Source organism: Peromyscus leucopus, chromosome 20, assembly GCF_004664715.2.
Source record: "Peromyscus leucopus breed LL Stock chromosome 20, UCI_PerLeu_2.1, whole genome shotgun sequence".
Lineage (NCBI taxonomy): Eukaryota > Metazoa > Chordata > Mammalia > Rodentia > Cricetidae > Peromyscus > Peromyscus leucopus.
The window spans coordinates 28,806,855-28,878,943 of NC_051080.1; the positions used below are offsets into that span (position 1 = coordinate 28,806,855).

Here is a 72,089-nt window from a genome sequence, read left to right on the forward strand (position 1 = left end):
GACCAGCTGAGTCACTGATCCAAGGTTGGTTTGGTACATGGAGATACCGATGCTATACTAAGAAGAATAGTGCACTACTTCTTCCTCATGTACACTCATCTACACACAGAAAATGCAGATGAATAATGTTTCTATACATATATATATATGCATATGCAATATTTTGTTTCCTTTTTCTTTCCACTGTACCAAAGGCCATCTGTGGATTTTATTTTTATTTACATTTTATTCCATCACTCTTCGACTCCAGTTTTGTTTCTGTAGCTTTGCAGCATCTTGCCTTCTTAGAAGAGCAAGTCACACCTAAATTCTTTCAAGGATTTTAAGAGAGCAGGATCCAGGCTTCACTGTAGTGATAGAAACTAAGTCAGCTCCAAGGGAGGCAGATTTACCACAGAGTAGCTATTTGTAATGCGAGTCCGCAGAGAGACCCAGCGCTGTGGGGTTCCAGCCCTCCTCCTGAGAACAGGCTGGCCTTTGCCGGCTGGCTGACCGCACACAAGAGAAAGCTTCAAGACCCCCAGTCCACGACACAGCCCAAATACCCCTCCTCTCTTTCCCTCCTGTAAAGACGATTTCTGTTCAACTTCGTAGGAAAAACCAAGAGGTTTTTTTTTTTTTTTTTTTTTTTTTTTTTTTTTTTTTTTTTTTTTTTTTAATGGTTTTTTGTATTTTTTTTATTGTTCATTTCATAAGATGCTGTTTCGATGTGGAAAAGTCAAAGCATAAGTAAGAAAAAGAAAGCAGTAAGGAGTTTTCCATCAGATAGAACTAGCACAGGAGACAAAGAAACAAGGTGAGTAGAGCTACTGAAGCAAGGTGTGTGCAGGGGCTGGGGAGGAGTGTCTCCCAAAATACCTGAGGGACCGTGGTGCTGAGGCACAGGCACAGGCAAGTGCCCAGCCTGGAGATTTCAAATAAGAGTTTCCTGGGGCTCTGACACTTCCGAGTTGGAAGGGTCTACAGTTTGCTCTATGCGCATAGAGAAATTAGCTGATAGCAGGAAATTTATATTTCATTTTAAAAGCTAGAGAGTAAGAAACAAGATGCAGGGAAGGAACGAGCGGCAGAATCAACCGACACAGATATTGATTGGTAGGGCTAATCTGCAACGTAATGCTTTTTACACCAAAGAGACAGCTAATGAATACGTTTTAAAAGTGAATAGTCTGGAAACGAAATCCCTGTTGATCTGGAAACATTGATTTAAGGTTGGGAAATGACTTTTCTGGGTAGAGAGGACACTCTGTGATTCTGTTTATATTATTTAGAGCTTTTAAGAAAGACATGTTTTTCAATGGGAAAAAAAGAAAGAACGTCGATAACTGAAATGTTCTGCAATCTTAGGTCACAAACATCTCTAGGGCAACAAGTAAGTTTGAGGCTAGCAGAACTCTCAGCCCTGAAAAGATCGCATCTTCTACTTAATGTTTGGCATGTGTTGCATACTTGCTTCATCTGGTTCTCTTGCTAAGTAGATTAAAGAAAGAGGTGGGAAAAACAAAATTCCTTTTCCCCCTCACCATGATGTGTAGTGGTTGAGGAACAGGAAACTACCAGGTAGACACAATCCAAGTCAGGACAACTGTAGCAGAGGATATGAGCTAGGAAAGATGGAGTCAGACAGGAACTGTATCAGGACAGTCTGCTATGTCCAAGCCATTGAGCAGAGTAAGAGGTGTTATAATCACTAATGGGACTTGGCTTTGCAATAGAGCAAGAGCTTTCTGAAAGAAGATGCCATCCTGGGGCTGGAAAGATGGCTAAGAATTTAAGAGCACTGCTGCTCTTCTAGAGGATCCAAGTTCAGTACCTAGCAGTTCAGTAGCTCAAAATTGCTGTAGCTCCAGCTCCAGCGGACCCAGTGCCCTCTTCTGGCCTCCATGGGCACTCTCATGCAAGGGCATTATCATACATGGGCACACACACACACACACACACACACACACACACACACACAAATTTGTCAGTCACAGTAAAGCAGGAAAACACAGATGCCAGCTTCATCACTATAGGGTTAGACCTCAGTAAACCCATGAAAATGTCGTTAAGGTTGCTGTAAGGAAGTCAAAGCATGGTTCTCATCACAAACTTCCTGAGTGACCATACAAAAGATTAAAAATATATTGAGACCCTTAAACCAAGTAACAATTCAGGTCAGCTCCTAGGAAGAGAGTTAGTGAAGACACACAGAAAGATGGCCATTCAAGGGGCAGGACAAGTCACACTCAGGAGGAAACTTAAGCTGCTAAGGAGCCATTAGAATGATGCTTTACAAAGAAAGTGATATATTTATTGTGGGAAGATAACAATAATAACTACAATTAAATGCTGACAGCCACAGGGCACTTAAAAAAAATGTGCCTTGTCTCTGAGTTCTATGATTGTATGATACCATTTAACAAGCTTTTCAACATGTGGCAGAAACATACTGATCACTTGCTTTAAGGGAAAGAAAGACTGTGGGTTAGAGACATAAACCTCCATGTTCCTCCATTCTTGCACTAAATACAAGATCTTCAGAGCCAGGGGCTAGGCACTCACTGTTAGATATCAAACCTGGAGAGAGACATAAAGTGAATGCCAATCTTGACCGCGAGTTGGTTATGGTCCAGCCTAGATGAAGAAGAGATGGCTAAAATACTCTGTAAGAATATTTACTAGATGGGTTTGTGGACTAGGTAGATGACCAGGGTTGGTTCCCTCTCCTGAGATAAGAGCAGCCCTTTCTTGGTCTGTATGTTGAACTCAGAGTAGGACCCACCAAATAACCCTCCTCTGAGATCCGGAACTCAGTTTTTCATTTCTCTAAGGACTCCCATTGGAGGCAAGGGATTAAAAGAGAGTCAAGCAAGGCATGCCCCTTAGGGCACAATTCAATTTGCATCTCTGAGCCCTCTGGCTTCAGGGTTGTACACAGATAAGGCTCCTTAGGAGTCTTCCAAACAGAGGATGGGTTAGCCGTCCATTTGAAGGAGGCAAACAGAGGTTTACCGAAGCTGCAAACAGAGGTTTACCGAAGCTACAGCGAAGTTCCAAGATGGAAAAACACAGAATGGAAGGATTTCAAAATACTGGGCCATGATCCCAGCAGAGATGCCTGCTGGATGACAGTGGGCCCACTGCCCAGATCCTCAGAACTGAAAACAAGGCAGCGTGGAGCCTCCAGGGAGATGGGTCCAGTACTCTGCAGAGCTGCAGTGAGTGCCCCTCTGCCATCCTCCAGCCCAGCAGTCAACACAACAGAACCTCCTTCCCTGTGCATCCAGGCACTGAGAACCCACCCACACCTCTGTGTTGGAACCTTTGAGCCCACGGAAGAGAAGAGCAGAAGTTGGGAACATCAACAGGATGCACTCATTGTTTGAAGGACGATTAATGGGGAAACAGCAATAAGCGGGAATCACAGGCTGCAGGACAATTTAGCAATTAAGAAAATTAGAGGCTGCAGTTTCAGGAGACAAACTGTCAAGTTAAAAGCAGGAGGGAAACAAATATAAACTGATCCTCCTCGTCCTCTGCTCGGTTCATCAAAACATGGTTCAATTAGGCATAGGGGGTTGTAGTGTGTGTTGAAGTTGCAAGTGTGGGATGTTTTACACTATCAGACCCATAGGTTGAGTGCCCTCCAGAATCTTCTCCTTGTGGGCATCTGAGAAGTGCTCCCGGTACTAGCCCAATGCTAAGGTCCTACAGACACACCGTCTCATGCCATGCCCAGCTTCAGATGAACAGTGCTCCCCAATCTACAGTTGAAAAACTCAGGGTTCATGATCCATCACTTACTTTGTCCTAAGGTCAGACAGTAAGTTCTGTGGTATTACAAGAGAGACTGAAGGATGTACGTTCCCAAATATTAGGTTATTTCATGATCAAAGGGCTTCTTTCAACCCCTCTCATGCCCACAGGCCTCTCCTAACCCCCAAACAATTCAGTCTCCATTCTTCAGGATGACAGGGGGCCATGCATGAGCCTGGCACATGAGTGTAGCCTACACTTCCCAATATACAGCATGCGGCAAATGGGAGCCGCAGGAGGCCGCTCTGCCAACAGCAACAGCTTCTCCTCACCTGAACCTGCTCTGGTTCCAATCTTCCTGCTCAGTATGTTAATGTCAACCTCACTGCCAACTTCTAAGTGCACAGCTTGGTACATGAGTCATTTGATCTCTTAAATTTGACCATAAGTGTCAGCCAGGACCAAGTTTATTCTCCCTTTAGCTGGATGAGTGTCAGCCTTGCCCCCCTAGGCAGAGGGACTGGGAAGAAACCTACAGTAGAAGGTCAAGTTGAGCCTTTTGGACAATGAATGACTGAGTGGTCTGTTCTTGACACTGCTTGCCTAGTGCTGATTCGAAGACAGGTCAGAGCGAGTGAGCGAGAAAGGCTGCATTGTGACCCAGTTAAAGAGAATGGGTTAGACTCTCAGTCAGGAGGGAGAAGTAGGTCAGCGTGAGGCTGACGGAGAAGTGAGCCTGGAGATGATAACGGAGAGGGATCCATGGGAGACAAGTGTGGGGAACAGGACACAACGAGCGATCTGGTGGCTCAGTGGGCAGGTGAGTCTACAGAGCAGAGAAAGCATGCAGGAAGTGAAGCTGCCTTGAAGAATGGCGGCACAGGATCTGGCTCGCCAGCAATTGCTGACAGAACTAATGACCGATCAGCAGAGTCTAACAAAGAATAATGCAGCCTGCTACAAGACGAGTGGTTAGAGCAAATTAATAATCTGCAGACAGCAGTGAGAGCACCTTATCAGAAACCTCCCAACTCTCAAAGCCTTTAGTTAACTATACGTCAGGCAGCGGTGCTCTGTGTAATTTATTTCATGTCTCGTTCAGAAGATGAAAGGGTTGCATCACCCTAGCCGCTTAAAGATTTTCTTTTCCTAATGAGAATGATGTGGCGAATTTACATTAACTTTGCTTTGATGGTTTGGGATCAGACATTTGTGCCACCACTGAAGGGCTGACTATGATCACAGGCAAATGCCTGTTATGGAAGTGAGGCCAAGTGGCAGATGCCAGAAGTAAGGATGATGCTCACCGTCTTCCTGGTTGCTTCTCGGCAGCTCGCCTCGCCTCTCCTTGCTCCAAAGAAGTGCTAGGTCAATCAAACTCTTCGCAATCACCACCTTCCCCCCAGTAGTGATGAGTAGACTGCTCTCAGCCTGTTCTACAAATGTGCAGAGGGAATTGTGAAGCAAAGTCTGGGATTCACGGCCTGCCGCTTTGGAGGACCCCCTGCTCTGGGTGGGTGAATGCCCGTGTCCATCTGAGAGTGAACCGAGCTATAGCCTTTAAAACAAGGGAGCCAAAATAAACCAACCACATAACTGAAACACTGAAACATTTGACCCGAGTTTATTTAAATTCTTGGAACTGTGTGACAGATTAATAGTCAATGATCACAGGTGGTTACTGAATTTGAGTTATTAATTTGAGTTAACTAGATATTTTTTTACATTTATCTTCTAATTCCAAATTAGACTCATTTCAAGTGCTCAATAACCACATGTTGCCCATTGTTAGCATGCAGCACTATGGATCTAGAGCACTTTTATCATCACAACATTTTCTTGGGGGCAGTATTCCCTTAGCTCCAGCTTCTAGTGTCTCTGAAATACAGGGGAAAAAAGGTGAAGGTCAGAGACACCACAAAAACATAATCAGATGACTCCAGCATGAATTTTAGAAGACAAAAGTGAAGTCCGTGGGTGAAGATTTGAAAGCTGAAAATTTGGAAAACAACTTTATTAGCTGAAAAGAATGTAAACATAACTTCAAAATAAATATAAACACTGGCTGGATTCTACTTCAAAAACACTCCCAAAAGGTATTTATTACAATCAGCTTCCTTAAGTAATAGAAACGCATGAATATGGAACACACACTGAACAATATTACAGAATTGCTGATTTGTTTTAGTGCAGGTATATTGTTAGGGTGTTATTGAAGAAAATGTAATTTTTAGAATAAGCCTGCGAAGAATCTGGGTTGTACTGCCCTGAAGTCTACGTTTCTCAACTCCCTCTCCCATCTCTCATTTACATATGTTTTAAGATAATAGTCTTGTTATCTATCTGTGTTTCCAAGCAACCCAGACTGGGCTTCAATTTACAAGCCCCTGAAGTGCTAAGACTACAAGTATATGCCATAACACAGAGATAATTTATTTTTAAATAATCTAGAAAAGCATCCATACACTCTTTATTTTTTGAAAGCAAACATTATAAAATGTTAAAAACTGTGAAACCTGGGTAAAAAAAAAAAATTGGGAATTCGTTCCAACTTTCTGCAGCTTTTTTACATGATTGAAAATTTTTTGTTTGAAAATCTTTGTGACATAGTATCCCAGTGGAATTTACAGAGCTGGCGGTTAAGTGTCAAAACTCCCATTTATATTTGAAAGCCCCTGCGCTTGCCAAGCCAGGTGAGGTGATAGTCCCATTCCTCTGACACTGTCTTATTTACACACGTGTATGAGAGATCATCTGAGAGGAACCGTTGTATCATGTCCCATGATCCATCAGCCTTTAGCTCTCTGTGACTCACTATTCATGGATGGAAGAAAGCCTTCACATTACACAAGTGTGAAATCTTCAGTATTCTCCTCCCACTCTGGAAACAATCAATTTCATTTTAATCCCACTGGACCAAATGTCTTTATTCTTCTCCTCCTTTTCCTCCTTTTTACTTTTCAGGCAGGATGTTGGAATTTACATGCAATATTTTTGTTAGCCCATCAAATTTGAGACAGCTGGCTTCTTGAATTGTGTCTATCTCAATGGCTTTTGACTCAGAAAAGCTGTAACAAGAAGGTTTCCTACTTAATGTCAAAAATTGCTTCAAAAAGTCAAAATTAATTATATTTACTGAAAAACCAGACTAGCTTCTCCTGTTGGGTAAAGAAGAGGGGAATGTAAGCCATTTGTTGGTTACAGGCTCTGAATGAGCTGCTAGGATGTGACCTAGGGAAAATAAGGAGTTTTTCACAAGGCAACATGGGACAGCGTACTTTTTTAAGCAGGCAGAGAATTCTTCAGGGCCAGAGAATTTACATAAAGACTGCATGCCTTGACTGGGATCCCTGAGGGATCATGTACTGTGTGACACCTTAAACATGGAAAAGTCAAGTACCAAGAAAAGGCTCAAGGGTGTAGAAGAATTACATCTACTTATTACCACTACAGGATGGATTTCATGGGACATCAAGAGATAAACATGGAGCCCAAGAACCTAAACACCCTTTGATCAATCATGCAAACTGCCCTCAAAATGAGCACATAAAACCTATGACAAGCATCATGCTCATATCTAATGATCGATGGTATTGGGAAAAGGGAGTGGGTTTTGCTTTGGATTTCAGCAGGCCTGTTGGCCAGTTCAAATAAGGAGCTACTAGTATTCCCCATATGCAGATCCATCAACTAGGAAAACAGAATGTAAATGATAACTAGGGCACAGCCAGCAAGATACCAGCCATGTATGCATTGTCCCACAGGTCCACTGGGTGCTACACATGGGTATGGCAGCCAATGAGCAAGGGCTGAAGCTCAAGCAAAAGCAGAGACATTCTCCTCTACATGGGCTATATCAGCTAATAAATGAGGTAATAAAGTAATGACACAAGTGAGTATACGTTCCAAAGTAAGGCTAGAGATTGTGGAGGAGATGTCTGGATGAAATATGAAAGACACCATGAGAAGGAATACTGTATTTCCCACAGAGGACCTGTGATAGGAGGCAAATATAGCTTTACTGGTGTGTTGTTGAAACATTTTAGACCACACATCACAGTAGATAACAGAAACTATGTATAACCCAGAAACATACCCACAAATACCAGGTTCTGTACAGATTTTATAGTCATACATCCAACGACATCTCAAGGGTCGGTGTAGAGACGGGCTCATGCTGAGTGTGGGCCAGCAGGAGCCCTCCTTCAAATTCAGATACATTATCAGTTTATTAGTAATAAAGTTTATTAGTAACTTTATTAGGTCAGCTTTGTTGTTTAGCTTGTAGAGTGACTGGGTAAAACATTACTCAATTTCCACTCTGAATATAATTATCAGCATTGTTTTCACCTATAATTTCACCATAGGAATCTATCAAAGCCACTTGCTCATGTGTATGTGTGGTTTAGTTCAAATGAAATACCTCAATCTACCAGTCAATATAACTGCAAACTGTTCCTGCAAACTGTACGCTGAAATGGAAAGAATGAATAAGGACACCACTCCAACCTGCCTTATAAGGGTGTCCCCCACATTCCCTCAAAATATCTGTGTTATGCTTTCACAGGTGGATGGGTATAGGCACCAGTAGCCTGCAGGAGGTTGTTAAAAATCGAATTTTTCATCTGTTTTACACTGAGACAGCTAATTGAGATAAAAAGGGAGGCCTGCCCCCTTCTAAACAGAAACAGAGGAGGAGTGGATTGAGTGGGAAGGGCAGAGGAAAGAGGAGATGGAAGGAGAGGAGGAAGGGGAAAATAAATGAATAAGAAAATAAGTAAAATAAATAAATTAATTTAATTTTAAAAAAGAAATAGGTCACAACCCCTGCCCCCCCCAAATAAAATCATCACTCAAATCCAAAAAAATGAAAAAAAAAAGTTGCAGTATTTTCTGTCTGTGCTCCAATGAGCATCTTTAAACTTTCCCTGGATGCTTGTCTCACTTAAGAATCACTGTGCTCTGCACTGTGGAAGAAGAGTAATGAAGAGTAAGGAAATGGTTTAGACAAACTAGCTGAGGTGAGCTTTTCAGGGGGATGAAAGCCTAGTTGCAGGAGGGGGACATAGCATGCATGTGGGACATGTGTCTGTGGTCATGAGGGTATCACTGCATGCATGCATCTGTGCTTAACGTCTCTTGAAAAGGGAGAAAAATGTCTATCATTTGCAGACACCCCTGAAATGTAGACTGGGGCCAAGAGAAAGGAAGCATTGTTTATCTCGAAGAAGCAAGTAAAGATGTAGGGAATAGACCTCCGCCATGTCATTCTCTAGGGCTGGGACCCACAACAGTAGATGCAGGGAGGGTTTGGCTTCAGAGGGAATCCTATCTTCCTGCTGTAGCTGTGCAACTATGGAGTGGCATGTTTGAGGATGGGGGTATTAAGTAAGAGGTGGTACCCATCTTGCCACTGTTTTGTTTCGCTTTCCTAGTGCAGAGGGATGAGATTGCTCTTGCTTGGCTGTGAGTGAAATATTGTGGAAGGTGCTCAGCCTGAGGAGAACAAGATTCAGAAGATTCTGAATTGTTACAGTTCCAGTAGGGAAAAGAGAGATGGCGAGCAGCTTATGGAGGTTTTAAGAACATCAAGAACCATGCTGAGTTTACAATACAAAGACTGGATTTTAGCTGACACCATTGCAGAGAGGCAGTGGATAGAGGGATGGCTTCCTCAGCAGCTCAGACAGCTTCAGGGCAGCCTGAGAGAGCCATCTGCCTGGTTTGCTAATTGATGTGTTGATTAGTATAACTACCTTAAGACAAAGGGGACATGGCTTATTATGAATGGGGCATATTTAAGTCTTACATTGAATAGAGCACATAGATATCATGAACTCAGTAGTACAGCCCTTAATAGGAATCAGCACATTCTGGAAACAGGAATAAAATGATCAGGTAAATTCTCCTCAAACTTAAAATACTTCCATCTTTTGCTCCACCTAGGCGTGCAGTGGTATGACCAGCTTTGCTCTTGACTGACAACTGGATCCAGAAGGGGAACCCAAAACTAAGCATTAAACCTGACCAAATGCCCAGCCTACCCCGGCCCACGGGAACACCCTTGCTGCTACAGGACACACCAAAAAAAATCTAAAAGCTTTTTGCTGAATATCCTTCTAAGATACACATTGCCAATGTGATAAAGTGTAGTATCTTCTGATGTCTTGAGGCACATTAATGCTCTGGTACTTACCCGGCTCTTCCCTTCACAAACCTCATGGCTATAGATACCTTGATGAGGTCTAAATTTCCTTGGCCATCTCATTTCTGTCTTTGAAGAGATGACCCTTCTTAAAATGCTCCAGACAGATTCTGCCTAACATCATTGAAAGCAATTTCTTTAAGCCTTTCTGGATGCCAAAGGTTAGCTGTTTGTTGCCAATGAGAACAACATACTGCTACCTCATCAAGAGGTTACCAGAGATCAGTCTGTCATCAGAGGGACTTACATACAATGACAAAATAAATGAGAAAAATATTCCCAATCAATTGGTAATCATGTCCAGATACATTTTAATGCACTGATATGAGAAAAAAAAACTTTCCCATCAAATTGTGATTTTTACTGTTTTAATTCGGCCAAGCGTTATGTGAGTGCACATAAAACTATAAACAGAATGAGTCCTTCAAACATAAGCCATCCCTAGAGACCTTGACAAGGAGTGCTATGGGACAGATTTGCTATGCACACTATATAAAGACCAGTATCCCATGTTTTATTTGATGATATCAATGTGTCTTGAGCTAAACTTTAAATAGACTCAGTGATTTTTATCTGAGATTTGCAAATTCATTGTAAAAAGACAGCTGGTCAACAGAAAATAAATATAGCCCCAATTCCTTCTTGGCAACACGGAGGACGCTTAATCTGCTCTGTGAATACAGCTGATGGTGTCGCCTGGACCATTTGTGGAGAGTGATGCAAATAGCTAGGAAAAAAGTATGGACTCTGAATCTGGAATAATATACATCGCAGTTTCATCATTTACCTTACCAACTGTGTGTCCACTTGCAAGTGCTGGACTTTCTGAGCCTCTCTTCCTATCCCATAGAATGAGAATAATGATACCTCTATCTCACATTTTGGGAGGGACAAGTGAAAAGTGTCAAATAAATCTTCAGAGACTAGTCTATAACTGTGACTCAATGATAATAGCACTTTTATTCCATTCAATTCCATGTCTGAAGCAGACATAAATACTACACACACACACACACACACACACACAGAGAGAGAGAGAGAGAGAGAGAGAGAGAGAGAGAGAGAGAGAGAGAGAGAGCGCTCATTTAACACAGTGCTCATCATATAAGCAGAGGACCAGAGTTTGGATTCCCAGAACCCAAATAACAAGTCAAGCATGGCAACATGTGTCTGTAACTCCAGGCTTTTGTGTAGAGGACATGGAGATATGTGAATCCCTGACACTTCTTGGACATTCAGACTAGCTAATTAATTATCTTCTGGTTTAGTGAGAGACTCTACCTCAAAAAATAGAGCTATGGAGGAAAATGCTCAATGTCAACCTCAGGCTTCTACATGCACACCTATATGCATAACACACACACACACACACACACACAGAGAGACAGAGACAGAGAGAGACAGACAGACAGACAGACAGATAGAGACAGAGACAGAGAGAGATGGAGAGACAGAGAGAGAGAGACAGACAGAGACAGAGACAGAGAGAGATGGAGAGACAGAGAGAGACAGACAAACAGACAGAGACAGAGACAGAGAGAGATGGAGAGACAGAGAGAGAGAGAGAGAGAGAGAGATCTAAGCATAAGGCTGGGTGTGGTGGTGTATACCTTTAAGCCCAGCATTCAGGAGACAGAGGCAAATGGATCTCTGTGAATTTGAGGCTACCCCACTCTACGCATTTTCCAGACCTTGTCTCAAAAAAAAAAAATTAAAATGTGAAAGAGTTAAATTATATTGCAGAACCATCTTGACTATATATCTCTGGTCACCATTCCTTCTAACAGAAAGTCCTTCCTACAGACTCACATTGCTCACTTCCCAACCTCACTCAAGGCTTTGGACAAGCATCCTCACTAGCAAGAACATGCCCATAGTCCTAAAATAGCAATTTTCCGTCTCCTCTTATCGTTCTATATTTTCTGCATAATGTCCATTACTTCTTGGGTTTTGTTTTTAAATTTATCTACTTTTTTACTCACTACACTAGGAAGAGATTGAGTATGAATAAAGATTTCATTCAGTTTGTTTGTTCTATATTCTCAATGTGTTGAGCAGCATCCATCTGGATTTGTTATTTTTCTCCTCATGATGAAAAGCATGCTAAGATAGGCAACATCAAGGAGGGAGGATTTATTTTGGCTCACAGTTTTCAATACATCACAGCAGCAATGCCATGAAGGAGATCATAGCAATGTGTAGTTGAGGCTTCACATCTTGGTGGGCCAGGAAATAAAGAGCTCAGACCAGAATCAAAGGTGGATCTGATCTTCAAGGTTTACTCTCAGTGACCTAACTGCCATCCACTAGAACCCATATATCTCAAAAGGTCCCCAAACAGCACCACCAATATGTGGCAGGGACTAATTATTTAGATGCATGAGCCTATGATGGACATCCCTGATTTAAATTAATAATAGCAGATGCTGTCCAACAATAAATGAAAAAAAAAATAAGCCGCACATTACCAACCCCACCCCCAACTCTCCAGTTCTTTGCCAACTTCTTGCTAGATATTTTTACAGACCATTCTACCGTGATGATTCTTAGAAACATTCACTTAGGGACAATAGTTGCCACCCCTCCTGTTACAAAGTTGTATAAAATTTAGTTTTTGCTCCTAGATGAGTTAGTAGAAAATAGATGGTTTGGGATTCATAATGTGTATTGGCTGTGCAGCCAAAAGTAAGTAATTCAATTCAGTATGTATTCACTGAAGCACTGAACTTTGTAAAAGACACCATGGATTATCATAGGCCCTGCCCTCAGACTCCTTCCAAGTGGATTTCTCTCTTAGCCATAAAACTCGCTTTTTATTTTCAACTGCAAGAAAGAATCTAATTCTCTACCTGCAAACTCTCACACACATTTCATAAATGCAGCTATAAATCCCAACTTCAGCAATTTTGATTTTGCTATCTCCAACCCATAGCTCCTCACAACTCATAGATTCTGAGGATGGCTCCTAATGAGACACCATATTGTGTCTCTGAAATCTTCAGTTTTGATGTTTCATTCTCCTGAAGGTAACATCACCACCTATTTTGCCCTCCACCCCAGAACCTCAGAATTCAACATGTTCCTTCACAATCTTCAGTACCTCCAGAAGTTTCCAGACTAGCTATTATTGTCATCTCCTTTCTTCAGACTCTCACCAAAACTTAACTTGAAAACCAACAACACAAACACCTGTGAGGATATGAAGGAGATTCTCTGGCATTGCCGGGTAAACAAACAGAATTTATGGAAGACAGTTTGCCAAACACACTCTTAATGCACCATCTGACAATCATATCCCTTGGTACTTAACTAAACTAGATGAACTCTTGTGTCTACCCCCAAAATTGAAACTGTACACAAACATTTATGGAATCTTTATTCATAAACACCCAAACTTAGAAGCAATCAAGATGTAAATGAATGGATAAGCATATTGTTGCACTTCCAGAAGATAGAATATTACTCAGCACTAAAAAGAAATGGGTGGTCACATCTTGAAAAGACACATCAGAGTCTCAAATGTATATTATTAAGGAAAATAAGCAATCTGAAAAGAGTTTCTACTGTCTGTATGATTCCAACTACAAGACATCCCAGAGAGGGTAAAACTATGAAAAAATGGAAAACGTCACTGCTTCTGAGAGATTTGGAGAACCAGATACCACAGTGGCAAATACTACTTACTATACTCAAACCAACAAAATATACATCAAAAGTGAATCCCAACATAACCCACAGAATGGGTGGCATTGTTATACAAGTGTAAGTACATTGATTGAGAAGGTAGCTCTATGATGTGGAATGTTGATATTTCCAGCATGCACTTCAGGTGTTTCACAACTGCTTGTAATTTCAGCACTTAAGAAATCATAGCCGGGCGGTGGTGGCGCACGCCTTTAATCCCAGCACTCGGGAGGCAGAGGCTGGCGAATCTCTGTGAGTTCGAGGCCAGCCTGGTCTCCAAAGCGAGTTCCAGGAAAGGCGCAAAACTACACAGAGAAACCCTGTCTCGAAAAACCAAAAAAAAAAAAAAAGAAATCAAATGTTTTCTTCTGGTTTCCACAGGCACCCACACACATGTGGTATACACTCACATAGACACACATAAATAAAAATAGAATTTTTTTTATAGGGAGAGCAGAGCCTGGAGAAATGCCTCAGTGGGTAAAGAACACTAGCTGTGCAAGAGTGAGGAACTAAATTTAGCTTCCAGCATATATTTAAAATGGTTGTGTGGCTACACACAAACATACACACACACACACACACACACACACACACACACACCTGTAACATAGTGCTCGGAATGAAGGAGACGGGGGATCAATCGACCTTGTGGCATTCAGCCTACCTACGGGTTCTCAAAGGAATAAGACTGGAGTGGTAACAGAGCAGGATCCTCATGAACTCCCCTAGCTTCCACACATGTGCACATGGGCAAACACACCAGCATGTCATTGAATATTCTTGTGGTTATTCCTGGGACCCGTGTTCTATCTCAATAGTCTACATGTCCCTTTGGTCCTCTTATCTACTTTCACTCTTATGGCTCTGTCGTTTAATGTATAATTTGAAGTTGAGTTCTGTGATCATTGCTTTTTGCTCTGGAATGATTTGACTGTGTGTGTGTGTGTGTGTGTGTGTGTGTGAGAGAGAGAGAGAGAGAGAGAGGGGGGGGGGGGGGGGGGGGGGGGGGGGGGGGGGAGGGAGGGAGGGAGGAGCGAGGGAGGGAGGGAGGGAGGGAGAGAGAGAGAGAGAGAGCTCACATCAACTTCAAAATTTATTTTTGCTAGTTTTCTGAATGTGACATTGGAATTTTGGTGGTGGAAAGTCCATTTTCTCTATAGATCATTTTCAGTAACACAGCATTCTAATATTAGTCTACCATCCCATGAGAACAGGAGGTCCCCAGCTACCTGGCTTTCAGTTTCTTCTTTAGTGTTCTATTGTCTTGTTGCAGGGGTCTTTCACTGCCTTAGCTAGGTTTGTTCCTATGAATTTGTGGGTTAGTTATTGTTAGTTCGAGGTCTCAGCTTATTTATTTATTCCAAGGCAGAGTCTTAATATCTGGCCCAGGTTGGTCAGGAACTTGACATGCAGTTCAGGAAGTCCTTCAATCCCAAGCCTTCTTTCCTCTAACACCTGGGCTGTCAGGCGTGTTGTACCATACCTTGATGAGCTTTTTTCCCCTTAATCTCAGTTTTGTGAATAAAGTTCAGAGGTCGAGTAATTTGGCTATGATAACGGAGGTAACCATGATGGGAGCTAGGACCTGAGAAATTTGTAACCCTCATATAACACAGCCTCTTACTATTGACTACGCCCAATCAAGCCCAGTTCTGTGGCACCCCAGAAAGAAGTGACTAATTCAACCCCCTGAGGGGTGGGGAGGCTTCTCTGATGAGATGAAGACTGAGATGGATCTGGACCAGTGAGGGAGGTTTCAGATGAAGGTGGTGTGTGCGTGCGCGTGAGCACGACTATGCTTTAAAAGGAAGGGAGTTGTGCAAAAAGTGTAAATGAATCCACCAATCTCTTTTGGGGGCCATCTCATCTTCTCTGCCCCTGAAAACCAAACTCAGGACTCCAGGAATATCTGTAAAGGGAACTTCCAGTCCTGGGCACACTCATTCCTCAACACTGCAATGTCTGTCTCCCGCTACATTCCACTGTTTCAACATAGCCTCAGTTTTAACTTCACATGTGATACATCTTAAAAATAGCATATTGACTTTATGTCTGGATGTACATAATATATTCTATTAACATCACAGAAGTCTCAGAATAAATGTTAGTCACTGGATTTTGAATGAAAACATCCAGAGGGAAGTTGAATTAAACTATGCAAGCAGCGAGGAAAGGGCAGACGAGGAATTCCTGTGAATCCATTCCCCTTCATCTTTGACTCAATAGTCAACAATGTATTGAAAAATAAATAGCTGAAATTTTGACTTCTTACCTGAATAAGTGCAAAGGACATGATTTGCCCTGGATTTATTGTCATCTGTTATTTACTTATTTATTTTAACATGAGCAGTTTGTTAATCCTACATAGTCTTTCTACATAGTCATGTTCTCAGTGAAAAGATGGTGGAGCAGACCTGGCATTAATAATTACCCACAACCCCCTAAATGGATCACCTCCTCCAAGTCATCAAACAAAGATTTAATCACTTCCTCCATATTCACAACTGAGTGCTAAAAAAGTCATTGGTAAACGGAGGTGAGGTTTAGCTTGGGTGATTTATAAACCTTGTTTCTGTTGTTGTTATCGTTTTATGATCAGAAGCTAAATTTTAAACATACTTCACAAGAGTCTTATGCAGTGTTAGGGAAAGAACACATTTGTATTGATTAAGGTACTGTGGAGATCAGGTTCTGGTTTCTGTTCTTGTTTGCTGTGCAATTGAGAGCAGGTTCTGGCCATCTCTGTGCTTCCCCTCCTCCCCTTCCACTGACAATAGCTTCTACATACAGAGCGAGTAAGAGTGTTACCTGAGAATGAACCTTCCTTAGCCCTGGCACACAGAGGAGCTTAGAAAGAACTTCCTTTGCCCTGTATTCACTGCTGACTGAACACTCATGCTAAAATGTCCCTTATGACTTTATTGGTCACTCTTTAATTCCAATATCCATGCAATTTAAAAACTAAGAGGAAACAAAGAAAAGCAAGGGAAACTTATTGTGTAATTCAGAAGCAATTATATAAATAACCATCCTATTCCTCCCAAAGGCAACCAAAGCTTGCAGGCTAAAATGCCACATTTGATGGATTCTACCCTGGTCCCGCGATTCTAAAGATAATCTTATCTTCATATATTTCCTTTAAACAAACAGAAAAGGGTAATTTATTCTTCAGTGTGTTTTATACTCTCATTTAAAATCAGCAAGGTTTCATAAAAGCCACGATCTCATCTGCCTGCAGTAACAGTTCAAATGGTGTGTGCCCCAGAAACCCATTTCCAGATAACTTATATCCAATCTTTCAAAAGAAGATACTTTAATATTTAATTTCATCAATGTCAGATGCGACTTATTTCAGAAATCTCTCTTCTGTACTACTCTAGCCAAGTCTATAGACCATAGTTCAGTTTTTTGTTTGTTTGCTTGAAGACTCACCGTTCTGCTTCTGAAAATGTCCTTGCCTAGAAAGGTCACATATGGATGTCCTAGAACCCCTAAAGCATGATCATCTCCCAAATGCCACACAGGAGGTCCAAGATACTACCTAACAAACACCATCACCCCATTGTCTATCCCATGAGTTATGCTATTTAAGTAAAAGTCTGACTCATGCACCTTGTTTTTGGCTCCAGGGAATGGAGGAGTGGCTCAGTGGTTAGGAGCACTTGCTACTCTTCCAGAGGACTCAGCTTAAGTTCCTGGCATCCATACAGTACCTCCAAACTATTTATAACTCTGGTACGAGGAGCTACAAGATCATCTTCTGGCCTTTGGGAGCACAGCACACACATGGTACACATACATACATGCAGGCAAACAATACATACAAAAAATAAATAAATCCTCTTAAAAACTAAAATGATGCCTCTATCTTCTTATTAATATTAAAGTATTCAGGCCACTCTTTAATTAGAGCAAACACTGAATACTCTCCCACTATGCACCATAAATTGTGATAGAATTGTTTATTTTTATTTGTATTGTTTTATTACTAGTAACAGTTTCACACATGAGATGCACTTTATTGCTGCTTAGGGAGTAAAGTAACCAAAGTTAACCCAAGTACAGTAACACAGTAGAAGTGGTGGGATAGCCCATGGTGAAGCAGAGATTTTAACAATGACCTTGGGAAGAATGTTGTTGAATCCACAGACTATGGAAGCTCTGGGCGAACATGTAAAGCAGCAATAAAGAAAAAAGTCTAATGACTTGAAGGAAAAGCAAACAAAGATTGGCCAGAGTAAGTTGTAGAATTGCAGAATGGCAAAATTCAATGGGTGAGTTCTGAGAGGAGGCCGTACCCACAGGTTAACTGATGTGTAACTACTGCTAGGTGATGGAGTTTGTCACTGAGCAGGGTAGAAGAGAAGCTTTCTATGCTGGGAAGATGATTTCAGCAGAGTACAAAACTCATCTAGCAGAACTTCGAAGCCAACCATGATAGAGACAAAACTTGGCTGTTGGAGAAAACCAAGCTCTGGGTATCAGCATTGCTAGTGAGTGGAGAATGCATGACCAGGTGGCTAGTGCAGCCTGGCCAGGCTGGCCAGTACCATTAAAGCTAGCATTCCATGGATTGGTGTCTTTTAATATTGTCACAGTTAACATATATCACTTGCATGAATGAGATCCATGTGATGTTTTCACACATGTATGCATGCCACCTTGTCCATGTCATCAACACTTCCTCCACCCTCTGCCCACTTCCAATTGTTCCCATGTTCTAGCAACTGCCTTCCAAGTCTCTGGTCTGCTTTCAGGTTTTTGGTTTTTGTTTTGTTTGTTTTTGTTTTTTTCCAGCTCTGTTGTTTTCTGTAGCTTTAGAACCTTTCTATTTATTTTTTGAAGTTATAATTTAATTATAAAATTTCTCCTTCCCTTTCCTCCCTTCAAATCCTCCCATATATCCCTTCCTGCTCTTCCTCCAATTCAAGGCCCTCCCTCTCTCTTTTACTGATTGCTGATGCCTGGATAAATGTAGATGTATACACATATATATTTCTAAATGTAACATGTTCTGCTCATATGCTACCTGTATGTGAAGGGACTCTAGCCAGCTCCAGAGTGTCGGGCATGACTCTGGCAGGCCTTGCCCTTCTCCCCCATTGCCTCTACCTTGCTTAAAAAAAATGTTAGATTCCATCCTAAAGCTAGTCACCAAGGTCTATTCCTTTATTTGACCATTTCCTCCTCCTGAAGCTAAACTATCAGGGTTCAGCAATCAAAAGCCCCCTTTGGCTCACCTAATTAACATGCCCAGTTAAAATTAAACAACTCATCCTAACATGGGATTTCCCATTTTACCTTTATAAACCATCATTTACCTATGTGCCATGTCTGTTTGCCCTCTACCCAGAGGCAGTCCTTTGTCCTCCTCTAGGACAAATAACCCTGCCCCCCTTGATCCCTTCCTTCCTGCTTGTCCTCTATCTCCTCTATCACTGCATCCTAGTCCATTCTAACTCAAACCTTCCCTCTTTCTCTTCTTAAAATTGCACCTGCAAGGTCATTTGCTGCTGCTTTTCTGCCAGAGTCACAAAGCAGCCACATTAACTTTTCTTCCCTGCCAAATAAAGGCTCTCTCTGTGACAACAGGTGTTTGGATGTGGTTTGTGCCTAATCAGGGGTCTGGAAGGGAGCCCCAGTTGTACAGAAGTCTCCTTCAGTATGTATGTTTTTAGGGCTAGCCATTTGGCCTTGAGCAACAAATTGGTGTGTTCTCTCCCAAACAGTAAGTTTTTACATAGAGTCAAATCCATTTGGTTGCTTTTATGTATGTGGTGAATTATTTCACCTACCAAAGCCTCCATCTATATTTATCTAAATGACAATATTTCATTCTTATTTGTAGCTAAAATATATTTGCATTCATGGTTTTGAGAGACCAGCAACACACAGTGCATCTAAAATGGAAAAGGACTACAAGGCATGGCTGACTGGCTTCCAGGCACCCCAAGGTTAGGGACTCTTTCGCAGCAGTGTGATTTTCTTTATCTTGCTCTCAGGCTCCCCTGAGGATCTCGTTTGTATCAAAGGCAGGCTGGGTGAGCACCAATGGGAAAAGGTTATAATGTACTGGAGGTGGTGAGCATCCCTCTATCGTGTGCCCTTCACCAAATTCTTGTGTTAGCTGATAATAGACAGAGCACAGTTAACATAGTCTCCTGAGAACTATTCCTGACTGATAGTAACTTCTTTGCTCACAATTATTTGAGAAGAAATGTGGCCAAAGACAGATCCATAGGCCATCACACAATCACACAATCCTGGACCTTGTGCTATGGGCCAGGTGGAGCCCAGAGACTTATGAACAATCCGGCTGTGACCAGAGCTATACCCAAATCTCTGCCTCTCTTCTCTTTTCTCTTCTTTTCTCTTCTCTTCTCTTCTCTTCTCCTCTCCTCTCCTCTCCCCTCCTCTCTTCCTCTCTCCTCCCCTCTCTATTCTCCCCTCCCTTCCCCTCCCCTCTCCCCTCCTCTCCTCCTGTGCCCTTCTCTCCTCCCCTCTTCCTCCTCTCTCTCTCTGTCTCCTCTCTCATTACCTCCCTCCCTCATTCCCTCCCTCCCTCATTCCTTCTCTTCCTCCCTGCTCTCTTTCAACAGAGAGAAAACATCAGTGGACATTCTCAAGAACCCCATTTCTGGCTCTGTATCTCAGGGACTTGACCAAAGACATAGATTAGTAAAACCCCTACACATGGAGACCAAGGAACTGCCTAGGGTCCCTGGGCTAACAAGTATTAGAACTAGTGTGACCATTCTAGCTCTGTTATCCAGGACTGGGTGGCTTTCCAGCATACAATGTTTGGATTTATGAACTGGGCAATCCTCGGGAAGATGGAAAAGTTGATAACTCTAGTCACAACTGGGATTTAACCAGTAACATGCCTCCCTCTAAAGATAATGCTTTTTGTCAACATACCCCTGTACCATATGCACTCAGAAGACATGTACATCACTAAGAATGAACACCATGCGATGTACATGTATCCACCATATGATATACAAGCAAGGGTATCCATAGTTCCAAGGAAGACCCATCCCTCTCCTAAAAAATACATTCTTCACTGGGAACCATGAGGTAATTGGGATTCTGTAATAACCATGGTAAGGAATGACATGATTTGTTTCATTAGGTTTGTGTGAGAAGAGTGGCTGTGTATTTTATCACACGTTCAAGGAATCCTTGACATCATTAGGGTTAAGAATCACTATCCAGGAGAATATACCTCTTATCTTTGGATTAAGTAGAACAGGGTGGCTATACTGCTGCCCTGTAATTACTGGTCTCAATAGGAAATGATTCCCAAGAAACTACTCACCCCTGGGCTAAGCAGTATCACAGAGAGCAGTCATCTGCTAGATGGCTCAGTCTGCCCTATTGAAGTCCTGGGGATGAAGGATGTGCTGTGCTGTAGTGTATTTTCTACTCAACTGTAACTGGAAAGACTTTTGCCAATGCTGGTAGCAGATACAGGTGGGGAGGCCTGCCTCTGAGAAGGAGCAGTATCTGGGACTAGGTGTCAATGTGCCCTTGAACCAGATGTACACATTCAGCCCAGGGCGTCCTCAAGTGTGCTTCAGTGGAGCTGTGGCTCCTGATCTTAAACTGAAAATAGAAAGCAGCATTTTATTATTGGAAATTTCTGGTATTAATTTATTATTATTTTTATAACTATTTATTGCATGCTGTTTGCGTACAGGAACCCTCCTGAGTATTGGATGCAGCTATAAACATAGCGAAGTCCAGGTACCTCTGAGCTTGCTGTCTTGTAAGACAGAGAGTCACTAAGACAATAATTTGATATGTCTATAATACTATTTCAACTAATAATAGAATTATTAACACTATGGATAAAAATAAAGCCACTTCAGTACCTAGAAATGTGAAGAGGTTTCCAGAGAAAGCTCTTTGAAGAAAGGGCCTGAGTAAGAGAAGAAGTGAGCCACAGGGACCTTAGGGATAGTGTGACCCTACCAGCAGTTTAATCATGAAGATCAAAGTCCCTAAGACAAAAGGAAGCTATATAGGAGGAAGATTTACTTGTGATTTTCATTTTGGATGGGAAGAGGTGGAGACCTATGAGTTTAGAAGAGTGTTTGCTTTAGTCTTTATAAACTTTATGATTATATATTAATTTCAGAAATTCATGAGTTTAGGACTTTTCATACATGTATATAGTAAACTTTGATCATACTGACCTCCACATTACCCTCTCTTGTCTCAGCCCCACCCTTGGTTGTCTCATCTCTCCTCAAATGATGCCAACACTTTAACTTATGGAATTCTATTCACCTTAGAAATTCATCAGTAGAAGTTTAATTATTTATTTAAATATTTGTTACAGCATTTTAAAATTTCATACATGTGTATGTGTACATCGGTCACCTCAGTCCTTCATTTCTTCCCTCCCTCCAGCTCCCCAGCCTCTCCAAATACTTTTCATCTTCGGCCCTCACTTTGTGTCTTTTTTAATAAATAATTAAGTCCAACTAGTGATATTCATATGCACATGTCAGGGGCCATCATTCAGTGGGAAATAGACAACTTACCAATGGCCATCTCTCTGAAAGAAAAATGTCTTGTCCCAGCCGCGGTGCCTGTCAGCTACCATTAGCTCCTCATCCAGGACTGGGTAGTCAGGAGCCCCTTTCTTCTTCCACGTTCTTCTCTTTGTTGACTTGCTTAGGGTAATAACCTCCATTCCTGTCCTCTCAATTAATGTCTGCCCATGGTTTCTTAATTCTACATATTCATCCAAGCACTTTTTTCCTGATATTTCTCATAGATCTCTACTTACCTAAAATATAGGTGGACAGCCTCGGAGATTTTAAATTACTTTTTTTCAAAGAGAATTCATCATTTTCCCCTTAAAACCTTCTTTCTTGGCCTTATGTCCCCCAATCAAAAGTCAACAACAAGTCCATGCATAAGAACAAAGCAGTAACCCCTGTCCTACATGGTGTAGTGAGTCATCTAGTGAAGCCCTCAGAGTCCACTGACTTGGCACGTCTCCAGTTCTTTTTACCGCCTCCATTGCCACTACCTTGATTTGAGTTGGGACATCTTTCCTTCCATGTACCCTGTAGTTCCCCCTCCAAGCACCGTCTCTGACCTCTATACTGCTTATCTTCTCTCTGTGCATTTTCTACATTGTAGACAGAATGGAAAGCTTCAAAGGACAAGAAGTTAGCTATATTTCTCACTGTAAAATTTGCCCACAACTCACATTTGGATCCAGATAAAATTAAATTCCTCCCTAAGGTGCCCAACACCCTGTTTGACTCAGTCTATACTTAACCATCTACCCTTCTCTCCTTCCATTCTTGCCTCAAACCTGCCCCAGGTACTTCACACCCATGCATCCGTCAGTGTGAAGTGCCCTATGCAACTCCTGGTCCCCACATTGGCTTTATCCTTTACCTGAAACACCTCTTAACTCCATACCCCATGTTGTTCAATATTATTTTAATATATGTTAACTTGTTTATGCTGTGGAACATTTATTTAATGATGCAAAGATGTGTTGCATTCTTTTATGTTGCATTTGTTTAACTCTGTGAAGCTCTGTGTTACTTTGCCTGTCTAAAACACCTGATGGTCTAATAAAGAGCTGAATGACCAATAGCAAAGCAGGAGAAAGGATAGATGGGGCTGGCAGGCAGAGAGAATAAATAGGACAAATCTGGAAGGAAAATAAGAAGGAGAGAAAGAACAAGGAGAGGAGGGACGCTAGGGGTCAGTCACCCAGCCACATAGGCAGCCACTGAGTAAGAATGAAAGTAAGATTACAGAGGTAAGAAAAGGAAATAACCCAGAGATAAAAGATAGATGGGATAATTTAAGAAAATCTGGCTAGAAATTAGCCAAGCTAAGGTCAGGCATTGATAAGTAAGAATAAGCCTCCCTGTGTGATTTATTTGGGAGTTGGGTGGCAGGCCCCCACCAAAGAGCCAAAAGAAAAAAAAGTAAAAACAGCAAAACCAATGAACAACACCACATATTTGTCTATCTAACATCTACCTGGCATTCATGTCCTCTGGTCCTCTTTTAGATACCTTTCCATCCGAGAAGACTCCTGCCAGCCCCTAGTCCAGGCTGAATAGCCTTCTAATCTACTCTCATGGGATAACCCTGAAAGAGCCACTTCTGTGGCTGACCACAGTGATTTCTCCACTCTGTTCCTCTTCATAATCTCTATATTTCTTGAGGATAGAAACATTACATTTAGTCCTTCAAGCTTCTAGTACATAACAGGGGTTATAAAGTGTATTTAAGAAGTGTGTGTGGACCAGATGAATTAGGTGGTATCCAAACTCCTTCACAGCACAAGTTGGGACAGTTACCCTAGGGAATGGAGATCCCTGTTGAGAGACACAGTTAATTTGTTTCAGAGCCAATAGATTACCTGTTTTAGACTGCCTTAGATGTTTAGATGAGTGTGTGTGTGTGTGTGTGTGTGTGTGTGTGTGTGTGTGTGTGTGTGACAGATAGTCAAATCCTGGGCTTTGTGCAAGAGAGGTAAGCATTATTTCAACTGAGCTGCATCTCCAGCACTTATATTTATTCTTTTATCTGTTTTTTCTACCAAGTTTCTCATGGAAGTTGACCTCTTGTCCTAAACTCACAAAAATGAACTAGCCCAAAAAGAATGAATGTCTAGACATAAAAAAAAAAAAAAACAAAACAAAACAAAAAAAAACACTCAAGTCAAAGCTGAAGTCAAAGGAATTTGACTGACTGTTGGAGATAAAGAGAGGCACTGGTATGTCAGTGAAGGCTCCATGGGAGTCTTTCCTTGAGACAGTACTAGGAGGTGCACCTGATTGGAAGAAGTAGACAAGTCTAAATTAGATCCTTCTTTGCCATTCTAGCCATAGCTTATGTCCATACAGAAACTTCCTGCTGGAAGCTTCCTCAGGAAGAAACAGGGGACTCTGCCTCTGGAATAGCAATGTACACAATATTCACTCAGGATGGCACACACTGCTTCTCTTCACTATCCTTACCCATCCCCGATAGCTGAAGACCGAGAGCTCAGAAACTGTAACATCAGTTCAACAAAAACAAAATTAAGGGGCTGGAGAGATGGCTCAGAGTTTAAAAGCACTGACTGCTCTTCCAGAGGTCCTGAGTTCAATTCCCAGCAATCACATGGTAGCTCACAACCATCTACAATGAGATCTGGTGCCCTCTTCTGGCCTGCAGTCATACATGCTGTATACATAATAAATCTTTAAAAACAAACAAACAAACAAAAAACAAACAAAATTAGAAGGAGAGTTCTCAGGGGAAAAGAAACAACCTTCCCCTGTTGTGAAGCCAAACAATGAAAAACTGTAAGTTTGATTAAAATATAAGGCATGGCATCAAAGACTGGAGAGGAAAAAAATGCCAAAATTTACAGTATGATTGAGCACCAAGCAGTCAGACCTTCCAGTGAATGCCAAGCCATGGACTCATCCAACAGGGACTCCTCTAAGTTTCTATGTCTCAAGAAATGTCTTATAAAGCACTTAGTCTCAGTGGTCTTGGTATCCAACTGTAGACAAATTTCTGAACAGTCTTATTAAAGAACTTATTAAGAAACACAGAACCAAATACAGAGGTGCAAGCCATAGAGATCAGAGCAATAGCTGCCAACTAACCTTAGCTTATCACCTTGCTGTAGCTTCCCAAGAAAAACTCTTCTTGTCTCACCTGTGCCTTTATCGCCTTCCTGTTCTGCCTTCTCACTGGCTCGAAGCCCAGCCACATCACTTCCTCATCACTGTCTGTCTATACAGACCTCCAGATCTCTATGGTTGGTACTGGAATCAAAAGTCTGTGTCACCACGCTTGACTGTGTCCTTGAACTCACAGAGACTCTGCCTGCCATGTGACCGGATTAAGGGTGTGTACTACCACCACCTGACTTCTCTTTATAGCTATGACCTCTGATCTCCAGGCAAACTTTATTTATTAACACACAAATAAAATAACACATTTCAGCACAAATAAAATATCACCACATCCAACTGCCAGGATATGCATAGTACATCAGAGGGATGTAATATGTAATGAATAATGATTTAATTTTTAATCTATTATTGAGAATGTCATTGTTTATTTTCTGAATCATACCAAATGTTGGGATCATCACTTACCCTAGATTCTAGCAATCTTGTATTCATTCATACATTCATTCACCCAACAAACATGTACTCAGCTCACATCATGAGAGGACCTGTTGTACTTCTGGTAGTTCCCAGAATCCAATGCTATATTCATTCATGAATCCATTTATTCAGTTATGCATACACTGAGCACATGTCACTTGAAAAAATTTGTTCTGCCAATGGGAGTCTCACAGTGAACTTTTTAAAGTACTACAGAGAAAGATAAAACAAAGAGGAGATGTCATTCAGAAGTAGGTGATAGAGGGTAGACTATTTTTCTCATAAGGAGACACTGTAGCTGCTGCCAGAATAAGCTACAAATGACCATTTGCTGCTTATGGAAGAAAAGAGGCCCCCAGGAGGATGCATTTCTGTCAACTGCTGAGCATGAGCAAAAAGGCCAGAGGTTAAAAAATGAATGTGGTGACAGGTGGGGACAGTAATAGCAGCTATGATAAGGGTCTATCTTGGGGTGGGAATAGGTTAAAGTTTGGAGAGAGGTTTTTCAGCTGTGGGTTACAAAAACACAGAAGGGCTTTGATTTATCAAATTTGATTTCAATTTTCCAACCATCTAGCCAGCTGCTGTGTGCAGAGGCTCACCAGGGAGGCCAGAGTGTCAACTCAGAGCCTAATTGATTAGTCCAGCTAAAGTGTGATGGGACCAGACCCAGAGTGATTGTAGTGAGTCTGGAAAGATAGCCAGGATGACAACTGTGCCCCTTCCCTTCTTTTCCCTCAGTGCTCCCCAGTCCCTACAGCGCTCCACTCAAACATTTATCTGAGAGATGAAGCAGTTATGTTCACTTCTCTGGCATCATTATCACACAACTCGCTGCCTCCTATTCTCTGCATCCCAGGTCCCATGGCCTGATTGACAGCAACTCTTACCTGCAAGGCTACCTCTTAGGCCATCCTATGTTTCATTTGATCTAGCTTCTCTGTCCTCTACTCTGCATCTGGAGAGAAGAGAGAACTCTTTCCATGGCCTCCCACGACCTTCAGGGGAGAGAGGACACTTCCCAGGCTGGTTCGCAGACTCAGTGATTTCACCTCTCTCCAACTCACCAGATCTCAACTCATGGCCCTTCTTGTTCTATTTGCATGTCACCTCCTATACCCATTGGCTTCCCTCCACTCTCCATATGCAAATTCTTTCAAGCCTGAGCTTAGATCTCTTCTATTATACAAAACCAACCTTGACAGCCTCTCCTAGGAAATGGGTAGAAGACCATTCCCCTGGCTCATATAACCTGAACTTGGCCTAGTGCATTCCTCGCAGCTTCTGTTTCATTCCTGAAACAAATGCTAAGTTGATTGGCAGGCCCTTGCCCAGTTCATGGTGGAACTTCTGGGCCTGGCACGAAAAAGGACAGAGGACAAGGAAGTTTGCATCAATTCCACACACAGAATGAGCAGGATCCTACTCCACCCACACCAAAGGTGGAAGGTCACACAGATTGATTGATAGTGTCAGCCACCTTTGTGATGTTGCAATCATCCTCTGCTACAACTTCAGAGACTTCGGTGCAGCCGCCTAAAAATGGTCTGTGGTTTAGCAGAAACATTCAACATTGCTGAGCACCCATGATCCAGGAAACCCAAAAACATTAGAGATGGCATGAATTCCACTAGCTATCTCCATTAATATCAGAATTCATATAGACACTTTCCAGTTAATTAAATAAAGGGCTTTTTGCAGGCTGGACAGTGCAGCAAAACATTTTACCTGGAGGAGGGTTGGAATGAGGTACCCAACAAATCCCAAAGGCCAAAGATCATGTTCAACACCCTAGCTTCACAAGGAAAGAAAAGAGTTTCTGGGGGCAGTTGTGGCATTAGGCTTTGAAGTGTAGAGCTTTTGGACAAGTTCTAAGGTTTGATGGAGAGGATAGATGGAGAATCAGAGATGGAAGACTACAGATGAAACCCCAGTGAAGAGAGCACAGGTCAGTGTATATGAGCACTGAAAGACAAGTAAGCAGGGCCACTGAAATTCTCCAGACCATTTATAGATGATGGAAACGAGGTCTGAAAATGGGGGACAGGTCAACAGTCCTGTAAGCAATGTCAGAAGCAGAACCCATTCCTGAATCAGAAACCAGAACCTCTCTCTCTCTCTCTCTTCCTCCTCCCCTCCCTCCTTTCCTCTGTCTGTTTTTCTCTTCCTACTTCCCTCCTTCCCTCCACCCATCAATTTCAATGTCTCTTTTGTAGATGAAATACAGGAAAGAAATAGATTTGGGGCATTTAAAATAATTCCAGAACCTTCTATAATTGGCAACTATATTTTTCATTGGGAAGTCACATGCCATTTTTCTTACTTTATGTCTTCTGAGTCTATCTGGGAAGGTAACCATCATTATGATATCTTACAGAGAAGGCAAGTGGCTGAGGGAATAGAATGATTTACTGAAGGTCACAGAGAGCTAACAAGAAGAGGAGGCAGGGCTTTGGAGTGCACCTCATCTGATACTGTGCAATTAAACTCAGGGATGCTGCTCATTTTCTAGAAGAAATGAGGTAAAAGAGAGCATGTGCTTGTGTTGAGTACTTTGCGGGTCATGGGAAGGTTTTTATTTTCTGCAAAGCTATTACTTTTCTCTAAGTGTTCAGCATCAACTGTGAGTTTGATGTCAACAGTCATATGCTACAAATGAGGAAACTGAGGCAAAAGGGGAGTCTAGCACCCCAGCTTGCAGTCCTCTTAGGATCTGGGTTCAGTCATAGGTTTTTCTGAAGCCTGTTTATACGGCTTCCCATTTGATGAAAGCTGTTAAAAGAGTTAAGCGGGAGGAACAGAAATACATTCTAAATCTAACATACCCTATCTGAAATGCTCAGCAAATGTTATATGAAAGCCATCTAGTGGCCAGACTACAACAATTCTAAAGTGTCTCTTGAAAAGAAATGGACATTCTGGGACAAAGTTTGTGACTATGTTCCCTTTCACTCTGCTTCAGCAGGCTGACCCTAAATGATGCACAGCAGACCAGCAAGTATCCCTCAAGCTTGCTGCTGCACCCTGAGACAGGAAGGTCCCTGGGACAGGTTTTGTAGCACCTCTCCCAGGACAGGTGGTCAGATTGCTGATAAAGCCCATTCTCTCACTCAGCACCATTTACCATCAGTTGTGGGGCCACAAGGGAGCAGGGGCAGAGGCCCTGCCCTCATGGAGCACGGAGTCTAGAGAGAAAAGACGTGTGTACAGGCAATGACACAGCACAGTCTGCCAGTCACAACAGGTACAGAGTGTCAGGGAAGCACGTGAAAGGACCAGGGAAGGCTCCAGAGATGATGGAGCCTTGGTACTGGGCCACAAAAAAAGAAGAAGAAAGTGAGAAACAGATACTTTCTGCAAAGACACCAGCATGGACAAATGCAGAAGTGCAAACAAGCAGGGAAGAGCTGAACACCAGGCCTGGCTCTTTTCAGAGATGACAGTTCCCTCGGCAGTGAAATCAAACTGTACGGATTTGGTCAGGCTCATCGAATACATCTGGCGTTACAGAGCAGAGTTGAACTGAAATACTTGCAGCTCACAAAGAACCCACAGTGTGTGCAGCGTTTAAAGAACTCCTCATTTTTGGCCAATGTCCCTTTGCACTATCAGACGCTTGGTCCACTCTGTGCTGCACAGAACAACTGTTTGAAGAGGATGGAGCATCGCCTTCCATGGCAAAGCTCTTGACCTTCAGCAGATATAAACAAGGAGGACACTCAGTGTTTACCCCCATAAAGCCCTCTTTATATTGCCCAGGTGTCTCTGGAACAAGACAGTACTCCAGCCATGACTCACTGACTAATCTTTCCACTTTTTCCATAGGTGATATCTATGTAATGCCTTACTAATCTGAGGCTTTTTCTTTAGAAAATGATGCTTTTCTTAAAATGACATTAGTCATCAGGATTTAAGATCCTTCCCCAAGTGTATCCTCTACCATAATATTTGGTTGTTATAAGAGCCTAGCAAACTCTAAGGGTTGCTAGAATCTCATTCTGTAGACGAGAGAAGTCCCAACAAGGTAGGAGCAATTCAAGGTCATACAACAGGTGTATGATGAAACCAGAGTTCAGACCCACTTCTGACTCCAGAATCTTGTCCTCTTTCCTCTACACTACAGTGTACCATCTCCCTATAATATATTGCCCTCGTTGTGGTATAAATCCCCAGATGAAATGCTGGCCAGATCACATCCTCGTGGGTAACATAACAACATCATAAATTAAAAGCCCAATTAAAGAACATACCCTTTTAACTGGGTCTTACCACAGTCCCCTGAGGCTAGGATATAAAAAGAGAATCCATTCACAGTCAGTGGCTACCCATCCTGGAAATTCTTCAGAAATCTGCTCAACTCTATGACGAGGTTTTAATGCAAACTACTCATCTAACACATGTGTTCTTCCCATCGGGTCTTCTGGGGTTCTGCTCCCCAACAAACTGGGTTAAGTGGTGTGCCAAAAGCTCCAGCCCTCTCCCTGGCCCAAAGATGCAGTTAACAGTCCATTATATAGTGTACATACCTCAAGTGAATTTAGGGTTTAAAATAAACTTAATATTAAGAGCATTGGAACCCAGTGGAAAACATTGCCTGCTAGTTTATATTAGGGATTGAAGTGGGGTGCTTTTCTCTAGCTGTCTAAAAGTGGGGTGGTTTTTCAGTGGCCAAGGGCCAGAGGGTGTCTCTGAGCACCATCCAGCTTTTGTTTTGCTGGCATCAGGGAAGGAAGAGAAAGTAGGTGAGGAGAATGTAAGAGGCTCTCTTCTCAACACTGGCTGAAAATTTTATTTCTGTTACCATCCGATCCCCCAACAACCAAAGCATCTTATCTATAGCACAGTAAACTCCAGGGGTACTCCTTGGTTCCCAAAGCTTAAGAGTTGCTACTATCTTGTCTAAATATCCCCTGCAGTGGTTGTGTTTAAAGCTGGTTTTACATATAAAGAGCTGTTGTGTGTTATGGTCCCTGTTTGTGCCACAGCTGAACTACACTGCACCCCACCCCTAAAAGAGATGGTCTCTGAGTCAGACTGCCCCACATAGAACAGAGACCATAGCCCGCTCCATCTCAACCAGGTCTTCTCTTGAGCTTGCCCTGGGTTCAGTGGCTCAAAGGACCTGAACAGACAAGTCTAAATGAGCCCCTAGGGAACCACCTAATTCACCCAGTCACATCAGTGTTCCTTCTTATCCTCTCAAGACTTGCCCACATGTGGGGCAAGATCAGAGGACAGAGATATCTGGGAGAAAATAGAGAAAGATAAAAACACATTTCGCGGCAGAATCCCCACTTAGTAATAGAAAGCCATCCAACTAGCATCCACGCTTCCAGAAACGTCACTGCCACAAAGGAGAGAGTTTTACAGCTGGTGACCCCAGAGCGTTCTCACCTACCTGTCTGCCACTGCAGGGCTCTCTCTCACCTCCTAGGGCCCAGTTCCAGCTCTGGTCCCACTCTGTTCTTCTCACCTTCTCCAGCAGCCAACACTGGCAGCGACTGTGGGCGGACCAAGGAGTCCGCGGCACCTGCGAGCTATGTCTCAGGTCTCCACTGTGAGGCTGCCTGGAGGAGGAGCAAGCGGATGCTGCCCTCACCGCCGTCGCCGCCGCCGCCGCCGCCGCTGCCACTGCCGCCTTGGTACTGATGCGGTTGCTATGGTTATGGAACTCCGCAGCTGCCCCCTCTTGGTGCAACAGCTGCCCGGCCACCGCGGCCTCCTGGCAGCCCCAGCTAAGGTGCCCGAGGCAAGGTTGTGAATGTGGTTAAGGGAATTCTTCCCCTGCCTAAGAGAAGAATGGGAGCCTGCACTTGAGCCCTGGCTGGGTCTCCGATCTCTGCTCACCTCAGCGCCCTTGCGCTTCTCCTTCCCCCACCGGGACCTGAGGCCAGACTCCAACACCACACAGCGCGCGCTCAAGGCCTAGAGAGCCCTCCCTGCTGCTCGGCTCCGCTCCTGCAGCCTCTGCGCAGGGCGGCAGGCTGTGCGACTGGCTGGGAGGTGCCGCTCCTGTCCCCCACCCTTGTCCGCCAGAAGAGCCTAGACGCACCAGGCTGCCCTGAGGCCAAACCCCGCCTGCTCGCAGGCTCTCTTGCCAGCCAGCCCGGCCTGTGGAGGGCGCAAGATGCTGGGCCGGAGAAGTCCGGCCCCATCCAGCCCAAGCTGGCCAGGAGCATGCTCAGTCCCCACGCTGGGACTGTCCTCCAGAGCCAAGACTGAGATGCAGCTGGAAGAAAAGGGTTCTTTTCAGACCCCAGGGGACAGGGCTATTAAACTTGGGAGAAGTCAGGAGAGGCAACAAGTACACGCTGAAATGCTGAAAGTGCCCAGTGACCCATACCACCACTACTAAATATTCAATGGTCCTTAGTCAACAGCTCACCCATCATCTGCAGATGTTCTTCATGTTAGACACTGGGGGTTTAGAGTTGTGCCAGTTTGGTCTACGGAAAGATGTGAACAATCGAAGACATAAGCCAACTCCCATCTACTGGCCATTCTTCAGCGGGCAGTTTACCTGGGAATGCATCATCTCACCATGACTGTTCGTATGTCCTACTTGTTACAGGTGACAGATCAGCTGTAACGGTGGAACCAGTGCTGTGACTTGGAAGCTCAGTGTTTAGTAGACTAGGCTGCACTAACTCACAGCAACCTGAAAGTCCGATTGTAGCAAGCGGGCAGTGAGGGGAAGACACTTGCGAGAAAGTGGGGGTACAATCAAGGGTGGTGGTGATGAATGGGGAAGATCAATCCAGATTGAAAGGGGCAGGCAGAAGCCCTCAAACTAGACAGACAGGACAGTTGCATTTTTATTTTTTGTTTGTTTTCTTGCTTGTTTTTAACTACAGGGGACATCCAGTAAGGCTAGAGAGGGCAAAGGAAGCAGAAGGAGCCAGGGAAGGTGAGACACCAGCTAAGTTCACACCAAAGACAGGGGGAGCCAAGAGAAAGGGTTAGACTTGACCTTGAACACAGTGCGGGCACTGAAGACATTTAAGCAAGGGAAAGGCTAGGCCATCACACGAAGAAGATTGCCTGCTTGGCTACTGTGGCCGTGAGTGTTAAGCTGTCACGGTGTTACCCTGAAGGGTCTGTTGACACAGAGACCAGAGCAAATGTCCCATCTGCTTTGCTTATGCTTCCCCACAGCATCTAGCCAAGGCTGGAACAATGCATACCCGAGTAAATACTGGAAGAATGGCTAATAAAGGGATATTTATTTCTCCATCAGGGAAAATGCTTGCCTTTCTTTTGCAAATATTTGTCCTTGAAATATGATGTAAATCAAATGACATTTATTTTGCATTTCAGGTCTGTGTAACCTTACTTTTGAAAGTCAAAGCAAGCCTCCAATGTTTTTTTTTTTTCTCTGCACTTATTGGTCTCCAGCAGAGCAGGTATGCTGGGATTATTGTTCCTTTGTATTGGAACATGCCTCAGGCACCTGGATTAGAAAGCTCTATGCTAGGTTAAATGGGAAAAAAAGCAGAGTGCAGAATAATGTTTCAAACAGCATAGCTCTCCTGAATCAAGGAGAGAAACCATCAGGCAAAGTTGTATTTTTTTTTTTTTTTTTTGTCTTGTATTGGCATAGAAATACACTTCGGGGAGGGGCCAGGTAAGAAACTTGGAGAAACAGCCAAGGCCAGTAAGGGAGAGAACTGAGTGGATTTGGAGTGGGAATGAGACTTTCAAGGTACTCATCTGTAAAACACATTTTCACAGTGAGAGAGAGAAGATCGCATATAATTTAGCCTACTCTTAAACTTTTTATGTTGCCAAAGTTGGTCTTGAACTCCTGTCTCTATCTCCCAAGGGCTGGGATTACAGGCTTATGTCACCAGGCTTGTATTCTGTAAAACTGCTTTTAATTTTTGAGGCAACATAATTACATAGATTGTGTGTGCACGTGTAATCTGTTACATTTTAGAATCAGATATACCACCAAACCCACTTTCTGTTCCCTTTGTGGCAAACCGACACTATGGATTATTTCTATGAATCTCTTCCTCTTAAAGCCCTACTTGTGGATCAGCCATCATGATATTCATCAGTCTTTTGGCTGAAGTGATAGCATCTGGGTCCAGCCATCCTCTGTATTATACCCTCCTTGTAGCTGGGCTCATCCACTTCTTAGATGGTGCATTTGCTTAAATTGTTAGCTTGACACAATCTAGGAACACCTGTGAAGAGAATATCAATGGAGTGGGTATTATCTTGATTATGTTAACCATGGTGGGAGACCTGTTCACTGTGGGTGGCACCATTGCCTAGGCAGAAGGACATTAATTTTTCCCAGCTACGGAGTGTAGATGATTTTATCCACTCCCTCAAGCTCTTGTTCCTTCTTCCATGCTATCATGGACCATAACACAGAACTCTGAGCTAAAATAAGCCCTTTGTCCCCTAAGCTGTTTTTGCCTGGGTATTTTATCAAAGCAACAAGAGATAAAGATAAGATAATTCCCAAGCCCAGAAAAACTAGACAATGCAAATAGCCTCTAAGGAAAAGTTGCACCAAAATCCACACTGAGGCTCACTAAAAATTAATCTAAAGCAGAAATTACAGATGCTGCTAATTGGCCTTCTCAGAGAATGAGTCCTACCCATCAAATCATAGAAGACAGAGACCCCCGAGTCTCCTAGGCACCCTTCTCTTTGCTTCTCTCACCTAATAGCATCTCATTAAACACAAGCTTGCCAGTTCCACAATATGTGTATCTTTCAAAATCATCTATGGAGGAGGCCAATGAGAATTCTAAATCTAGTTCATCAGGGACTTTGGTTATAAAAAAAAAAATTAGAAAAACGTGTATAGCCTTAGCTTTATGTTTAGAGGTAACCAGTCATATTGGATAGAGGGAGATTGATTCCATAACAGGTATTGAGTTACCCAGTCCCAGGGCTGATGAAGAATTAGATGATAGTAACTGTCCCTTTGAAGGTGTGAGCATCAAAATATGCAGTCTGGGATATAAGAGACCAACACTTTCCCTGAAGTTGACTCTGGGGTTCAGGTCATGATTTTCTCCCTTAAAGAAGCAAAGGGGGCTTGAGATTCTTGTTGGTGAGCAAAGACTCCATGAAGAACAGCCAGCATCCCTGGTTGGGAGGCAAGTTTTCAATAGTGACACCCTGTGGTACTGAGAAGTAAATGTCATGAAGAGCTCTCAGACAACACACTATACATGTATGGAGAGAGCCAGAAGGCCTTTTCTTGGAAATGAACAAGCCTCATGATTTCAGGCTAGGCTGGGGGGAACAGGATCCCCACACACAAAAAAGAGAGAAGCTTCTGGAATGATTATTTTATGTATATGAGTGTTCTACCTGCACATATGTATGTGTACTGCATGCATGCTTGGTGCCTACAAAAGCCAAAAGTAGGCTTCAGATGCCCTGAAACTGGAGTTAAGGTTGGTAGTGAACCACCATTGAGGTGCTAGGAACTGAGCCTGGTCCTCTGTGAGAGCAGCCAGTGCTTTTAACCATTGGGCCATCTCTGTTGTGTTTGTGAGTGGAATTCTTACGTAAATAGTCTCTGTTTTATCCTTCTTTCTCCAACTTATACCACAGTATGGAGAACATACAAATGATATTTCAGATATTTAAAACAATATTTGAATAGATTTAAGATTAGTTTTTATTCCAATGTGGTTTTCTTGCTTGCCAATACAAGTAGGCTAATTTTAAAAGCCTCTCTGTCTTTATGACAGTCGTGCAGTGGCTATATCTGAACAATTGACTAAAAGATGAAAGGATGCCTATGTTCCTCTTGGCTTGTTTGGCATGGATTTGGGCTGGAACCTAGGAGATGTAACTCTGTTAAGCTTAAGCTTTGGGGGAGCTCTTGGTCCACATAACAGTTCAACCCAGTGCTGTGGGATGGTCTGTATGTCAAATTGCTCTGATTGGTCAATAAATAAAACACTGATTGGCCAGTGGCCAGGCAGGAAGTAGGTGGGACAAGGAGAGAGGAGAATTCTGGGAAGCAGAAGGCTGAGAGAGAGAGACACTGCCAGCCCCGCCATGACAAGAAGCATGTGAAGACACCGGTAAGCCACCAGCCATGTGGCAAGGTATAGATTTATGGAAATGGATTAACTTAAGATATAAGAACAGTTAGCAAGAAGCCTGCCACGGCCATACAGTTTATAAGCAATATAATTCTCTGTGTTTACTTGGTTGGGTCTGAGCGGCTGTGGGACTGGCAGGTGAGAAAGATTTGTCCTGACTGTGGGCAAAGCAGGAAAACTCTAGCTACAACCCAGAAATCTGCTTTTAAAATGATGATGTATTTATTTTTGCCTTATGTTTGTAAGGGCTTTACCTGTATGTGTGTATATGCACCATGTTTGTTCCTGATGCCCACAGAGCCTGAGGAGGGCTTCAGATCCTCTGAAACTGGAGTTACAGATATCTATGTGTCTGCCACTGGAACTGAACTGGTCTTCTGCAAAGTTAAGTGCTCTTAACTGCCGAGCCATCTCTACAGTCTTGAATCCACATTGTTTTAAGCGCATGCTACAATCCATGCTTTCTCTGGAGTACATGTAACAGTAACCATAGCTAGCACATGGGAGAATGTTTCCTGGGCACTAGCACTGTCCCAGATACTGTGTCTAACCTTGTGGAGCCATTACAGTAATTCTGGGATAGCCCTGTGATGAGTAAACTGAAGCAAAATGGTAGACTTAGTTGAGTTCCTGCAAGTATGGTAGTTAGGTCAGGAATTGGATTGTGAGTCCTTGCTCCTTCCCATAGCATAAGCACCTTAGGGTGCCTCCTGGGCTTTGCTTCCATTTTCAATGGAGTTTCTATTCATACATTGTCCAGGTGTCTTATCAGCATTCTGCAACACAGTGCTTTCAACCACAGCATTCTTAGGAGTTGCATCCAGGCGAACCTTAGCCCCAAGGGGCCATAGGACTGTACGACGCCTATATACACTGTAGTACACCTAGCAGTATTCCAGACACCAACCTACTATATGCTGGGAGAATTTCCATCCGCTCATCCTGACCCATCTCCAGAAACTGAAAATTGTCCCATAAATCTAACTGGGCCCTCACTTACAGTTCAAAGAACAAAAGTGATGTGTCACCTCCCATATGTATAGAAAGTAGGTCTAACAACAGCACATCTGCATATAAGCATCTTCTGTTGTATCTACATGACTGAAAACAAAATGCTAAATAAAAGCAGCCAGCAGGGTTCATTCAGAGCAGGCCGGTTAGACTCCTGAAATCCTCTCTGATGCTCCAAATAGCAATGACACATTGGACTACATCCTACTTAGATTTTTTTCCCACCAACTTGATGCAAGCAGTGTTCAACGGGGAAGAGAGAATTTCAATGGAGAAAATGTCCCTATTAGATTATCCCCTGGAAAAGTTTGTGGTGGCATTTTCTTTATTAATGACTAATGTAGGAGGGTCCAACTCACTGTGATCCTTGGAGCTATAAGAAAGCAGGCTGAGCAAGTCTGTAAGCAGCATATCTCCATGGTCTCTACTTCAGTTCCTGCTGCCTCCAAGCTCCTGCCTGAAGTCCTTAATCTGACTTCCTTTCATGATGGACTACAACTGAACACTGAAGCAATTCCCCGAGTTGTTTTCAGTCAGGGTGGTTATTACAGCAGTGAAAAGCAAACAAAGACAGACTATGAAGGTTGATGAAATGTGCTCATTTTATATCACTGAGACTTGAGTTTACCTGTATATGTGTCTTGGAGTACCCCATTTGACTAAGGTTAACAGAGAAACAGACTTCTAACCACCAGTCAATTATCCCCAAAGCACACTCAGATATCCCATGACCACAGCATGCAATAGATTCCACGGTTTACCATCTAATCATTCCACAGAAGAGGAAACTGAAGCACAGCTGGCTATAGAGCTATTCTAAGTCAAAAAGTGTGGCCTCAGCATCTATATACTTGACCCCCATTCTGATACACCTTAGTAAATGTCTGTGTACTGGATGACTGATAAAATTCAAAGCACATGACATGAATTTATCACCCTTACTGATGTCCATTGCTTTACAGTTGAGAATGCTTCAGTAACAAAAACAAGACAGGTTAGTTGGAACCAAATCTTTTGTATCTTTGAGAATATCTGCGACTTTGAAAACCAAAGAGAGGTTTCTTTTTGAGCAGTGAGCTCCATTAAAAACAAACATCTTAAGTATGAGCTAATGATATTATTTGCAACTCCATAAATAAAATCATATATATATATATATTCCAAGATTGATGAATCATTCCATTAATGATGGTAGCACTTTGGGGACAAATTCTTCCTTTTATAAAGAACATAGCCTTGGGAATATTCCAGGGCAGTTTCACTTCTGATTGAAGCATTTGAGACTTCAATAATGTTTCTGCCTGCAGAAACTCCAGGCCCTGTTCCAAGCCATATCCTCAGTGAGTTATAAAGAAGGGGTAAGGTTTATTATGAGCCTGATGTTTCCTTTCTCTTTATTTCTGAGACTTGTTTCTTCCACTTTGTAATTGAATATGAACCCTTTTCCTGTAGGTGGTCCAGGACTTTAAAGGTAACCCTGGCATACAACTGCCCTACCAGGAAGTCGGCACCTGACAGGCTCCTGGCATATCCACAAACCATTCCTCCCTGACTCTGCAATCTTATTTTGTCCTCTAAGTTGCAAGGAATTTTATAGTTCACCATAAGTGATAAAAACAACTTTCCAGGGATAATGCAAGGGTCTCACATTTTATGGAGCTCCACATCTGCTAGTAAAGTGCTCAGTGATCCTCCAGCCTTGTTTCCTCAACCCTATAATGGGCAGTTCTATTCAGACTCCTGCTAAGTCCCTGCTATTGGATATTCTGCTTGTCACTATCTTACTATCCCCTTCCTACCTCATGCTTTATTGCCTGGAGTGAAAGCACTCCAAGTTCAACACAAAATTCAGCTTAAATCTGTTATTCTCATTTGATGTCACCTTTTCTTCTCTCGCCCAAATATAACCAAGTGCATGTTCTAATGTCTTAAGAAGATGTTTAATCACTAAACAGACCAAATATATGAAAGAGTATACACACCCGCAAGATTTCTCACACTTCCACACTCCTCTGAATATTGTACTTTTATTTTGTGTGTCATGTAGAATATATTTTGGAGTTACATTATATGTGTACTTTAAAAGCCTTTGCTTTCTTCTTTTTCCCTACCTGTGTTTCTGAGAGTCAGTCAGGCTGCAATGTTAACAACTCTCTCACTGTTCTCCCTGCATAATATTCCATTCTGAAGATCTTGCATAACTCACTTAAGAGTTTCTGCAGCCAAGGGACATTTGGGCTCCATGTGTGTACACCAGGGCCCCCTGTGTCATTGGAAATGCTATTTTAGTGTATGCCTAATGGCTCATCATCTATTCTTAGGAAGGCAGTTGCTGAGCTAAGGGAACACATGCATGTCCCCATGTACTGGCTAATTCCACATTGATTTTACAATTGTATTATTTTACACTCTCATCAGTAGGAGCATGGATCCCCATAGCACTGTGTCCTTCTCATACCTGATATGACCAGGCTCTGATTTTTTTTTTTAGTCCAATGTATGTAAAACGCATTTTGATTGAGATATTTAGTGGTTGTTTTTTCTTATTATTATTTCTGATTATAAATGATACCAGGTCTTTATCTTCACTTTCTGGTCATTCATGCTTCCTGTTCTCTAAAATGCTGATTCTTATTTTTGGATCGTTTGTCCTTTGGTTGTAGATCTATAGGAATTCCTCCTATATTGTTAGGATGACTTAGGTTTAGGTGTTCAAATACCTTCTCAGAACACTAGCTCTTGTTTGTCCACATTTCCATGCTTTCTTTTTTGTTGTTTGTTTGTTTTTACATCTGGATCAAAGTTTCCCCTCTCTCCTCTCTTCCCAGTCCCTCCCCTGACTCCCACCCTGCATCCACTCCTCCTCCTTTGTTTCTCTTTAGAAAAGGAAGGACTACCCATGGATATCAGCCAGCCATGGTACATCAAATTGCTGGACCAGGCAAACTGGTAGGAGGAAACTAGGAAGAAATGGTCCCTAAGCCAGCAACAGTCAGAGACAACCCCTGCTCCATGGTCTCTGAATGAGTGAGCCTTTTGGTATTGTTAAAGCCATCCTTGTGTATTTTGTCCTGGCTTTCTTTGTTTATGTCAAGGCTTCTTGAGACCACTTTCTATATTCAGAATGTTAAGATCCCATACACTTACATTACATATGTGTGTGTGCACAGTTACATATACTCATATTATCCATAAGCCTTTGCCTTTAAAATCTTCTCTCCCATCAAGCAGCCCTTCCCATTGTGAGACCATCCTACTGACTCTCACCAGCCCTGTAAGGGGTCAGGTTTTCTGACACAAGGAGGCTGAGTCAGGGATCACTGTTTTCTCCATTAGCATTAAGTAGTCTTCCTTCTGGAAAGATGCTACCCCTCATGACACTCCAGTTTTATACTGGGCTCTGCTGTCTAGTGGGATATTCTCACATACCTGGCTCTTCTTTGGAGTACATCTGTTATTCTCGACCATTCAGAATAGCAGGGATTCTGGAAAGAGAGTATTTCTCTATATTGTTATAAAAGACTTTGTGAGGTTTCATGCTGCTCTGTTTTTTGTTCATTAGAATTTTATTGAATCTACAAAGTATTTAGTGGTGACTATCATGTTTACGAAAATAACCATATGTGTATGTATGTGTGTGTGTGTATATATATGTTATATTATATATATGTGGTTATATATAGCGTATATATTAGACTCCTGTAGACTCCTACATAATAATATAATTTTCTGCTTTATCCATTTGTTTTTTGTTTGTTTGTTTGTTTTTTTTTTTTTTTGGCTTTTCGAGACAGGGTTTCTCTGTGTAGCTTTGCACCTTTCCTGGATCTCACTCTGGAGCCCATGCTAACCTTGAACTCATACAGATCCACCCACCTCTGCCTCCCAGTCTGGATTAAAGCATGCAACACCACTGCCCAGCTCATTTGGTTATTTTTTGTTTCAATCTAGGAACATATATATATATATATATATAATATATATATATATGTGTGTGTGTGTGTGTGTGTGTGTGTGTGTGTGTGTGTGTGTGTATATGTTATGACATTTAGTAAGTTTTTATTAGTACACAAAAGGGGGTTCTTACTTCATTTTTATAGCTCCTTCTCACTTCTCTCCCTATCCCCCACTCTCTCCTTGTCACCTCCCCACACTTTGCTGCATGTCTCATGTATTCTGTTAACGTTTTTCCTCCCCACAGACTCTTTCTCTCCTCTTGCATTCCACCATCACCACAGACAAATGTAAAAATCTTGGCTCTGCATCTACCAGGAAATGCACAGTGTTTATCTTCCTGAGTCTGGGTTGCTTCTCCCAACATCATTTCCTCTTCTGTGACTTCTGCTTTAAAAAAAAAAAAAAATGTCCCTTTAAAAATATAACTTTCTAACCATTGATGGGTGAAATGCAATTGCAGGGAGCATTTGTTTTTTATTGACTGTTTTCTGAATTTGTTTGGGTTTCTATAAAATGCCACAAACTAATTGGCTTATAAAAAACAAATTTTTTTTTTTTAGCAATTATAGAATCTAGAAAATCGATCAAGGTGCTTGCAGCTGATGCCATGTAAGGGCTCTCTGCTTCCATGACAGAGCCTCCTAGCTCACCACTCACAGTATGAGATGCAAACAAGCTCCCCCTGGCTTCTATGACTAGAGTAAGCCCATGCGTGCAGCCATCACCCCTCAAATCTCCCCTAACTAACACCAAACACATTGGGGATTATGTTTCAACATATGATTTTTGGGGAGGGAGCACTTGGAGTGTATCCATCATTTCCCTATAATGCAATACTGATTCTTCCAATTTCTTCATTGATTCATTAGGTTTACTATGGGTGCAGTAGTGGTATCTGCAAATAATTACAGTTGTGAATATTTTTGTACTTTATACAAATCATTTATTTTCCATGCCATTGTTCCCTTGCTGAGTATAAAACAGAGAAATTAATAGTGTGTGATCTTAACTTAATCTCCCTTTAAAGAGAATGCTTGCCAGTGATTCAATATTGTATATACGATTTATTTTACTGGTAGATAATTACTAATTATCAACTAAAGTACATTTATTTTACCTTTACAATAGTAAGTTTTGAAACTCTTTTTAGTTTTACTAAATATTCCCTTCTATATCTATTAAGATAAGGGGGCTATTTCTCCTCACTACATTAATATAATAAATTATATTAATGAGTTCTGTAATGTTAATATACATTTACACTCCTGGAAGATGTCTCTCTTGAAAATGTACCATAATTTTACACTTTTTTTGTTCTCACTACCAGGACTGTATGTAGAAATATTTTATGTGTATGAATAAGATTCAAGCATAATTTCACTTTGTTCTACCAAACTTGTCTGGGTGTGGAATTGGTTATACCAGACACTTTACACCAAGTTGTACCACCATCCCTGTGGTTCATTTCTTTTAAGTGTTGAGCAATGTATTCATGATGTCTGATTCCTGAATACTTCTGTGAAATCACTGTGAGCCTAACATTTTCTTGGCAAGAGGACTGTTCATCAGTGATTCAGTTGCTAAACGGAAGAATAAAGTCACTAAATGAAATTTCAGAGATGAAACAGCTCCTTTGAATTGAAATAACTAGAGCCCATTTATAAGCCAAGAAGAAAGACCCACAAAGGATTGCTGGGGATAAAGGAGAGAGGAAGAAGGAAGCACAGGGAGGTCCTCAAATGGCAGGAGATGAGAGGATGGTTTCAGTGCCCTAAGCCAGGGTGGGAAGATTCATCTCAGAAAGAGGAACCACCTCTACTCTGCAGAGACTGGGAAGAAGGAAGAGTTGTTTCTTATCAGACATAGGACAGAAAGCAGAAATATTCTTGCTTGATGGGACATTTTATTTGGGGGATAGATTGGCAGATAGATAATAGGTGGATAGATAGGAGACGGATAAATAGATGATAGAATAGATAGATAGATAGAGAGATAGATAGAGATAGATAGATAGAGTGTATGCTGAGTAAAATGGGGAATAAGATCTGGTATTTAAAAATATGGGACTCCAGAATGGTGTGGTTTGTTGTGAGAGGACAAAGGCAGACCATGGGTGGTAGCTTGGATTCCAGAGGGGCTATAGCATCTGTAGGTGAAGACACTTTGAGATTTTAAAATTAAGGGAAATGTTAAGATGTTGGCAAGAGACAGAACATGAGTAACTGGGAAGTGGTAAGAGAACTGGGATTGGAGATGATGAAGACAAAATTTAAAGACCCCTAAATAGTGGGAAAGAAAGATGAAGCTTAGAGACAGGCACGAAGCGACGTGGGGTGCTATGAAACATCCTCTGGATATTACATGTGTTGCACGCCTGGACCCACAGCAGCTGTGACTGCCTGCACCATGAAATTTGAAGGGGTATAATTAGGAATAAAAAAGGAGGTTATCAGGAGTATGGTAGAAGAAGGTAGAAGAGAAGAGTGTGGGGAATATGGCAACAATTCATTATGTATGTGTATATGTATATGTAATTGTCAAATACTAAAAAGGAAAGTTAAAACAGATTGTCCATAGTACCAGAACAACAATAGGCAGGCAACCAGAAAAAAAATAAAAATAAAAATAAATAAAAAAAAGACGTTGAGGAGGTTAACAGGTGGGGTTCAGTCAGTAAAATATACTTTCTTTGCAAGTGTGAAGATCTATGTTTGAGCCACAGCACCCATGAAAAAGCTGGGACCGTGGCATATGCCTGCAGTCCCAGAAATGGGAGGAAATGGAAACAGGAAGCTCCCTGAAGCTCAATGATCAGGCAGTCCAACCAAATCAGCAAGCTCCACACTCAGTGAGAGATCCTGCCGCAACAGCTAATGGAAATCAATTGAGGAATGCACTCAGTGCTGACCTCTGGTCTTTACACACACACACACACACACACACACACACACACACACACACACACACACACACACACACACACACACCTGCACACCTGCACACCTGTACATACACACATATACAAACAAAAAAGAAGAGGTTAAATTCATGCATATATGATTGAAAGTTCTTGGTTTAGGGTTGGCTTAGATGTAGGGTCAATCCTGAGTGACATCATAGGAAAGGAGACAGAGGAGTTTTCGTGGAAAATCATGATGGAGCCAATGCTGTGTGAACAAATTGCACCCTTATGATCTTCCCCTCAGGACATTATAGAATTCACATACTTGTATAATGTAATCATCATCACAGCACAATGAAAGGGGACCTACCACTCTTAGAGACAAAAAAGCTGATCCCCAGAGAAGCACAGCACCAGGCTCACTTTGCACATTTCTGACATCATGTGATCCCAGGTCTTTCTGACCCTAGGATCTCTACTCTTAACCATGATCCCACACTATTAGAAAAGTCAGGGACTGGGGTGTTTAATTCACAACACATGCAAATCTTCCAGAGTAAGAGTAGGAGAGAAAGTCTCTGTGCCAGCAATGCCAGCGTTAGGATCAGTGGACAAGTGGGAAAAACACTTCCACAGACACTGAGAAAGGGATTGGAATTCAAGACCAAGTTCTCAGCACAAAGGAGATTTATTTGCCCAAAGGGACAGAAAGCAGGGAATAAGGGACAAAGAGAGGAGACAGAGGATGAGGGAGAAGGGGAAGGGAACAAGGGAGAGGAGGGAAGGATATTTGTCTCAGAGGACAAAGGACTGCCTCTGGATAGAGAGGAGACAGACTCAACCCATAAGCAAATGGAAGTTTATAAAGGCAAAAGGACCAACCCTATGTTAGGCTGAGGTGTTTAATTTTAATTAGGCATGTTAATTAGATGAGCAAAATGGGGGCTATTCGTTACTGGACTTCAATACTTTGATAGCTGGACCTGGGTAGTCAGCCTCAGAAGGAAGAATTGGCCAAATAAAGAAATAGATCTTGGTGGCTAGCTCTAGGAATGTAATCAAATGATTTTTAGAAAGGAATGGGGAATAGGAAAGAAGGACAAGGCCTTCCAGAACCATGGTTGCCATGCTTGGGCTGGTTCGAGTCCCTTCAGTGAGAAGCTACTGCATGGTGGGACTAAGACCTAGAGTCCACAAAGAACCAGAGCAAGAGATGTATTCCATGGAGATGATTACAGGGAGAGAAAGCACCAAGAAAGGCATGCAGGTGTCCATCATGTGTCTGCCATCCTGGAGCAGCTCCGAATGGATTTCTCTTCATGCAGAGTCAACACAAGTACCCACCTGAGTACTCACCTTAAAGGCTAAGATATGATTTAAGACTACATAGTATGGGCAATAGCATACACAACCTGAGCAGATATTCTGCCTTGTGGTCTATGGAGCATCTCCCAGAAGTAGGTGATGCTTGAACTTATGTTTAAAGCATAAGCATTTTTTTTTCCAGAAAGACTTAGTGGCGTTTCTGATAGAGAAAATACAGGGTATAGAGAAGTGTGGGTCTCACAGAAGCTAAACCTCCTTTCACAGCGGCCAAAACATGAGGGAGGTTTGTGTGGAGGTGTAATTGGCAAAGAGTGGGCCCCTCTGACAATGAGAGCAGCAGGGAGGGGATGGATGCTTCGGGTCCCATATCAGTGCAATCATAAAAAGGATTGCGCAGAGCTGTGGATGCCAGCGAGTCATTGCCTAGCTTTGCCCACGAGGCTTCACAGAGGAGGCGATGTTTGCACAGAATCTGAAGAAATGTTAGATGAGTGGGTGACTGCTGAGCAAATAAGAGGAGGTGAGGAAAACATTCTCAGTGAGAGGACAGCACTGCCCTGAAAAGTCTCTGAGAAGGGAAGTTTCCCATGCCCAGGAAGGATTATCAAAAGGTGGAGACACTCTGGTGGATGCTTCTATCTACCTCTTTCCAGAGCTAACTGCAAAGTAATCCAAGTAATCCTGTCATACACAGCATGGAGTCCTTCTACCAGAGTGCTGAGGGTAAGATCACTGGGTCTGGCCCCTGTGCTTTCTCATCAGGCAAGTTAAGGTGAGTCCTTCACAAGCAGGTGTCCTTGGTGAGTTTTAAAAACCAAAAAGCAATCTTCACAGCCTAGTGTTCTGTAAAATCAGCTTCTTCCTGCATGTAATTTGAGGGTCTTCCTTCCTCCACTCCCTGATCTACAAAAAAAAAAAAAAAAAAAAAAAGCAGCCTTCAGGTTCTTCATTCTTTATTCATCCGTAGTCTATCAGTTCCCACGATGAGCAAGAGAAATGAATGGGCATTTCACATTTAATGTCTGTCCTGAATCTCCTTTGCCAGTCATGTGGCTTGAATGTTATTATTCCCACTCCACTGGCAATACAACATAAGCCCAGAGATCAAGAGATTTGTCGAGCTTCATATATCTTCTGTAATTGGAGAATGTAAAAAGGAAGAAAGAAATGGCTCACTATATATTTTGTACTGCTCTAGACATAGGGCTTTCATATGTCATCTATGTAGGTTCAAAACCCCGGAGGAGGGGTGTGTGGTAGCATCCCCGAGTCTGTGGCCCAAAACAACAGCATGTGGCAAGTGTTATAGAGATTGGTCCTGGCTAGAAATCCTCTATCTGGGTTTGCTTTGAGTTATGTATGATCTGTGCCCTATCCAAATCATGTCCAAAAATAAACAAATAAAATAAAAATAGGGGAAAAAAGGACAAAGGGAGGGGTGGAAGAAAGGGGGGGAAGAAGGGGGAGGCTGAAACATCTTTTCTTAAGAACTATCTTGTTGCTGTGACAAAAATATCTAAGAAAATCAACTAATGATGGCTTTGATTTTGCCTCAGAGGCTGGGATCCAGCCCCTCACGGCAGGAAAGGCATAGGGACAGTCGCTTAAGGAAGCGAGTCACTGCACCTACATTTGGGAAGCAGAAAGCCATGAATGTTGCTGCTCCCCAGCCTACTTTCTCCTTTTTATTCCACCCTGCACCCCAGCCTGAGGAAGGTGCTGCTGCCCACATTTAGGATGAGTCTTCCTACTTCAATTAAACCAGTCTAGAAACTCCTTCACAGACATGTCCAGAGGACTGCTTGGCCGTGACGGACCACCACAGTAACAATCTCTGGGTACATCCCATACCCTCTGCTGTTTAACAGGACATTCCTTCCCTTTATCCAACCAACCATACTTACTTTCCATGCAGCATCCCTAATCTGTAAGGTAAATGGCTAGAACAGGGTAGCTTGTCTCTTACTCCATACTGAGATAAAGAAGCTGGGAATTCCTGATGGCAAGAGTATGATAACCTCCTGCCATCAGGTATGCCCTTGAGACACTGGTTGTGTCAGTCAACCAGGGGGCCAGGGGGCGGCATTAAAATAGTTATTAAGTCCTTCTCAATTCTAATCTGTGATACTTTCCATGATCTCTGTATCTGGCATGCCTACAACCACACTCTGTCCTCCTATGGCAGAGCTAATGCCCTAGAAGGCAACTTACATCTGTGCTGCTTCAGGGAGAGGCAGGCATGATGAATACAGAGGGATGATAGACTCATTAGAGTGTGGGTAAGAGAACATTTCAACCCAGAGGATGCAGGAGGAAGCACCAACATTAAGCATTTATTCATTCAAGTCAGGGGCTTGACTCTGTTCCAAGCACTGTAGACGGTCTGAAAACATGAGGTCTTAGGGCCTGTGAGGTGATCACTGAATATGGATACATTTTAACAGCCCACAGCAGTGGGCACTGGAACACAGACTTGTTTGTGGAGGTTCTCTGCTGATTAGCACACACACTCACACTCAGCTTGGATCTACCAAGTACTTTCTGAAGAGGAGAGTTGGGCCAAATATCTGCTGGTTAATGCTTGATAATCCCTGCTAGTAGGCATAGTTGAGAGAACCCTGAAAGCTTCAGAGGAACTCTGTACATCATGTGTTGTTTTATGAATGTTAAATATTGATAAGTGGATGTTTGCCCTGAGATGTAACAGAATTCAAATTGGTTAGCATGATATCAAGGCAGACTAACACAGGTCTTATTACCATTGCAGTCCATGTTTCAGACCTTCGGGGGCCTCACCACCACACATCCCCCATGTCTGATGACACCTTATCATCTTAACTGCCCATTACTTTCTTTTATGTGTGTGTGTGTGTGTGTGTGTGTGTGTGTGTGTGTGTGTAAGTGTGTGTGTGTGTTTCAAGGGAATTTTTTTGTAAAGGAAATAAAGGGTTTTTTTATTTATTAAGAATTTTTTCATTCATTTTACACACCAAAGATCCCCCTCTTCCCTCCTCCCACCCCCCTAGCCTCCCCATCATAACCCATCACTCACTCCCCCTCACAAGAAAGCAAGGCCTCCCATGAAGAAGCACATCCAAGAGATAAGAGACAAGTCCAAACCTGCCTCAAGACTACATGAGGTGTCCCATCATATGTAGTGGGCTCCAAAACCAGGGATGGATTCTGGTTCTACTGCCAGGAGGCCACCCCAGCAGATCAAGCTACACAATTGTCTCGCCATGCAGGGGGCCTAGTCCAGTCCCATGCAGGCTCCACAGCCAATGGTCCAACTTTCATGAGTTCCCACTAGTTTGGTTTTGTCATCTCTGCAGACTTCCCCATCATGATCCTGATGCACTTGCACATAGAATCCCTCTTCTCTCGCTTTGACTGGACTCCTGGAGCTCTGCCTGGTGTTTGGCACCCATTACATTCTTGTTTGTCAGAACTAGACACCTATATTCCATGGGCAATCAAGAACAGGGTATATGCCATCAGCTGCCACAAATGAACCTCTAGATAGTTTTGCCCTATTTATTCTATAATCCTGTTACTTCTCCTCTTCAAGATGCTCCTTGCTCTTAATAACTTGGCATGCTAGACAGAATCTTAAGTCTTTGTTGCTTGTATTTGCAAATTATGTAAGTAGAGCACTGAGTCATAGATGGTCTTTTCTTGCAATGTCAGGAGAAGTTGCATACTGTATCCTTTGTGATGACAAAGTTGGGGAGGTGGGTTGCCATATCCAATAGAGGAGAAAAGTTGATTAAAATAAAAGAAGATAAGCTGTTAGCCAACTATCCTAAATATCCTTTAATTGTGTCTAGCAACAAAGTGGTCTATTATGTGAAAAAAAATGATTTAGCAAACAGTTTTATGGTATGATCCCAATTGTGTGCAACCTAACAGAACAAAACAATACAACTTGAAAATGCACAAAACCAAGATAGGTGGGGAATCCAAAGTGTTCTATATTCTGTCCATTCTCCACACAATCCAGGCATCACAGGAGAATGCATTCTCTCTTTATCACCAAGGCAAAAGTAACGGTGATTTTTTTTTAATCACTTCGACTCAAATGTCCCCAAGTTTGTATTCTAAAAATTTCTGTATTTTAATAGTCATTCATCCTTCCATTCACTCTTCTTATGGACAGGATAGGTGCTACTGCTTTGGTCCTATTGTTGCCACTACTGGTTTACAGGTGGAGCAGAGAGAGGGTCGGGCACCCACAGGTGCAAACAACATGGTGGAAGGATGGTGGAAGCCCCTTGCACCATGTCCGGCTTTGCATGTCACTGTTACCCGATGTACTGCACAATAAGCAGTTTCTTGTGCCTTATCAGCACCAGGAAAATGAGGGATCAGTGGAGCACACCCAGGCTGGGCAAGGTTCACTATCACTTCTGAGCCAGCCCCTGGCCTGGGATCCAGGACACAGAAATGATAGTGAAAGGGTTGCTATAGGATGGTCTTGAAAACGGGAACTGGTTGTGATTCAACAAAGTCCTTAGCAGGCTTTATCCACCAGACTTCCTTGGTCCTATGCTGGCATTGCATTTGTTCTGAGGAAGAGAATGAATTTCAGAGCATCTCTGACCCCTGGATAGCAGAAGATAAAGCCTGACAAAGATGTCTCTCTCCATCTTTGTCTCAGGATCTCACTGATGCCAGGTGTACAAATCAACCATTGGAAATTCTGATTCCCAAGGACCTGCTCAGCTTCTGTCTTCCCTTACAAATATAAAGGAAAACAATGGCTTCAGCTTTGCCTGCATCTGGGGGTTCTTTTAAGCAACAAAAGGACAAAAGTATATAAGTGCATTAAACTGTTTACTCTCCACATATGTGTCCTGTTAGTTTCATAACCCAAGCTTGCTTCACACATAGACACTTCATTTTGCAGCAACTCAAGCCATCCCTTAAAGTACCAGTTTCCACACAAATGAATCTTTGGAAGCTGTGAAGGCTCCAATTAAGATTTTGATGTCTAAAAGAAATGCATTCCATCTCTCCCCACATAAAAGTAATTTACTAACATCCTACATAAAGGACCCTTTTCATTTAAAAGAAGAAATCTTAATAATGGATGATTGCTTTATGAATATGAAAATTACATATCTGTTGCATAATCAGACATTTAATTGACACATCATTTCACTTCCCATGGAATATGTGGAACAGATTTGGAATCACATGACTGATTTTTCTTCTGCTTCTTCATGAAAATGAGAGGACTGTTATTTTGCTAAGGGTATCAGGAAATATTTAATTCAAATCCTCTATTATTGATTAAGCACCTGTTGTATGCAAGCAAGAGATGGTTATAGAAATCACCCTATTCAGGGAGGCATGCCTGCTACACTGAAGCTCAAAACTTAAGAGGATCCTGGACAGATTATTATAATGTCCACTAGGTTAAAATACTCAACTGTGAAAACATAAGACATTTTTAAAGGTATGAGTTTGGTTGTCATAAAAAAAAAATGGAAACTGAGTGTTTGTCAGAATTTTACTTATTCATGAGGAAATTAGCAATGTGTTAATAATTGAGAGATTCTCAGAAAATCTATTGAAAAAGTTTTTGAGTGTGGAATGTAGGCCTGTCCTTGTACATTCTAGGGAGATGGAAACTTAACACACATTCTAGGATACAAGAGCTTCGGAAGGTAGTCACAATGTGTCTGAGAGAAAGAGGGGGCAGGAAGGAAAGGGGGAGAGAACAGAGGGAGGTTTCAGTGGAGTAAGGATATGAGACAGCACTCCAAAAATACCATAAATGGTACTCTGTCACCTCAATTACCTCATCACTCCAGCCTTAGAAGTTCCACATTACAAGCCTGTGGGAGCCCAACACTGAAGTGCTAAATTTCTGGAGGTCAAGTGAAGTACGAGAAAACACTAAATAACCCATTTCTAAGGTACAGCCCTTATTTGACCATGTCCTTAAAAAAATGCTTGTTAATTGTCTTCCTTTAAAACAAGCAAGGATTTAAACTCACAAGGAGCAAGTCCCTACTAAAGATAATTAGATCTAAAATTGACTCAAAGAATTTTCCTAAAATATGAATATATATATATATATGTATATGAATGTCTATGTGTATGCTGACTTCTAAAATATCATGATACATCATGTCAACATATTGGACAGCCTACTGCACAGAATTTGTTGAGAACATCCAGTGAGCCAGCTCTTCAGTGACCTTGTTGGAAGATGTAAAAGGCACTGTGCCCTTATCAGGGGATTCATAAAGATGTAAAAGGTACTGTGCCTTTATCAGGGGATTCATAAAGATGTAAAAGGCACTGTGCCCTTATCAGGGGCTTCATTCAGACACATCTGGCTATCATATGAACAGTTTGTGGTCTGAGGCAAGACTCCTTGCTTCTTCTCTGGCTGTTCTTCTGTGGTAAACTGGATGTGATGCCTGTAAGCTTTTGCCTGTGGCTTATTTTCTAATGAGCCCCAAGACTGGATAATCTGCAAAAAGAGAAAGAGGGGTGTGGTGATTTGAATGGGTAATATCGCCATAGGTTCGTGTATTTGGAAACTTGGTCCCAGATTGGTGGTGCTGTTTGGGGATGTCATGGAACTTTTAGGATGTGGATCCTTGACAGAGGACAGACTCTGCCTACTTCATTTGCTCTCTCTGTTTCCTTTGTATGGTTGATACATGACCTCCCCAGCTTCCTGCTACAACTACCCTCTGTCATGCCTCCCCTGTCATTATGGACTTTCTCTCTGAATCCATAAGCCCAAGTGACTCTCTCTTTATTGTCTTTGGCCATGTTTTTTTTTTTTTTTATCAGAACAATAGAACATAATTAATACAGGGTGGGGTTGTCTAAGAAAACTGGGAACTGCAAATATAGAAGGAGGAAAAAGTTACCTAATTGCTGGCTGAGAATTGGTTATGCCCTCAAAGACAGTCATCTCTGGAATTAGGACTTTTTAATGGACATGCATGTGGACTCCTGCATGCAGAGCACAGGCAAGCATTGCTGAGGCTTGCAAAGTTCACTGTGCTTTTTTAACATTTCTACCACCTTGCAAATGATCAATGGATATTGACATACACCGTGTTGCTAGTTGGGAAAAGTTGAGGAATGTATAAACAGTAGTTCACTCATGAATAGCAAAACCTAGTAACTGAAGTTATTGAACTGGGTTGGTTGCTAGATATGGGAAAGAAGGAAGTTGTAAGGGTGTAGATACAGTTTCTTGAAACTCATGAAACCTTTGTCTTTTGTTTTCAGTGTGTGTGTGTGTGTGTGTGTGTGTGTGTGTGTGTGTGTGTGTGAACCTATGTGTGCAAATGTGCACATTTGAATGTAGATTTCTGTGGTGAAGGGGGCATTACAGCTTTCTACAATGAAATTATAGCCAGGCAATCCTTCCCTGAATTCTTTTCTGTGTTCTTCTGGTCAGGCAGAAGTCACAGTCCCTGCCAGTACTTACAGGGCCAGCAGGTAGGAATTATGGAAAGCTCTGGAGTTTGTCTATTACACCTGCAAACTGACTTTCAAGCCCCCACCGTAGACTTGCCTCCTCCTGTGTTATCTTGTTAATCCCACAGATGTGAGGAGAAAGACCATTGACACAAATTGCGGCTGAATTAATTAAAGCAAGCTTTTTTTGTGTGTGTACACAGGCTGTCTCCCCCTAAGGCAGGGTTCAAGTGATCAGTATTGGACATGGGGAAGATAAAGGTTTTTATAGCTTAAGATGAGGAGGTTTCCAAATTGGGGATTTGGATGACAAATGGGCGAGATTCCAGAAGCAGAACATAGGCATAACAAGTTGGTCATAACAACCTCCTGAAACAAAGGCATAGTTGCAAGGTAGTTATAACAAGGTAGTCATAACAAGGTAGTCATGACAAGCTGGTCATAGCAAACACATGGTGTCCTGGAACGGACAGTACAGAACCATTTTTAGTTAAGGTTACAGATGGAGTGTAGCCCAATCCTTGAGAAACAGATTTAATCATAAACCGGAATGAATCTAGTTTGTTTTCACTGTAAGATAGCTTTCAAGTCTAAGATAGAGTCAGGATGGTTTATCAATGTGACTTCTGTATTTTAAACCTCTTGAATACATTTTAATGATACTTTCAATTTATTCCTTGAATATTTAATGTATGCACACAGTATATCTTTATCATATCTACCATAACCTCCAGTTGTCTCCAGAAATCCCACAACACATTTCTCTCCAAACTCTGTGTCTTCTTTTGTACATATTTTGCTTATTTATTTGTGAATTTTTAATGCACTTAGTACCAGTAATGCTACCCATTCCACATGGGCAAATGTCATCTACTGGTGCATATGCAATCCATCAGTGGCCACCTCCGTAAAAATAAGTGACTTTCACTCCCCCAGCAGCTATTGACTGCCAATAGCTCCTCAGCTAGGGAAAACAATTTCACTTTTGTGATGACCTCAGTGTCAAATCCCTGGCGCTGTCCACCAACTCCAACTCCTCTCTGTTCTATATGCAGGCCAGCTTTCCCCACCCACAGGGCCAACCATCCTCCCCCACCTCTGCTGTGGAAATGCTGGGTGCAACTGCCTTCCATCAGCCTCAGGCTCAAACAAAACCCACTGAGCAGCTTTCCTGCCCTGCACTCTGGGTGTTATGCTTTCCAGTGCATTTTTTCTCTAAACATGTAAAACTGTCACCACTGAGATATTTACAGTCAATTCTCTAAATGAGAACCTGGAAGCACAGATCAATTAATTATCTCTCCCATCAACACATGGGCAGGCAATGACAGACACTGATTTAAAGCAGAACCTGTCTCTCCTTTCTACTGTGCCTGCCATCTTTTTACAGCACAGGGATCTGCGCTCCTGAGGTTTCCAGCTGTTTGTAAAGTTGCCTGCAGCCTTCTCCAGATCCACAGTGATGTTAATCACCAAAACTGGAAGCCTCATTCTTCCTTCCCTGCTGCTTTACATTTATGGTTGAAAGCCTCTGCTTCCTTTCACTTTGTGTCCTTTTCATCCCACCCAAAATTCTATTTGCAAAATATCCGCATATAATAACAGTGTGTGGGACTATATGACACATTCCAAGAACAGGGCAATTTATATGGTGGTGGTATCTCATGTTTTCAGCTATTTTTCAGATCCTTGCATAGCCAATACAAACCTACCACAGCCAGAGTTAAATGTTCCAGCTAGCCATGTGTTTACGTGGCCCCACCAGATTTTCGAGAGCTGCATTTAGCTGTCAAATGGAAAAGGAACTTGGATCTAGTCAGCCCACTGCTATTTCATGGTGTTGGAAGCACAGAAAGTGAACTGGGATGCACCATACAGTAGGCAAACTTTGTCCACTATTGTTAGGTTGTAGTTTCTCGGAAAACACACCAACCACAGGCTATTTCAGTGTTCCAGGATCCATGCTCATTTCTCACCAGTGTTGCTTACCAAGGCATAACAATGAAGGGGGGTGACTCTAATCTGCAGGTCATCCAGCCACAGTTGAATGTGTGCCCCAAATAGACTTTATATCAAATAGCTTTTGCTGTGTAATACAAGCCCAAACTCAGGGTGTCACAGCATAATTAGTCTGAGCTGGGAAGCTGCACTCAGTCGAGTGATTCCCCTGCTAGCCTGGGTTGGGTTTTCACATATGTCTGTTTGTGGCAGACTACCAGAGGGCTGTTCCTGGGGATAAGAAAACCAACTTGAATTACTGGGATGTGGAGGGATAAGGGGGCAAGTGTGCCACCCTTCCCTCATCTTTCTGCAAGTTTTCTGAGTTTGTTCACTTGGCAGTGGGATTGCAAGGGCAATAAATAAAAGCAAGACCTGGAGCCTGGAGAGGTGATTAAGTGATTAGGAGTACATGCTGCTCTTCCAGAAGACACAAGTTTGGTTCCAAGCACACACTTCAGGTAACTCATAACCAACTCTAACTCCAGCTCCAAGGGATTGAATATGTCTTCTGGCTACTGAGGACACTGTACTTACATGCATAAATGCACATACAGACACAAATGTATACACATAATGCAGGTTCCATTGCTATCACAAGTATCACTATTTGCTTGACCAAAGCAGGGAACATGGCTAAGTTGAGGATCAACATAAAAGAACATCATTAAAGAATAGTATTACAGCTGGGCGGTGGTGGCGCACGCCTTTAATCCCAGCACTCGGGAGGCAGAGCCAGGCGGATCTCTGTGAGTTCAAGGCCAGCCTGGGCTACCAAGTGAGTTCCAGGAAAGGCACAAAGCTACACAGAGAAACCCTGTCTCAAAAAACCAAAAAAAAAAAAAAAAAAAAAAAAAAGAATAGTATTACAGGGAGGTAAGAGCACAAGCCCCTCCCACAGTCATCCTGCTAATGTTGATAAGCCTTTATCTTAGCACTAGCCTATACCTTTCTGCAAACCTCACTTTAATACAAGACACACACAGCCCTTTTCTGTGTTCCCAGTGGGGCTCCTAATTTACTTGGACTAATTCCACAGATAACCAGGCTGCGTCTCCAGTCATCAGCTTTGCAGATTCTTTCTCCTGCAACAAAGAACACTTAACTATTTGCATTTATGACTAAAAGAGAGCATTCGAGTGATTATTTGCAGAACAATGAAAGTCTGATTCATGGTTGTTTTTCTTTGTGACTGTTGTTGAGAAATAGCTGGTGATTCTTCTTCCAGAAATCCAAACAACAAAATGGCCTATCAAATCACTCTCCACTGTAAAAGTCAGAAGCCTCCATTGCACAAGTCCAGCTTAAACTAATTGATGCAATAAATAATTAAATATAACCAGCAAAGATGCAGCCTAGAAAATACCTAATTCTGACACAGTTTCCTTTAATTCTTTTAAAAAATTATTTATTCTGTATGTGTTTGTACATCATGACTCACAAGCAAAGATCAGAGGACAACTTTGAGCATTCTCTGTCCTTCCTGTGGATTTCTGGGATGGAACTCAGGTTGCCAGGTTATTCAGCAAGCACCCTAACTTACTGAGCCATCTCACCAGCCCCTGGCTTAGTTTGCTCTGTCCCCATCTAAGCACATTTAACAGAGGTTTTTGTTGTTTTTCTATGTGATCTCCAAGAAGTCCCACCATGTGCTATAATAAATATTCTGAACTAGCAACAAAAATGGCGTGTGTCCTATTGCTTGACAGACCATGACCTTTGCAGCAGTCCTTTCTACAGGACAGAACAATTTCATACCACTGCCTGAGAAGGTCAACAACTTGGCAGGAAATGTCACATGGGGTGTGATGCTTTATGTATCATTGCACAATGAAGCAGATTCTCTTAGATAATTAGGTAAACCTCAGATGCACTTGCAAAAGGATATTCTAACATTGTAAGGGGTCCCCGTATGCTCTCTGCCTGCCTCCCAAGTTTGATAGAATATTATTCTTATCAATTTTAATATTCCAACAGGGAAGTGTAAGCTCAGGGAAAGATATTGATAATCACTCATGATGAGATCTGTGACTCAGCCATTAGCAAATTCACTCTTAGCAGCCAGCCAATCCCCAGGATGCAGAGATCACTTCAAGTAATTTACGTATGTTGATTGATTTATTATAAGATCAGTGGGTTGAGCATAAGCAAGCCAATTACTGCAAGAGTGTGTGCTAACTTTAACTTCCGACAAAGACAGCTGACATTCAATTAGAAAGAGTAATTCTCTACCACAAAGATTATCACCATAGCTTCATGAAAGAAATTCCTGTGGTATAAAAGCTATAAGCAGATATGTCTAAGGATAATTCACACATGCTCAGATACTCAGCAAATACTGCATGCAGCTGGGCGGCAGTGGTGCACACCTTTAATCCCAGTACTAGGGAGGCAGAGGCAGGCGGATCTCTGTGAGTTCCAGGCCAGCCTGGTCTATAGAGCAAGTTCCAGTACAGGCTCCAAAGCTACACAGAGAAACCCTATCCCAAAACAAAACAAAAAAAAATACCGCATGCATTCTCCTGCATGTGGATTATATATATATGAAGGAAGAGTTTGGAGGGGAGGGTAATAGATTACATGTAATAAGAAAGCAGAACAGAGGTTAATGGGGGAGGAGAGGGCTAGCATAAGGAGGGCAGATCAGTAGGGGAAGGGAATGAGGGAATGGGGAGGAAGAGGTTCAACAAAACCAAAGTCTACATGAAAAAAAGTCATAATGAATCCCAATATTCTGTGTGCTACTTTCAACTAAACTAATAAAAACAAAAGTAGATAAAACTCAACCTTGGACTATACGAGAAAAAATTCTTCATTAGAAAACAGACATTAGTCACATTTTAGGACAGTGAGATGAGAACTCAAGTTTTTACTTTCTAGCTCCATGTGTATCTTATATCCACCTAAAAGGATAATGGCCAAGTGCTTTGACTAGTCATAGTTTCAGATTTTCTCCTGGCTTCCAATGAAAACTGTGGCTTCTGGTCAACTGAAATGTTAAAGTCTGTTTCAAAAGCAATGGGGTTACATCCATTGTGTCTATTATTAAATAAAGGAGGAACAGTAGAGGAAGCAATTAAATAAGGTCTAAACTATAAACAGAAGCTAAGTCCATGAGAGTCTAGGTGGGGACGAGGAAATTCTAGATGGTGAGAAACACACACAAGGAACCCTTAACTGGTCCAAGGTACTCAAAGAACACATCTTACCACAGACAGGGGTAAAATATAAGAGAGGAGAAAAGCTGCCCTTTGGGATCAAGGTAAGAGTTTCATTCTTTATCCTGAAAGCAACAGATGGAACAGGGTGAGACCTGCTCTTGCAGAGAATGGACTGGAAATAGCCAACACTGGCTGTGGTAACACTGGCTAGCAAGCAGCTGCAGGAGCCCATGGGATGGAGGACAAGCACAAGCTGAGATTATAAGGATTATGTCCTTAATTATGTCACCAGCCTGTGATGGCATCCCAGCCTAAAAAGTGGGTGTGCCCTCTGTGCTCTCTCTTTCCACATTCTCTCCTTCCGTATTTGCCCCCCTCCACACAGTCTTTCTCTCTCTCTCTCTCTCTCTCTCTCTCTCTCTCTCTCTCTCTCTCTCTCTCTCTCTCTCTCACCCTCTCTCTCCCAATAAAGCTCTAGAAAGGTAACCATTGCTCATGATTCTTCCTCCACTGCAATATACAGCATGCTTTTCTGTTGGCATGGCCATCGCCACTTAACCAACAGAGATTATGAATTTCTGGGGCCTGAGGAGATGGCTCAGTCTGTGGAATGCTTACCTTGAAAGCATGAAAAGCCAAGTTTGGATCATTAGTACCCACGTCAAAGAAAAAGCAAGCAAACAAAAATATACATGCCTCTAACTCCAATACTGGAGTAGGACAGAGACAAGAGAATCTCTGGGACTTGCTAACTTTCTAGCTTCACCGAATTGCTGAGATACAGATGTAGCAGGAATCTTAAAAGTTCTTACTAATAAAATCAAACCCGAGGCCAGTTATTGGAGTCCATGCTGGTAGATCAGAGAGACAGAACAAGCCACAGCTATCTCACCTCGACGGATCCTCAGCTGGTCTTGTCTCCTCAGACTGGAAGCTTCTGTGTCCTCATCCCAATGGCTCTCAGCTGAACTGCTGCTTAAAAGCCTGAATGCTTAACCAGCCAAAATGCTTAACCAGCCCAATGCTTCTAGTTTCTGGTCCTCATGCCTTATATATCTTTTTTGCTTTCTACCACCACTCCCTGGGATTAAAGGCTGGCTTTCTGGGATTAAAGGCGTGTCATCATGCTTGGCTATTTCCAATGTGGCCTTGAACTCACAGAGATCCAGAGGGATTTCTATCTCTGGAATGCTAGGATTAAAGGTATGAGTGCCACCATTTTCTAGCCTTTGTATCTAGTGGCTGTCTTTTCTCTGACCCCAGATAAATTTATTAGAGTACACAATATTTTGGAGAACACAATACCACCACATACAGATTCAGAAAGAGACCCTATCTGAAATAAGAAGGTAGAGAGTGATTATAGAAGATACGTAACATTGACCTCTGGTATCCACATGCACAACCTCCCCACACACACACTCAGTATGAGGCCTTGAGGATGAACTCGGAGATAAAGCAAAGCACTGGGCTGGTATGTAAGACTATAAAAGAGGATACACAGTTGGTGAGTTACAGGACAGATTCAGCCAACAGAACTGCTGGGATGGAAAATGCAAATTTCCCATAAAAATCTGGATCTTTTTCTTCCCTTAAAAAACCAGGTCCATTGACATCTGCATGACAATCCTTGGCAACCACTGGCTGCAGTCTTCAAGGGGCTGACTTTTAAATTGACACTACCTTCTTTCTGAGTTATCCTGATCTTGGCTGTCTTATCCTACTGCCTACAACTGCTCTCTGATTTTGTCTATATGTTTAAACATTTCCTAACTTGCAAAATAGTATTTTCAAAAAGTTCTCGTACACTTTAGAAAAATAGACATCATGTCAAAGACACAAGTCACCCATGAACTTGGAAGCTGGCAAGGCTGTAAGGCTGACACAAATGAAGAAAGAGAACTCCATGTATATGCACACATACATACTCACAGGCATACACGTACGTACACACAAATACACACACACACACACACACACACACACACACACACACACACACACAATCTGCAGGCACAAAATTTCCCAGAATGAAGCTCCACCTACCAAGGCTGATTGCCTACTCAGAACTTCAATAATGCAGAACTGTTGAAATGTTGCAAGACCAGAGCCAAAGCCAAATTATTTGGGGCAATCTTTATCCCCTTTGATAGCTATTTACTGCCCACCTCTGCTTACATGTTAATTTGTTGTAACTATTAGGCAAACCCTTTGCCATGTACCTTCCATCAATCTAAAATCTAAGAATGTCGTCAACACTGAGGCCTACAGCAGAGGTTTCCACAATGTATTTGAAAAAGGTCTAGATTTATAACCTTTTTATTGTGTTACCACAATAGCTAAAAAAAACATTGCTATGTTGGGACATGGACTTGGAGTAACCTAAATCTGTGTGCCCTGGCCATAGTCACTCATATTTGACTCCAGAATAAACGAGCTTTAGCCTTTGAAGTGGCAGCTATTTTTTTTTTTTATGTGAACAACACTTTATCAATATCACTTCCCCTGCATGTTTCTGCTGTGCATAAACAAATTCACTTTATAGGATGAAAAAGTGTGTTAAGTTAAACACAGCACTGACTAATGCATTACAGATCACTTAAACCTTTACCTTTAAAGTCACCTTTGGCACCATAAAGGGATTATTTCCATTTTGAGTGCTCAGAATCTACAAAGGAGTCGTCTATGTCCTCAGATTCTGAGTCCCAGTCAACAGTGACTCCCAAGACAGAGAAAATGCCACACAATGATGCATTCTGTGAATGTCCCAGGCAGAGCAGTAAGAGGATGCACAGACCTTCTTGGCTTACTTTTATGTATTAGAAAATGGTTTGCTAAGCATTTCCTGGTGGGATGTGCTTGAAACAACAATTTTATTATCTGAGAGCTGCTTCTGAAATCCATCCACAAGCTTCTAACTGCTAGCACTAAAGGTAAATTATTATGCCATTTGTTATCTTAATTTTCTCGAAAGAAAGCACATTTAGAATACATGGTTAAGAAACTCCATTCCCTGTCATTATTTCTAACCAGACTCCTACCTATTACTCCCTCTTTGTCTATTTGCAAAGAATGCTTCTCAATTAAGCTGCTTCTCTTTGAGAATGGAAATTGAGGCCTCAGGTTCAGCTTAAATGACACAATTTACCAGAAGCCGTCTATTTCTCTAAATAATGACTGGTCCAATGTCGGCTTCATTGTCTGTTGTCCGATTTTTCCTTTGAGAAAAAGAGAAAGCTATGGCTATGTTTAAACACAATGAGCAAAGTGGAAAATTGACACAATTATGCAGAAATTTGGGGCTAAAAGGAAAACAATAACCAAATGGAATATAATGGATGTTTTAGCAGATACTGTGCAAATGGAACATTATTATTCATCAAACCCACCCTCACTTTGACTTATTTCATAGATTTCCTGCCCAGAGATCTCATTGAGTCCAGTTTAGTGTCTACTTGCTAAATGGACTCCAGTTAAATCTTGACCACATTGTCTACCAGCTACTGTGTGACCTTCCTAGGGAGATATAAAGAAACCCTATGCACCAAGACTGGACAGAGATAAGCCAAAAAGAGGATCCCATGGAAGCCTAGCTTTGTGAGATGATGAGATACTCACAGGAGCATGGGTGACTCTTGAGGACCTGAATAATGAAAGTCCCCACTCCAGCAAGAGTGACTAGTCATAGAAGTTGCATCACTGGAGTTCCATGGTCAACTCATGGGCATCTACTGAAGAATTCCACTCTGGTTGCTTAGTTCTTCATCTCTTAGATTACCTGAGAAAAGCTAAGGTCTCTCTTGTTGTTTTTGCAAAAGATGCTGAATTTCATGAGCTCTGTGACTCTAAGAGCTCAGTGAGCTAAGACATGTGAGTCACAAGAGCTCCTCCATGCACCGGGAGAGAACATTAAAAGAGCCCATCATATGAGGAGCGATCACAACTGCTCTGATACAAGATGGTTATAGTTGTGTGCAACCTAGAGGAAATACAATAGGAACGAATGTGTACACAGTTTGTATTGGATAAACCTAGGTCCTCCTCTGTCCAGTCTCACTAGCTTTGTGAAGAAGGCTTCTTTGAGATCTTTCAGCCCTGCCACTGTCAAGTGGAAATAACAATGAAACATCACAGATACTGTGAGAGTTAAATTTACATATGAGTTTCACAGCTTCCAGTAGCTACCACATGCCTAGCAAACACATTGCCATGGTCCTGTCCCTCCTTCCAGGAAGTTGCTGAGGTAGGAAGGGCTTTGGATGCATGATGCCCTTCCAAATTCCCTGGAATTAAGAGTAATAATTAAAATGAGAGAGGGAATGCCCCACCTCAGATATACTGAACTGCATTTCTTCTATAAAGAGGCATGTGAGGAGAAGGCTTCTGCCTAGACTGCCAAGATTGCAAAGAAAGACCCTCTTAAGTCTCTGAATCAAAGGCATATTGCTGTGGAATAACCCTTTTGTACACTGTAGAGATTTGTCACTGTACTTGGTTTAATAAAGAAGCTGACTGGCCAATAGCTGAACAGAATAAAGCTAGGCAGGAGAGCCAGACAAAGAGAATGTTAGGAGGAAGAAAGGGGAAGTCTGGAATTCCCAGATGCAGAGGGAGCAGGAGATGAATGTGTCATATTAATAAGGATAGTGCCATATGGCAGAGTGTAAATAAGGAATGTGAGTTAACTTAAAATATAAGAGCTAGTTAGTAATAAGCCTGATCTATTGGCTGAGCATTTATAATTAGTATAAGCCTCAATGTGCTTATTTGAGAGCAACTGTAGTACAGTAAAACTCTGAATATCGAATATAATCTCTGAGTTATAGGTAACCTAAACAACTGCCATTTTTGATTTCTATTTTCCCTTTCAGAAGTGCCTCTGAATAAAGTCTAACTTGGAAGCAGAGTATGGGAAACTGACAATGGAAAGTCTTCAGCTAGTGTGACAGGGAGTTTCCTTTGTGGTGCATGATGTACTCTTCCAAGGATAACCACTTGTTAATTCCTAGATCCTGGGACACCTTGCATGACCACAGGAATGGTACATATGTTATTAAGTGAAAGATCTTGAGATGCAGAGGTTTTTGTAAACTATCTTGACCCTTATATGTAAGAAATATCCTTATCAGTAAGATATAACCTTATAAATAACGGAACAAAGGACAGCCAGAAGAAAAGCAGAATTGAGAGTGTGAAAGAAAGAGGATGGACTGGTGTGGATCATTAGCCAATATCCCAAGTAACTCTAAGAAACTAGAAAAGGCAAAAGATGGGTTTTCTCAAAGGAACACAGTACTATTGATCCACTACAGCCATAAATGACATTAATGCATACATGTAAACACTCCTTACCACAGCTAAAGCCATTAGCATAGAAAGGTGATGTTCTACTAGATGATATCCGAAAAAGGCTCCTTGGCCCCAGATTCCCTTCAGTGGAGCAGGAGAATTGACTGGGGTCACAGAGAGATGCTGTTAGCATTGGCATGTTGAATAAACACACATTCTAATTCAGCTTCAGTGTCCCAGTACCTAAGGCCTTGTCAGCTACTGGTAATAGAAACAAGAGTGACCACTTCCCCCAGGGAGACTAGGAGTAGCCACAGAGGTTGCAGCTAAACTCTGGAGGTGTATGGCACATGGCCTATAACAAAGATGACATCTAAGCACTGGATAGTGGTCAGTCTACGTGGTCATCCACAGGAATTTTGGAATCAGCATCTGCATCACCAGGTACTAGGTATGTACAAAGGGTATTCACCAGAATTGACCTTCTGCTGCATGTCATACTCAAAACATTGACCATCTAGATCTGTGGATCTGTGTCCTATTCATGACCTGAAGAACAGTGCTGTGTTGGAGATGGGGAAGTTGATGAAGAAAGAGCAAGAGGCTAAGGGGCAGGTATACCTAAGAGGGTAGACCCTGAACTTCTTGAGATGTACATGGATGCATGATTCATGGTTAAGTTATAGCATGGGTCTTCTTATCACTAAAATTGACACTGAAGTTATAGCTCACATGCAGGTTTAAAGGAAAAGGCAGCATAAAAACCTGGAAAGAATTCAGTATTATATTTGTACAATGAAAGCCAAAACCTTTCAAGAGAAAGGCAAGAACAAATATGAAGTGCTCTTTATTCCTTTTTTCATTTACAGCACCATCAAGGCAGGAGCCTGGCTTTCTCAAAGTGATTAGCACCCTTGTCCCCCAGAGCAAAGGAAGTCCCAGACATATTTTGAGAATGAGTGATCTGATTGGTTCCTTGTATCTGCAGTTGTGGAGCAGCCAGAGCTATCAGTAGGCTTCAGGTTGGTCAGTCAGCTTCCAGGAAAGCTGTTTTCCAGCCCTGTCACCAGAAGGGCCAAACCATCTCTGCTGATTCCTAGAGAATTTCCAATTCTGGGGTTAATATGCTTCTTCCGGCACCCACTTTTCCCTAGGGCTGGTGTGATACACATGCTGCTCTCCACAGTACAGATCAAGGAAGGCCTCACCAGGCCAGCACTCCAGGAATTTATATACTGTATGGGATTCACTCCACAGCTATGCTGTGGAGACAGATTGAGTGCTATCCTTTGGCTTTGAAGATTAAGAGAAAAAGGGGAATGGATTCAGAGGAGCCATTGCAGGTATTCATGATCTGCTGTAGCTAGATGCTTCACCATGGACCTCACATGCAAAACCTGGGAATCACTAGCAAGCAAGAAAAGATACGTCCACACACACACATCAGAAGACCAAGAGTAGAGGGATACAAGGAATTAACCAGGGCCTTTGGACACTAAGGCAAATACTGCTTCTCTGACCCAGGGACCTGGAATGTTGCTGCTACCATTACCCCTCTTTTAACCACCAGTCAAAATGTGAAAGAATGGGTTAAAAAACAATCTTGCCCAACAGTTATCTCTTCCTCTTTTTCATATAAATGCAAACTGGGGATAGTGAAGGGGGACAGAAAGAGGTAGAGAAGAAGACAGAGAAAGAAATATTTAGGAAAATAAGGGAGAACAAAAGAAGAAGGGGAAAAGGGATGGAAAGAAAGGGAGAGAAGGGAAAGGAAGATAGGAATGAAGGGAGGGAGGGGGAACCGGAGGGAGGAAAGAAGAGAAGGAAAAAAAGATGGATGGGCAGACAGACCGATGAAAGGAAAAGAAAGGAGTGACATGAAGAAAAGCAACACCCATCCCCTAAAGGTACCATTCAAACCCTGGCTGTGTGGTTAACAATCACTTAGTAGCTTTAATTCTGCCACTTTAATTCTGCGAGCTTAAGCTCCCAATTGCACTGAACCATGGGAATCAGGTGAATTCTTTATAAACAATCTTTTATAGGGCCTGGGGCATGGGAGAGTCTCCAAATGTGGATAGCTATTGCAGCAATAAAAGAAAGCCAACCCCACAAGAATATTGAGATAATATGCATTGAGGAACAAATGTCAGTGAGGAGACTCTGACTCCCTGTGGTCATGAGTCTGTGCCACAAGGCAGGCAGATGTATTTCCTTGATGAAGAAGGTGGGGTCTTCATCTTGTCATATTGTGAGCATATATAGTTAGATGTGTAGGAAAGAAACATTGGCACATACACCCCAGTACACATTGCAGTAGTGTTACTGATTTATTTGATCCATTCAGAAAACGGTATGTGTTCATTGAAAGAAATAAAAATTATATCAAAGAAGAAAGAAATATACTCACCTGCCAGTCAAAAACATACTGCTGTTTTACTATCTTTTCCTTTCAACTTTGCTTTTTCTCTTTGTGGATATTAACAAGAAATTTTCTAGGTTGTATTTCACCTCAAAACATTATTACACAATTTAATAGTTAGCATTTAATTTTTTGCTCATTTTATAAGCATCTTGTCCAACTTTGCTTAGACATGTGAGCATAATTTTTACTGTCAGCAAAACATAGCAACTGTAGACACTTTGTTTTATGGTGTTAACATCTTAGTGTTGTTTTCTTTCAAATTTCACAAAATCCTTTGTACTTATATCAGCACTTTGATACTTTCCAAATGGTCTCATTTTATTCCAGCATTTGAGGACTCTTACTATATGCCAGGCTCTTAGGACCAGAGAACAATTAGATAGAGAAGATCCTGGTCTTCTGGAGCAGTCTAGATGCATAGTTCTCAACCTGTGGGTCTGGACCCCTTTAGGAGCCTAAACATCAGATATCCTGCATTTCAGATATTTACATTACAGTTTATAACAGTAGCAAAATTACAGTTACAAAGCAGAAACAAAATAATTTTGTGGTCGAGAGTCACCACAATAGGAGAAACTGTACTAGAAGGTCACAGCCTTAGGAAGGCTGAGAACCACTATTCTAGATTGTGAAAGACTGCCCATAACTCCTCCCCAGCCCTTCCACCTCCCTGGGGTTGTGAATACCTACTAGCATTGAGACTTGTTGTAGAAAGCGTGTGTAGATTCACTAGAACAGACTCTTCCGGGAGTAACCCACATCTTCCTAGCATTTCTATCCCTCTACTCCCTGGCCTACACAAGGGAGACTGATACAGTCTGGACTCCCTCTTTGCAAGCACAGCAGAGGGCATTGTTACATGTACATCTGCCAGCCTATATAGTCCTCAAGCACAGACGTTTCTCCAGTATTTCCATAGCTCTGTACTCAGCTCTTTTTAGGAGCACTAATGAAACCCTTGCTACAAATCTGAGGGATACTTCCTTCCTGTTTCTCTCTTACAGTCTTTTGTAATATGGACGGTTTCATTTATTCCACTGTCAGCACATCCCCGTGTCCAGATTCCAGCTGTGAGCTTGCCACTCTTGCTCCAAACCCTTCCGAGTATTTACTGTTAGGGCAGAGAGTGACCTGACAAGCTGATGCTCAGGCCTCTGTGAATCCTCAGAGTGCTCCTAACCTCACTAGGTACCCTTGGTAGTGGGCCTAGACATCCCCCAAGGTGAAGAGTGTAGAAGGAATTATCCATCCCAGAGACGGCAGCCAGGAGGAGCACAGCCTGATGAGAATAATGGGATGTTTTCCATCTGGGCGTGAAATAGGGTTTTCTCTGTGGTTAATGAGAACAGCCTGTTTCCAATTTGACTAATGCTTTCCATTAGAGTTCTGGCATGGCCCAGCAGAGAGGCATGGCTGGGGCCTCTGCTGTCTCTCGGTGAAACCCAGGAACTGCTTTGTCATTCAGAGCTTTTCTTTGATCCCATCCCACAATCCTAAAGCAAGGTTGATTGAGGCAGATCTGAGAGTAGCGTCTCCATTTGCTGGTGACCTGGAGCAAGATTCTGCACTTCGCTGGGCTTCAATTTATTCTCTAGAAAAATGAGTGGTTACATTCCACTTCCTGAGTTCATTGAGAGAATCAGATTTTAAAACAAGAAGCTGTAAATGACTGCTACAATTTCTTCAGCCCTTACTATGTGCCAAACATACAAGCCATTTTCATTTCCAATAGATTATTGGATCCTTACAGTTTTCCTGCAAGGCATAGTAGCTAGGATCATTACTGCCCCCACAAAGATGGCTTTATCTTAATTGGGAAACCTGATAATAATCACACTATGGGAAAGTGAGCTGTAGTGGAGAGTGGTGTTGAAGAAAAAAAAATCACTGCTGTGGGCCCAATGTCATCAGGAGTTCTTAAAGGTAGAAAACAGAATTGGAGAAAGATGTCACACCATGGTTCAAGTTCTGAGCGAAGACATTCAGGGACTTTGGCCACTGTTGTCGGCTTGAAAGGTGCTAGAAGAGACCAAGGACCATGAGTTTTCAATCTTCCAAAGCTGAGGATGTTGAACCCAGAGTCCCCCAAAAACCACCAAGACACTGAATCCAATATAAAAGCAAAAAGTCTTTGTATTGTTACAAATTAACTCAGGACTCTCCATCCATCTGATGCAGGAGCAGAGCAGGAGGGAACCCGGGTAGCAAAGGGGCAGGGTTTTTAAAGCAAGGGGGCTTGGAAGGTCTATAGACTACATAGGAACAGACTCGGGATTGGTTTATGCGAGTGGCAATCATGTTAGTAACTTTTAACTGGCTAGGGTTAGTTGGGGGTTACAGTTACCATTTGGGGCAAGCCTGGACAAGTCCCAGGCTTTGTCCTTGAGCTGCCATGGAGGCTGGCTGACCTAGCATGTACTGACTATGGGGGCTGACTCAGTGGCCCAGGTTCTGTCCTTGACTCATGCACATAGCTCTAAGTTGGTAAGGGGTCCCAGATAGTAAACAATTGGCTGAACCTTGAGCAGTCAGAGTATGTGCAGAAAGGGAGCTACTGCAAGGACTATGTCTTTTGTTCATGACCCTCCCAGAAACTGCTTGCTCAAGTCTCAAGAAACTGAAATTGAGGCCTGATCTCTGAGAAAAGACCAAGCAGCCTGTTATGGCATCTGCTTGGTCCTTTCAAGGAAAAGCTTTGAAAGAGGAAGTGGAATTTATTCTAGAGCCTCATAATGTAAACATCTCCAACACAATTTAATGGGCCTCCTCCAGCCCAAGGAGGCCCATCACCACCCCCACCTTGATGCCAGCCCATGGGGGCCCACCACAACCCATACCTTGATGCCAGCCCAGGGAGGCTCATAGGTAACTCCTAACTGATGAGGATGTAAGATACCTAGTGTATGTTGTGGTAAGTCACTTTGGGACAATTTGTATGATGGCCATAGAGAACAATTTTCTGCTGTAGCTCCTCTTTCTATTTCAAACACATGAGGGACCCAAGAGTCAGAGAAAGTATCTTGCTTGCCACATGTATGTCAGCTGTTCTAAAGACATCTGTGTTCTTAAATCAGTCTCCAACAGATTGGTTATACTTGAGTGTTTGAGGACTGGGTCCTGTCAATATTTGAAAAATTCATCTATTGTAGATGCAAACTACGTCCATCATATACAGGAATCAGTGTCTTTTCCTTCATGGGAATTGTATCTCTTATCTTTCTAAGCTATGTTAGGAAGTGGGTATCCCCTGTCCCTGACACAAAGGAAGAGCTTAAATAGAATGAATAATGAGCACATTTCTGATGCTGTGTAGCAACTAATCCCCAAATCACAGTCTTAATACAACACTCAGTTGTGTTGTCCTGGTTTGGTTTGGTTTGGTTTGTTTTTTCCCCCACAGTCTCAAGGGTCAGGAGTGCGGCCAGAAGTCGAGGTCCAACAATTCTAAGCTCAAATTATTCACTTGACTGCCTCCTCTTGTGGAAGGATCCAGTTTCAGACCTCCTTAGGTTACAGGGAGAATTCATTTCCTTGAAGCTGTCAAGTCTTGGAAACTTGTTTGAAAGCTGGTGAGAAGCAAGCACCTTGTTACTCTCCTCATCCTTATATGTGCTTACCTGGTGACTTGTGTCCTTCTCAGACCTTTACCTTTCTCTTTCACCCTTCCTACCTCCATATTCCACCTGCTCTTGGAAACACCAGTTTTCTTCCTTCCTATATGTTCCATCTTGAAAGAATCAGCTTCTCTGAGTTTCAGTTTTCTTCCCTATTTGCAAAAATAGAAGAGAACCTTGCACTAAATGCTTAACCATGAGACACCCACTCAGTCTTCTCATCTTTCTTTTTTTCTTCCTTCCTTCCTTCCTTCCTTCCTTCCTTTCTTTCTTTCTTTCTTTCTTTCTTTCTTTCTTCCTTCCTTCCTTCCTCCCTTTCTTTCTTTCTTTCTCTTTCTTTCCTTCCTTCCTTCCTTCCTTCCTTCCTTCTCTCTCTCTCTCTCTCTCTCTCTCTCTCTCTCTCTCTTTCTATCTTTCCTCCTCTAGCAACTTTTATTGCTCCCCCACTTTCATTTTTTTGCCCTCTTTTTCTACCTCCCTTGAACTTGGCTTGAGAAGGGAGTCAGGAGTTTGAACATTTTCCTCAAGGCTGGGTTTCTAAATATTCCACAGGACACCCTGCAGCTTGTGAACAGTCTGCTCCTGCAAAGCTGGATGCCCCATTTGGGTTCTTTGTCACACCTATCATTACGTGAGGTTGTTTGGCCTATTGCTTTGATTATTTGTTCCCAACAGAATGTAAATAAGTTCCTTGGGTCAGAATCTTTGCTTGCCTTATGTGTAACTCAGAGAATTCTGTCTGCTTAGAGGTGTTGTTCCACAACTCATCCCAAGAGGTCATTATTACTGAATGGATGAGTATATGGATGAGGCTCAACCAGTAGAGGCATAGTGGGGGGGGGCAGTTAATTAAAGGGATGTGGTCAAAGCCCTTTAAATAACATTCTACGGCGTTTGATGTAGAATTAAATCTAAAAAGGATCCACAGTTCCACAGAGGAGATCCAAATTTGGTTTCTGTTGGCTGTTCCTATTGCATGCTGACTTGGGGTTTCACACTGCTGGAGAACCTAAAGAAAGCAAGTGGCCACTCTAAGCATGACTGTCCTCCAATGAGACACTCCCTAAGCAGTGTCCTCAGTGCCGCTGACAGACAATCCCCTGACTCTCAGTAAAGCAAAATGCATACAGATGAAAGCCCAGATAACTCCCCACTGACCCCAAACAAATCTTCTAGAAAAAGCAGAGACAGGCTTGCATCCTTCTGAGAAACGGAGGTTCCTGGGCCAGAAATAACCCCAGGGAGAGGGTCACTAACTTGCTTCAAGGCCAAATTAATCCAAGACATACCAGAGAGTGAGATATATAATTCTTCTCATTTTACAAGTTAATGAACAAATGGATTTCCTATTCATTATTCATTGACTTTTGAAGTTTAATGAACAGCTCAGGGACAATCACTAATTTAGGGTCTTTATAGAAAATGAGGGCAAGCCAGATTCAATATGCATCAAGTATGTAAAAATTATCGGTTTGTTATATATAATGAATTTCTCTTATTGCATTAACGATCTAGAGTTTATCACTTTAAATTTTTAATGAACACAAAGTGATACACTCACCAAGTACATTTCACATCCTTATACTATTATAGTCTATATGACCCTCATTGTGCCCATTTCCACTCCTCTACCTCATATCTAATCCAGGGGTCTCTATAGCCCTATCCTGGCACCCATGACCTCTGAAAGCTAACTGGTACTTACCTGGTTAAAGGAGCCATGACAGGGAGAGTAGAAACATGCTTGCTTGCACTTCATCCCCAGCATAGCACCTGATTTAGGGGAAAGGGGAAGAGAGAAGAGCAGAGGGAACTGCTGTGGAGAGATGAGACTGATGGGCTGCTAATAGTGGACATCAGTTTCTCTATGCTGCTTTTGAAAGATCATGTCCTCTTGCTTATCCTGCATGAGATGACCCTCAGGAAACACTCTATTCCTCTGCTGTCAGCACCTGTCAGCTCCATATGTGGGACTCTTGAGCAACCCAAGAGTCCCAACAACAAACAATGATGATGCCTGCTGCTTAAGAGTCAACCGGCTCCTCTTGTCTCCCTTCAGGGATTGCATCACTTTCCTACTCCTTCACATAACAGCAGGGCTTGCAAATGGTCTCGTTCTGTTCCATAGAATGAAGTACAGATTTGATTACACTTTTCTTGAACCAATATAATTTCTAACTGTACTCAAAATACATATCATTATACCCACAGGTAAGAATAACTCTCATCCCTCATCAAAAAGCTTATTTTTTGCAATAGATAGAGATTATTACAGAGATTCACAGGTGGTCAAATTGCAGGGAGCCAGTGGTGCTGAGCCCCAATTAAGTCTCCAGACTCAAGAGACTACCCATCCTCCTGCTCACTCTTGGATTTCACCCCAACAATTATTTACTGTCTTGATCCATTATGTGTTGCTTTGACCCCTAGGTAGAGATGAATGAGACCTATTGCCTGACCTCAAGAAGTTCATATTCCAGTCTTTTCTGACACTTATGTGTGTATGGAGCTTCCATGTTCAAACAAGTGCAAGATCCAAATGCTGTACCCAACCAAAGGGGTACCACAGTCACAGAAGACCATGAGCTGAAAATTGATGGGTTATTACACCAAGGGAGCAAATGCAGATCCAGACAGACGAATGTTGAATATTCAGTTCCATTTGTGGATCCTAGCTCCATTTTTTAAGATAAAAGTATATAATCCAAAGTAAGCACAGAAGCCAGGAAAGCACAAAGGGACAATTGGTGAAGGATAAGTTCTAGAAAGAGTAAGAGCAGGATACATGTAGTATAAGTGAGGAAATGTGGAGGGGGGCTTTAGCTGGGAAGGAGGGCAGCAATACAGAGGGAGAGGGAAGAGAGATAAATAGCATTGAAGATCTTTGAAAAAGCCATAGGGAAACATTATTTTATAAACTTACTTTAAGTGTGTATACTTAGTATTGTGTGGTTGTGTAGTTTAAATGGAATTAAGCAAAACAGTGAAAATGCTCATCCCAAGAGTCACAGGCGATCTAATAAAAATCCGAGTGCTGGGCATGGGAAACCTCCCTTCAAGGAGTTGGTCAGGATAGCTCAAGATACT

General features: G+C 42.2%; 1 long non-coding RNA gene across 1 annotated transcript; it reads right to left on the bottom strand.

The window, feature by feature from the left end:
- Positions 1-22,272: 22,272 nt before the first annotated feature.
- Positions 22,273-25,548, bottom strand: LOC119086362. The gene is made up of 2 exons (XR_005089631.1): positions 25,511-25,548; positions 22,273-22,504 (listed from the first exon to the last, which is right to left on the bottom strand). It is a non-coding gene; the product is annotated as an uncharacterized LOC119086362 (long non-coding RNA).
- Between the last annotated feature and the right edge of the window lie 46,541 nt (positions 25,549-72,089).